The following is a 72089-nucleotide window of genomic DNA, read 5'->3' on the forward strand; positions in this document are numbered from 1 at the left end:
TTGTAGTTGATTCTTTTCTGCGAAAAATAGTCGTACCGGAAACTTGACCAAGTGACTGATCTCCCCTTTGAGAAATTAAATAAGGTTAAGCATTTAGCCTTGAAATAAGATTTAGGGCTTGAAATTTCTGAGCTGCGATTCTGCTTGTTTTTAAAATTAAATGTTTTTAATTTTGCAATCAGCATAAATAATTTTTTTTATTTTTTCCCGTAAATAACTTTGTTCTCATAATAGTCCATGTTGAAGGAGTTGTAATTTCCTTCAAATCACCACTTACTGATGTACATTTTACATCCACCTATGTTCATTCTAATTAAGATTCGTTTTTAGTGGTATTTCCGAGATTTTGTAATGTTGTTATTTTGCTGCCGGAAGTTTTTTGGCTGATTTTTCGCGTAGGCATAGGGCTTGAAATTTTCTGAGCAACTATTCTGGTTGTTTTTTTTTGGTTTCAATTTATTTAGGCTTGCAATCAGCTTAAGTTTTTTTGTAATTTTTACCTCGTAAATAACTTCGTGTACAGAGTAGTCCAGGTTGAAGGAATAATTTTTTCATTCTAATCACCCCTTACTGATGTACCACTTACTTTCACCTTAGTACCCTTTATTTAATATTCGTTTTTTGGCGTTATTTGCAAGATTTTTACACAAGCAAAGCTTGTGTTATAGTATGAATTCTCTTTTTCAACCTAAGTCTCAAATATTGTTGCGGCGCAAATTTTGTTGCGAAAAAATGTGTTCATTTTGAAATGAAAGTGTTCGTTTTGACCAAGAATCAGCTATTAAGTACAGCCAATGTTAAGGATATTAACACATAGTACCACAAGGTAGCTTCAAGGTAACATGGATCTGCAGCGTAGAGTTAGGAAAGCAGGCCCGCAACAAAATAAAAGGGTTCGAATCTAGGCAGGGTCGGACTTTTTTAATGAACATTTTCGTATAATAGTTGAAATGCGACCGCTTTATAAATTGAGGTTTGTTAGTTGGTAAATTTTTTTCTTAAATTGAGCGGTACTGATAACGCGTCATAATTGGCCTGCGTCAGTTAGCACTTATGTAGACTCATTGGTGTGCGTCACTTAAGAAATTTTGTAGACTCAATGTTTTTCGCATTCATTTTTTTCCAGTAGCGTTAGCGGTCATAATTTTTTTGCTTGTGTATGAGAGTTGTGTTTTCGCCTCTGTGTTTAAGATTGTTATTTTACCAAAAAATTTTGGTTGATTTTCAATTTGTTGGGTGTAATTTTTTCGGTTTTTTCACCTAGTGTATTTTGTTAATTGCTGGTCAAATGTATTGAAGTTGATTAACTTTTGAGATTGTCTCTTTAAAAACTTAAGTTAAACCTTCCGACCTTGCTCTTGAAAATATGTAGCATTTTTACGCCTGCTATTATTATGCTTTATCAAATCGGAATATAGGCTTTTTCGGGTTAACTGGTTTATTAAAATAGCTTGGTTTATCATAGCTGAAGTTTTTTTTAGCGTCCACGCTTCTCAAGCACATTTTGCCTGTAAGTAACAACTACGCCCGGGAGAGCAAAGGGCCTAGGTTCGTATCTGCCAAGGACCTGTTTTTTAGCTTTAAAGCCACCTATTTTTTTGTTTGAAATTCGCAAGTTGAGATTTTATCATAAAACAGTCAGTATTTTTGTTCTGTGTACATGGGGTCATTGACTCTTCTCCAACTGTATGTTCATTATGTTTTTTCCGTGTAAATTACAGTTAACACAATCTGAGTCGTTTGTTACTTCCCTATTTCTTTCATGTTTAAAAACTAAAATTAAATTAAAAACAAATGGCTGCTGCTGGATGATGTTGACGACTGGCTAGAATCCTGATCTAGTATTGTTCGTTGTTGTGCTGAATCAGCTGTGTGGGGGGCGTGAACTGTGGTGGCATCAGTGTTCTGTTGTTGTGGAGTTGTATCTGCTGTATTTTCTTGTAGCATCTGTCTAAATTCATCCATGATGTCGTGTTTATCTTTTATATCAGTGAAGCGGTTGATGAGATCCTCCTCTGTGGCATGTTCAGTCGGGTGGTCTGAAGGTACGTAGTGGCGTCTTCCAAATTGCTGAGATGTTTTTTCATCTCGGTTTCTGAGTCAGCTATGATGCAGTTCATATTGATGTCATTGATGGCTTTTCGTACTCGTTTGAAGAGGCGCTCTAGTCGGGCGATGGGAAGATTTCGCTGGGGGAGAATGGTTTTTTTTGGGCATGGCTAGTTTGTCGTAGATGTCATATGCAGTCATAGTTTTGTTAGTTCCTACTTTGTTAGTTCCTGTCCTAGGTAGCTAGACGAAAACTTTAAAAAAAAATGAAACAAAAGAACAGATGCGGTAAATATATTTTCAAATAAGTATAACGAAATAAAATAAGCAATTGAAAATTACAAATGCTTGATAGTAGTTCGTTCCGATACTTAGACGGGCGGAAAATAATTTAAAGTAAACGTAAAGTTAACGTCCTTTTACCAAAGTTATGCTATGGGGATCCGTATTGTTAAACCGATTTTTTAAATTGTTTTCTTTAAAAAAAATCTTAAGCAACTTCAAAACGAGTGTTCCTTGGTTGGCACTAAAGACAAATTGTGCTTGCAGCTCGTTCAAGGGGTAGAGCAAGGATGTGGTTTCTGGCAATTTAGCTGAGTGTCATATAGAAAACGAAAGTGTAATCATTTCTAGTTTACACGGTGTATTTGAGCTTTTTCTTGCACGTTGATTTGATTATAAATTAGTTGGTTGCACGTGTCTGGTAATTCAGTTTTACTTTTTTCCCAATTTTGTATTTGCTGAGTTCTGGTTTTCATTTTCTTTCCCGGAGTTTTCCTGATTGCATATGAAAAGTTGAAGTCATCTAAGATGGTTGTCAATTGTCAAATTGGCATATAACAGCAGGAGTTTTGTAGTTGTGGCTTTTCTTTCGTTTTTGGTCTACTAGCTTAACATGCTATATGCGTCATATCGCAAGTGGTGCGAAGTTTCTTATCGTAGGTGGTGCCTCTGCTCTGATCAGAGTTTCCTTTCGCTAATTCTACCACGTGGTTTGTTTGACTTTTTAAAACATCTCTCCAATTTCGTTTTTCAGACAGTTTTCAAATGACGTTCGCCGTTGCCATTTCTCGATTTGATGCATATCGAGATATAAGGGAAGGTGAAACTATTTAAGTGGTTCTACTTGATGCAAAAAAGTTGCGCTTTTCCGTTCTTGCAGCTTTCAGGTTGACATCTTTTTTGATGAAAACAGTTTGAAGGATAATTGGTGATATGTTACAATGGGTGGTAATTTTGAGTATAGTGCATGTATTGAATTTCAGAACTATTATGTATAATCCAGTTATTTCATTTTCGATCGATCAATTGTTCTACTACTTAGATAGTTTTTGTAAATACATTACTCTGCCAAAGGAAATGCTATTCTAAGACTCAATTTTTACACTTCTTTGAAAAATTTGGCTTTTGAAATAAATTATAAATAATGTTCGAAGTATTACAAAAAGCGATCCCGCTATTGAAATTAAACCAGCACCTATTCTAATATCTCACAGGATATTTTTGCATATTGATGAATTGTAAAATCCACACTTATTGTAGCTATCATGTCAGTTGAAAACTACTGAGCTTACAGCAGACCTAGAACTCGGTGTGCTTTTTTTCGATTTTTTTTCAAGATAAACTTTTTCTACACCCATTGTCCGGAATAGCGTAGACCTTTGCTATATCTGTGATGAACCTGAACAGCTAAAGTGGGCTCGAAAAGGCTTCGAAGTATCTGATAGAAACATGGTTGTTTTATTTTGAGTAAGAATGGTTCGAAGAGCATCTATCAGTTTGGAATTCAGCATTTTCTACACACCTACTTACTGTTCAATCGATTTTAGTGTCAGTTCGGACTTCGTTTGCGATGCTTTTGCTCTCTCTCCAATCAATGTTGATGCAATGCTGAGGGTAATTTTCGCATGTTTTCTCTTTAACATAAACCAACCAACTGATAAGCATAAACGACAAAGAATCTCTGCAAAATTGTCTGATTCTGTAAAACTGTCTATGATTTTTTTTTGCAGCTGGGTTATAAACCAATATTAGAAAAAGCAGCTCGTTTACAAACCTATTGCATCAATTGTTAAAGCTCTAGGCCAATTTCAAACTCTTTTGAACATTTTCGGAGGAAGGACTTTAATTTGTTTTTCTATTGAAATTTTATATGTTGAATTTATCAACTTGGTGCAAAGTTCAAGTAAGATAATCACGCTGATGTTTTCAAGATCATTTTTTTTTTCAGGATTGTCATGTCAAAAAGGGCTGCTTTGTAATTATCCATAATTAGCTTACCTCCTAATTTGCACATAATCAGTTCGATATATCATTAGTCTCTTCTCTTTTTTAGTTTCCAATTATACTGAGTTTAAAATTAGAAGTGAACGCTACGTTATTATTTGTCTAAGTTTGTTTACCAATTTTGTTCTTTTGCAAACCAAATTATTACGCCCATTTACAATTTAAATTGTTTGACTCGACTTTTCCTTGACATAACGTCCAAATTAGATAAGTAATTTGACCTTGCACAAAATATTTAATGGACATTTTGCAATAAAAATTCTTTAATAATAGAACAACTACCAACTTATAGAAAACCGAGTCAGTATTGATTTAAACAGCGTTTAACGCATCGAGATTTGGAGCTTCGTTTTAGTTTGTTCTAAATCCTCAGAACTGGATATTATTTATTTATTTTTGACTATCAAGAGTATAACCGAATAGGTCCGTTCTTTTCGGTCGTGTCAACAACTGCTTTGGAACACTATTACGCGATTAGATTTTTCGGCACTTATTTAGTCGGGTATTTAATTGATTTATCGTACCAAGAGGTAAGAGTTACTCCCAAACATAGAACTCTTAGAATTACGAAGTTAGTCGTTTTCTTCAAAATTTTATAATGAGCGACGATCGAGAGCGACTCATTCACGAACACTCTCCCGAAAGCAGTTCCAAGAACTCGGCCTTTGAAGACGACACCCTAACAGTAGAGATCGAAGGTGAGATATTGATAGGACATCTGTGATGTTACTATTTCAGCTTGAGAATCAGGTGTCTGCACCATTAGAGGCAAAGCTTAACATCTGGCTTTTGCCCCGCAATATGGCCCTAATGCGCGTTTAAGCTGAGATGCACTGGCGCGTCCACAAAGAGTAGTGTAATGCTTGGAAAGAAATTCGGGTTGTATCGTTTAATTTTTTTGTCTGTTTTTACTCTTGCAATTAGCAAGGTTGTAGTAACCGCGTACTAGATCTAGAATGTTTTCACCCGTAATTTTAAAAAAAATTGTGAGGTCTCATCTGCATGTGGCTTGGTTTATATTGAATTCAAATTTCTTAGCGTCTTGGGCTCATTTAGCTTGGAGGTAACGAATACACTTGGCACGTTAAAGTTCCTTAGTTCGGCATATTATTTGTTTGTCTATGTTTTGGCGGCTTAGCAACCTTATCTTAGAATAGTTTTTTTTTGCTGTGCGCAGTTTTCACTGTAGTTGCTTTACTCCTTCATTTTTTTTACTAACCTTGACTTCGTAATTTTGTTTTACGTAAAAACTTTAAACGCGGTCGAAAATTGTTTTTGGTTGTATTTTTTGCAAATGATGGGACTTGATGGGTTTCTTTTTCTGTCTGCTAGCTTGCGGTGCGAAGCTCAGCTTGGCCTCTGTGAATGATTTAAGTATGGTAATTTTATTTTTTTAGAGATAAACAATTAGGATTCTCAAGAAAAACTAGAGAATTAATTTTTTGCTCTTGCTTTTGACAACTAATAATTTTTGCCTTCTGGGAAAAGATAAATAATTGCCATACTTAATTTAATCAAAAATAAAACAAAACCTGCCATATTGTGGAAATAGTTTTTACGGAGTCCCTTAATCTGACACTGTTATTTAGCAATGTACTGGCCAAAAGACGAGAGTCGATGAACGTAGTGAAGACTCTTGTTGAGGTCGTGATGTTTTTTTTTTCAATTTTTTTCTGGAGTTAGTGTTTCGCGGTTTGACTTTTTTCAAGTTCAATTGATTTCTTTTGTTCGAAAGGAAACAAAATTCTTTAATGAACAGCAAAAGTGTAAAGGTGATCGAAGAAAAGCGTGATCGACCTTTAATTTCGATTTTAATTTTCAGCAGACTAAAAAATCAAATGTTGATTCAGTTTTCTTAAATTGGGTTACTTTTTATCAAAACTTTGTCAATCATAAACTGTTGTTAAAATTCAAAGTGATTTATGGTCATATTCCTGTTTGATAGAAATAATTTCTATGAAAATGTGTATGATTTGGTTTTATCATTTTTTTGTGATTTTTGAAAAGCTTTGGACAAATTTATCACTTTTTACAAAAATATAGGATTCATCAAAAAGTGCGTTACCAATTTTTGAAAAATTGATAAGATTACCCACTCACCTGTTAGCGTGCACATTCCCTTAGTCTTGTTTTACCATAACTCTTTTTCTACAGGTTTCCACAAACTAAGGGGATTTTTTAAACCGACATTTTTTTAAAAACTACCCTATCAAATCTAAGATTTTGAGTTCAATGGATAGAACTGGTTGTTTGAAGCTCTTCTGCATAAGCGGCTGCATCATTTTTTTTACAAAAAAAACTTATGGCCCTGGAAAAAGTCAATTTTTTGGTTTTTGACTGTTTTTTGAAACTTGTCGGTACAACTACTCACCCAAATTTTAGATTTTGATTTTAATCGAAAAAAGGTGTTATGGGAAGTTCCCTTGCGTAAGCAGTTACGCCCGAAGTTTGATTTTCGACTTTTTTTCAAACTTTTTGTTCTCGAAAAATCCCTCCCAATTCTGATATTTTGGGTTCAATCTATTGATCAGCTTATGTGATGCTCCCCTTCATAGTCGGCTACGCCCAGTTTCGTTCCACAAGAAGTAATGGTCCTAGGAAACGTCAAATGTTCGATTTTTTGGCCGTTTTTAAACTTCTTGTTTTTTCTCGAAAACCACCCTTTGAAATCTGAGTTTTTAGGTTCAATCGAAATTACAGGTTGTGTGAAGCTCCCCTTTATGAGAGAAGTTCTCTGTGTAAGCCGGGTCGTCAAAAAATTTTAGCAAAAGTTTGACCTATAGAAATGACACTGTTTCTGCAAAACGAATCTGATATGAAGTGTTTATTCGAGCAAGAGGTTTTGAGAAGCCTCCGTTCATAAGCGGCTACACACCTTGAAATTTGTACAAAATGTTTGGTTTTTGAAAAATTTCCAAATTTTCAAGAAATTTCACCCATATTTTTTTAGAGAAACAATTACGGTTTTGAGTGAAGCCCAATTTTTACACTTGCGAAGCGAGTGTATTAGTACGAACCTTTTTTTCAACCTAAGTGGGGAATATGGGTAAATTTTGGGAAAATTTCGTGGGGAAGTTTTGGGAACATTCAAAGCTTTTTTATAGCATGTGCTTTGAGATTCGAATAGTAATAAGTTAACACAGTTGATGCATTTTTAATTCATCAACTGAATCGAAAAAAGTTAATTGTTTCAAACAACATAACAGTAATGAAAACTCGATATCAGAAAACTCGGTTTCTAACTCAATATATCTTGCAATTTTTTTTGAAATGTAGAAATTATACATAATGTGGCTGCATTGTTTGCAATTTTTTGCATGCAAAGTAAGAGTGGATGCATTCAGTTTGTTTTATTCCAAATTATCACTTGCAAAATTGTGTCTTTGTATTTGGTGTTATTTATAAGCATATGTAGCTGCTTTATTCGTGACTAGTGTTTGTCGGTTGTTAAGCTTACGTGATTGAGTGGATAGTGCGCGAGACCTAAATTCTCTTGATTGCAGTAGGTCGCACATTCGAATCCTACACGTAGCCGAGTTTTGCTAATTCGAGGCTGATTTCTAGTTTTTCTTATTTCACTTGAAAAAGCTGCTTTTTGCCCGTGTTCTGGCTAGTGTTTGTGAAGCGCAGCTTCGCCTCTGTGTTAAATTAACTATCTCATGCCGCATCAGTACAGAAATTTCAAAAAGTTTTCAAACAAATATCTCCAGCTTTAGCTGGGCTCATAGTTTTTTCTAGTTGAAGTTATAAAATTGATTTTTTTTTTCAAAAAGCAATTCAGTAATTTTTCTTGCGTTTTTAAACTCTGTTTCAACTGTCTGTTGACTATATTAATAGTTTCCATTCTGAGGCGACAATTCTACTAATAATGAAATCTTCAAAAAACTGCTGTTAACCTCGATGATAGCCTTAGCTAACAGTTGGGAAATATTTTACTTGGACTATATACAAGAATAACAGCTGAAACCGAAATATGATTTACTTTTTGTTTGTTAAAAAATCAGATATTCAGAAACCGTTTGGGATTTGTTTTTTTTGACGTTTTGGAAAAATTTTCTTTTCTCTCAAAAAGTTTAGTTTTTGTCAAAAACTAATTGATCGATTTTTAAAAATGTTGTAGCAATGAAAATATCGCCCAATATTCCGTTTGCTTGCATGTTGCATATGAGCCTTATCTCTTTTTACAATACCTCACATTCAAATTTTGGATTCCGACCCGACTCATATTTTTGGAGTTTTTTCCATTTCTCGATAACTACTCTCGCGTATCTGAGATTTTGGATTCAATGGAAAGAACAGATTGTGGGAAAGTTTTTTGACCGTTGAAATTTTTGAAATTTCTCGAAAACTTATCTCCCAAAACTGAGATTTTGGGTTCAATGGAGTGCACGGTTTCTAGGAAACCCCCACCCCTGCTTCGGTGGCGACGACCAATTTTGCTTTACAGAATTAGTTTTGTTCCTCAGAAAGTCAAATTTTGATTTTTTGTGACTGTTTTCGTTCGTAAATAAAGTAAATATATAGAGAAGCCTCCATTCAAAATCGGCTATGTCTTTGCAAGAACAAGTTATGGCCTTGGGAACGCCATATTCTCAAAGATTTTAATTCTTCTTATTTTACTAGAGAAACAACTAATGTTTTGGGTGATGCCCAAGCTTTGAATTTTCGAAATTACCAACTTCATCCCACATCAGTACGAAAAACTTAAAAATATCAAACAGTTACGTCCAGTTTAAGCCGAACCCCTAGTCTTTTATTAAAGTTAACACAAACTAGTGGCGTGTCAAAAATTCTGTGCAAATTCGAATTTTGGAATTGCACCTTTAACTATTTTTTCTACGCAGGTGTGGATGGAGTAGCCGATAAAAAACGCGATGAGTACAGTATTGAATACGATACTGAAGAAGAGTACTCTGATTCTGCATCTGAAGCAGGCGCAGATGACGATGGAAATGATAATGACGACGTAGAGCTGGGAGTGACCTCGGGAAAAGGAAAACGGAAAAGCGTGAACATCCAGGACAACGATGACGTCATCAGGTACTTTGAATATATGACCATCTGAAACATAAGTTGAATTGAACATATAGCCTGTTTTCGCTCAGCCTCGAATTTCTTTTTCGCTTTGATCTCATGAAATGTAGGATTCTGGTGCTAGAACTGAAATTCAATATTTCAGTGTCCATGAACGTGTCAAAACATGAACGAAAAGTTTCGAAAATGGATTTTAATTTTAATATTTCCGAGCGGAATAATAATTACCTATTGATGTGTTTTCAAAAAGGGACAATCATGTATATTTTTTTGAAATTCAGACTGCTTTATTTTTTGAAAAATGCTCTTTGAAAAGGAGCTCAAAATTGAAAATAAGTTTAACTTGTAATCATGGTTGTAAAATGGTGTCTTCATTAACTCGGGATTATTATTGCGCCTGATATTTAAAGAAAGTTTAGAAACCAAGTTGTAAAATGGCGTCCTTATCAATTCGGGATTATTATTGCGCCTGAAAGTTAAACTAAATAAGAATTAGGTATGAAACTCATCCTGTTTTTAAATCAATTCGAATGCTGTGTTGCTATCTATCTTAGGGAAGATTGACTCGTATAAACTGTCAGAAGAATGCTTCGTACAAATTTCTATTGATTATGTGTAAAAAAAATTTTGTTTTCAGGGTCGAAAGAAGGAGTTCCAGACGCCCCTCGCGAGCTCACAGGTATTTTTTTAAAATCCAATTTTTTTAAAATCCAATATTTTTTTTAAAATCCAATTTTTATTTTGCTACTCCCCCTAAATTGACAGACTAAAGCATGCAATTATTCCAAGATTTTTCAAAGGCAATTGTATCGATGTAATCTACAAAATAGTAGAGCTCAAGTTTCGGTTATTACACTTGCGAAGATTGCTAGGTCGCAGGTTCGAATCAGGCACGTAGTCGAGTTTTTGATAATTGGAGGCCTATTTCCATTTTTTGTTTTCATTTGATAGAGCTGCTTTTTGGTCGTGTTCTCGCAAGTGTTTACGAAGCACAGCTTTGCCTCTCTTTCGAAATTTGCTTTATGTTGATTTGTCTTCTTTTTTGGCTTAATAGGTTTCGGTGTATTTTTTATCGGCTTAGGGACCTCAATTTGCGTCGTTTGACGAGCGAAAAAATTTAGTTTGATTGTGTGTGTGTTTTGAGGGGAAGGGGGACTGAAAAACTTTTGTTAATTATCTGCTTAGGTATTTTCGGCTTTGTTACCTTCTTCCTATATGAATTACTCATGCTAATGCCTTAGCAAGTTTTTTCTTTTCACTAATTTTTTTCTGAAAGATCTCGTTTTTTCCCGACATTTTCCGGGAAAAAGGCATTTTTTTCGAATTACGGCTTTCTTGTATTGAATCGCCCCCTTGTAAAAATTTGGGGTCAAAATTTGCGCATTATAAAAATCTTTGCTTCCCAAACTCTTTAGGTTGTTCCTCGAGAAAACTAATGAGCAGTAAAATAGTCGGAAACAGCTCATTTTTTGAAAGGATCTAATTAAGTTTTCTTAAATATAATTACGGACATCTATTATCATAAAATTTTTTTCATGGATTTAAGTTTTGTGCCTTACGATAATGCTGTTTTACTCTTATGTTTGTTATTGAACATTATCTGATTTATCCTGGCATTTTACCTTCCGTCCGAAACGTTCTCTTTTCTGCAAGTGAGAATTACGATTCTGATTATAGTTATTGAATATATATATTTGTTAGCTCGATAATTTGAAGGTGGTATTTTCAACCAATCAGTTTTTCAGGACTTTTTTTTGCAAACGTAACCGAAGGGTCGTGACTACTTGTATCTACCGCGGTTTTGATCGCTATGATTTTTATTACACAAGATAGGGATAGGTACCACAATATTTTCACTTTAAAAAAAAATTGGTTTTTCTCGAAAAGTACGTTTCTGATTTAGGAAAAATGGTACCAACGGAAAGACTGCCCACCCCTGTGTGCCTGCATAATACGCTAGTTTCATCCAGTTTTCGGGTGAAGCCCATTTTTTAGTTTTTGGTATAACTTTTTCATGCCGCATCAGTACATCAAATTCAAAAATTTTCAAACTGATACCTCCTTTTTTATTCTTTTTGAAGTTCTAAAGTTGAGGTTTTTTCAAAAAGCAAGTCAGTATTTTTTCTTTGCGTTTCAATCGTTCTTTGCTTCTTAAAGTTTTGTATTTCTATGTTGAAACGTTTGATGACCTCGTGTTTTTTATTTTTCAAATCTCTGCCAATTTGTTGTTTGATTTAATCTTCTTTAGTTTGATAAAAATAGCCTCAGAAACTCATGCCATATGCAAGTTAGGATTGAATTGCCGCCGCTCAGAAGCGGTTATTGTTTTGATCAACTCTGCTATAATAGGTTTTGTCTTAGAAAAATTAGGTCCTCTATATTTTTGGCAGAGAATTACGCAATCCCGTTCCTGTCATTTACTGCGAGTGATAAACTTCTGAAACTATATATGATTGCTCGCTTGTATGTATGTTTATCTGTGAAATTAGTACACAGGTTAACCAAATTTGAGAAATAACTAGAAATAGTGAAACTATGGTAACTACTTTTTACCAAACCAATCTTTTACCAGAAAACTGAAATAAAGGCCGTTTACAAGACTACGACGATAATTGTCTTAATTAGTACAAGAATCGATTGAAGGCATTTATCTCGCGTTGCTTAAGTTTTTTTTTCCAGCAGATCAATCTAATGTAGCGGCAAACAATGACTCGCTCCAACCATACATCTCGCTCCGGCGAAGCAAGCGGTCTGGTCGCTATTTGCCAACGTCGAATTTGAAATTAGTGCTTTCATTGACATGTTGTTTTGTGGTCTGGTAAAAGGTTGTTTTGTTTAAGTTTAAGCGTCGTGAGGTCAACAAAAGAGGAACAAATCACAAAGGCATAAATGAACTAAAAATACCACTTATAAGGAAAAAAATTGTGCTTAGTTTTCATGGGCCATGAATTTTTTTGGTCACAGTATCTCGCGTTGCTTAAAAACTTTTGTCTTCTTTTTTTTCACGTTTCATTAGCCGAGTACAAAATTAGCAGATTTTTGCGCTGATACGTGTAGCGGGCTTGCCAGTTCAAAGGCGCGAACTGTTTCCGTGTTATCAGTGCGGATTGGATTGTCTCCTTCAGTTCCTTAAAGAAAAAAATTTAACTGTTGTTTTATTCATTGTATGTTAAAATGGCTTCGGATTTTCTGCATTAAACTTAAATTAAACTAAAAAGTTTTACGGTTTGTAGCGATTGGGATTGCTTACAGTAGCGGGATCTCTTCAACTATATCCCACCTCGGGTACCTAGAAACGAATATTCCCCTTTAGCAAAAGGGGATATAGTTAAAGAGATCCCACTTGCGATAAAAAAAGTGTTATCATATTAAAACGTTTTTTTTTGTTAACAACTTGTCTGCCGGAAACATTTCTCGGCGTATCTTCCTCGACTGGTCAGCAGCTCATTTTTGAGTCCGAATTGATTTTCTTTTTTTAAATCTTCACAATCTCATTCAAAAAAGTGTATCGACCCAGAATTGCCTAAGTATACTCCTATTTTTATGGAACATGTTTACTTACGATTGCAATTAGCGTATGTTATCAAATCGGAATATAGACTTTTTCGGGTTAACAACTTGTCTAACAGAATCACGTGAATCACTTAGTATCTTGTACATAATGAATTCAAAATTCTAAGCTCATCTGGCACTTTTAGTCTGGAGGTAACGAATACGCCTTGGACACCAAAGTTTCTGGGTTGGAATCTGAGCAGGACCTGTTTTGTCTAACAGGAAATATTCCGTTTCAAAAAAATTGTCGGCTTTTTATTTGTCTGCTTATGTTTTGTCGGCTTAGTTGTCACATCTTAGAATTTTTTGCTTCATGCAGTTTTCATTGCAGTTGTTTTATGCTTTCATTGTAATTTGCACTCTTGCAATTTGTAATTCTACTAAATTTGACTTGATATGTTTTCTTGTTTGTTTTTTTTTCGCTTAACCAATTGTTCGGTCTTATATATTTCAGTCTATATTTTATCGGCTTTCTAACCTAATTTCGGGTCGTTTGGGGGAACAATATTTTGCATGCTTTCCTCCGGATCGCACAAAACGTTGAAAATTTCAATACTTTGAAACGTAGAATAGAATTTATAGTTCAACGTTTTTCATGTCAACAACTTTACTTTCGCTCAAAAATTGTTTTTGAATTTTCATTTATTGCTATCGAATGTGTTTCTGAACGCGGTGTCCGCAATTAAAGCATCATTCTAAACATCATTTTGAAGTTTTTTTAGTTGTGGTTTTTCCTTCGAACTTATTGGCGCTCCTTTCCTTTCCTGACTGCTAGCTTGCAGTGCTTTTTTGTTGTATCGCTTCGCATCTGTATCTTTAATATTGAACACTGACATCTTTCAGGTTTCTTTCCAATTGGCCTAGGAGTAACGCCGTCACCTTTGCTTTCTAAGGTCTGGGTTTCTCGTTCCGGCCGGAGCTTGTTTTTTTTTTCAGTTTGTATGCAATTGAAAAAAAATTGGTTAAAATTGAACTGCCTGTCGCCATATCAAGTATTTTGATTTAAGCAACTTTCCTTGCAGTTGCAAGTGTTCTTCATTATAGTATCAGGAGAGAACTTGAAATCTTTTAATAAAATCTTTTCATAAAATCTTTTTTTCATAAATTTTTTTTTTCGGCTCAACTGGTGTCTGCTCAAAGAATTTCGGCTATGTTGCTACCTTCCTGCTTTTTCATGTGCTGTAAGCAACTTTCATTGTACTTTCAGGTAGGACTTAAAACTATTAAAATTATCATATTTCTTTGGTATCAAGTTGTCTGCTCAAAGATAGTCTAATTTGCTGAAAATTTTGTCCCGTTGCTAATTTAATATTCAAATTTCAGGGATTTTTTTTTGGATTGAATTTCTATCTAGTCATATAGAGAAATTTAAACTTTGGTAGACCTATTTCTTTTTTTTTCATAATTTTTGAAAGAAAAGATCTTTATGACTCCTTATGTTTTTAAATGTTTTGGTGCAATTTATCCGCTCCGCTTCTCCTCTGTGGGAAATATCTACTTACCGTTCGGTATTTTTTCTCAGAGAATATATAAGGTTTGAATTAGAAAATTTTGGACGTCAAATTTAAACGCTTTGTTACATTCAAAACAACTTTGAGAAGTTTGATGTCATTTTTCGCTTCTATCTGTCTTCTTCTCAGTTTTTGGCGCTGAAAATTTGCCACATATTTTGTTGAACTTGTGAAAAATGAAGTATGTGAAAAATGAAAAATTTTCATCAATGATTCAAAATACTAATTCTATTTTTTGGTTTGTCAAAATTTATAATTTCTGTTTTTGTGTAATTGTGTTTTTTTGGTCAAGTTCCAATTCTGTTATACTAGCTTTTGGTACATTCATAGGCTTCTTACCAACATAAAATTGTTTCAAAAATTTGCTATTTTCAATAAGTTCAGCAAAAGGTTTCTGGATGTGTTTTATAGCTTTATGACACTCGCCTCCATTTAAGTTCAAAAAGCCAATCTCAATCAGTCTAACATGTTTTGTAGGTGACGGTTTGCTTATTTTCATTTACAACTTTAATGAATTTTTTTGATTGTTTTTTTTTCTGGTGTATCTTTTGACTGTTGGTTTCCGCTTCTCAATTTTTTTATGTTTTGTGCGGATATTAACATCTTATCTGAAAGACGTTTAGTGTTTTTAATATTTCTAAAGTTTTTGACTTTTGGTTTCAGGCTAAATTTTACTTGTTTACTTATTTTTTGTTCAGATGGCAAAGTGTCAGTAAAAAATCGCTGTGTTTTGATGATACAATTGATTAAGTTTAGTTTTCTGTTCGTGCATTTTCCGCGATTTCAGCTCATTTTAAGCTGAACAATCTCAGATAGTGATGATTTGAAATAATCGGATAAAGCATACAAAACTCAACAGCTTTTCAAGTTGATTTCTCTCAATTTTGAAAATTTAGACCAAAAAGGAAGGGGGTCAAAAAAATGCTCAAAAGTTTAACCTGCATTTTTATGGTGCAATTTTTTTTGCAACAGTTGGAATCAAAAGTTTACCCTCAAAACTAGTTAATTCATTTGGTTCAAGATTAAGCATAAACAAGCGGTCAATTTTTTTCATCAATCCACCTTTGGTTTTTGCGTTATCTTGAACGAAATGAATTGACCAATTTTATGGGTGTACTTTTGGGTCCACTAAATTCTAAGCATTTTCTGTCAAATGTCCCTATCCATTTTGGTCTAAACTTAAAAAGTTAGTTTTGTATGTTTTTTCCTAATATTTTAAATCAGCACTGTATGAGCTTGTTCAGCTTAAAATGGGTTGAAAATTCGATCAACCTAAGAAAAATGGGTGAACAAAAAACAATCGAACGTAATTTAATGCATCATCCAAGTTCGGCGAGATTTTGCTGCCTGGATTAGATTCAATAACTATAAAAATAGCTATAAAAAGATAAAAATAATTAAGTTAATTATCAGTGAAATGAGAGAGGATTCGTTCAAATGTGTCGTGAAAACAATCTGTAGCTTGATATGGCTTGATCACACTCATAGTTATAATGTGGAGGCTTTCTTATGATTTCTTATTAAGTTCACTTAATTTGCTCGTTTCTCATTAAGTTTACTTATAATATTTTGCTAAATAACTCGCCAGCGTAATCAAAATTATCTAAGGCTACAGTTTTTTATGGGGTGATTTTTTTATCACCCCTTAAAATAGCAAGCATAACTTTCTGTTGTACAAGGCGCAGTTTTCATTATTCTGTCCCTCAATCATGAGATTAACTTCCACCCATTGCCTTTTGCTGATTTGATGCAGGTCAAGTTCGCGTAGTAGTAACTCTATCAGGCTGAGAAACCAGAGATTGCTCAGTTTAAGAAGCAGATCACAATCCTATAAAAAGAAGTACTGCTATGATAAAGAGGGGAAAGGATTCAGGTTGTTACATAAGTATAAAAATCAGTTATGATTTCATGTTCATTGAAATGACTCACCAATGATTTCATGTTCATTGAAATGACTCACCAAACTTAGCGGACCCAAACAACTCAAATTTGTAGGTATCGTTTTTGACAGCAGCTTTTTAACCTCGTATGATTTTTCAGCCATGAATCGCCCAGTGCGTGTATGGCTCGATATGGAGTGATTTATGAGAGTACTAACCACGAAAAACTGTTAATTTTTGGGGCTCTTAAAGTAGCCTCCTTTTCGAGCTTGGTCAATTAGCTTGCTTAATTAAAATGTGTCTGCTCCCTGTTCTAATTTTTTAAAAAAATAGGTTTTTTAAATCTTGATAATATGTGTAATAAGTGTAATGGGGTGGAATTTTGATTAAAATACTTGAAGCGTTCAGAAAATTTTCTTAAACGAAAAAGTGCGCAACATGAAGATGGGGTCAATCGTTCCATGGTTTTGACTTATGGTATAAATATCACCTTAAATCATATTTTCTATTACTGGCTACCGAGGCGTGTGTGACATTGGGTTCATTGTTAGTAGTTCCTTATAAGTTTACTGCTATGGTAGACAGACAAGAAATAACACTAGCTTCACAAACAGGTTTAAGACAATACAGAATTTAATTTCATTGTTTGTTAGCAATTAAGGGTTCACTTTCATCATACAGCCAGTCAAATTTGATGGACTTACCCAGGTATGGAAAGTAATCTTGCCGAAAAATATTTTGGAGAAGGGCGGACTCCTTTTGTACCGAAGAGTTTGACCCGGGGGGCTATTCTCTTGGGCGAAGGACCGAATGGGCGAAGGACCGAAAACAAAAATAACCGAAAGTCAATTATTAAATGAATCAATTGATTGCCGTTCAACTAAAAGGAATTGAATGAAACAATATTTTGCTTCTTTTATAACGAAACCATTGAAATATGTGGCCAATGTTAATTTTAAGTCTCTGGAAATGTCTGCTTTCTTTTTGATTTACTCGCTTTCTTTCCAACTTTTGGAATACTGAAATCTGATTAGCTGATTTTTGTTTTCGCCCATTCGGTTCTTCGCCTTTGATGGATTCCACCATTGACCCCTTCACCGGCCTATTTGTTCAAGGTCCACTATTTTTTAAAAATGTTTTTGATGTACATTTTTCCACAACTAATACTCTGATGACTCTGTGGTGGGTAATTTTTTGAAAGAACAGGCGCCTTAAAACCCATTTTTTCCTGCGAACCTGTCAAAAAACTTTAACAAACAGCTTTTGACTCTTTTTTTTTTTCAGAAAATCAATTTTGTTGATATCGTCCTGTAGATCTTCTTGGATGTCTTCCGCAAAAGGATGAAAATAGTGAAATATCTCATCTCATATTTGATTTCGTTACTTTACTTCTCAAAAATAATATAACTTTTGGCTCAATTGCATCATCAGAACATGCAGTTGAGTTACTTTGAATGCTTGTGAGTTCATTCATTGTATTGCAGTGTCAATCATCGAACTCAGTCAAAAAACATTATTCGTGCTCAATAATTCATAAGCTTTGGTTTCAGAGTTGTAGTTTCTGGATAACGTTTTATCTTTTTTGTTGTTTCAGAGGCCCGATTGACGTTCGTGATGTGCGAAAGTTAAATTTAAAAGACCAAGCTACTAAAAGGAGACTCGACTACTATCGAGGTCTTGACAAATTCTCGAATAGCAATCTCCTGGTAAGCAATTTATTATGAAATGTTAATAAACGTAGTGAAGATATTAATTTATTCCGTTTGTTTTTTTCTCAGGCTAAATCAGTATTCACTTTTTTGGGTTTTCAATGAAAACTTCCCGAGCTAACGTTTAAATCCTACTTCTTCCCTGAGCAATGCGCAGTTTTCTATTGGGTGGACATTATTGCGATTTCTCAAAATGTGCAGAATGTTGTTTATTGTTCCGATCACCCCATCCTCTAAGGGGATGGGAAGGAACAGTGGCGTGGGTGTTTTTTCCCCAATTTTAACTGGTTAAAAGGAAGCTTGTTAGGGTCAGGTTTGTAAGTGTCTTGTAATCGGGAACTAGCCTTTTCCCCGGAAACGACTTTTCTTACAAGTCTGCGAGAACTTTATCATTGAACATTAATAGCTTCGATGCCCTTTCCCTTTTGGTCTAGATGTTACGCGGTTGCCTTTGCACCCTCAGGTCAGGGTCTCCAGTCCCAGTTGGACCTCAGTATATATGATTTCATTTTTTGTTGGAAAAAATGAGTTGTCGAACTTCATTTGTCTGCTTATTTTTTGTCGGCTTATGTTACAAAAAAAAACATTTTTCTGATTTGAACATTTTTTTACTTAATATTTATTGGCATTCGTTCCGTTATTTCGTCAATTTGCCTGTATCTGCTTTATTTTATTTTAATTTTGAAGAGTCGATGAACGTAGTTCACACTCTTAAATAGGTCGCGATGTTTTTTTTTTCAGGTAAAGTCTTAAAATTTGTTAAGGCTCTAATTTACTTTTTCACAGTTTGACCACTGATTTCTGGTTAAGTTCATTCAATTCCCTTGTTGAAAGGAAGGCAAGCTCTACTATCAAACAGCTTAAAGTAAAGATCGCGAAAAACGTGATTAACTTCTGATTTCGAATACGGTATTTAATTATCAGATTTTTCAGCGAAATAAAAGTTATACATATTGATCCAGTTTTCTCGAATTGGGTTTCTTCATATCAAAAAGTGCCAGTCGTGAATTTTTTCAGAAGATCAAAGAGTTATAAAGGCGTCTTTTTCAGTATTGTTTTTTAAATCTGTTTTGCGTTCATCGAAAATTTTCCAAGTGCATTTCGGCAAGAGTCAATGAACCTAGTGAAGACTCTTTATAGATTGTGATAATTTTAATTTGTTTGTTTTTCAGGAAAAACTCTTAAAATGTGTTCAAGCTCAAGTTTGATTTTTCGCAGTTTGACTTTTGATTTCTTTTCAGTTCAGTGGACTATCAAACAGAAAAATTGTAAAGATAACGAAAACGTGATCAACTTCTAATTTGGAAAAGTTCCTGTTTGATAACAACAGGTATTCTGAAAATGTATGGGATCGGGTTTTTTAATTCTTTTTTTATTCATTTTTTTGAGACGCTGTGGAAATTTTTTTCTCAAAAAATGCGCTACCGCTTTCCACAAATTTGGTACCAATGGGAAATAGGCTAAGTCCCTATTGTGCCTGCATAATCCCCTAGTCTCTTTTTTTTTACCTTACCGCACTTTCTAGGGCCTTCGAAAAAGTGTGTGGGGGAATTTTGACCCAATTTTTTTTGGATTTTTTTACATCTTCTCAAAAACTACCCTCTCAAATCTGAGATTTTAGTTTAAATCGAAAGAAAATGTTTTGGGGAGTTCCCCTCCATGAGCGACCACAGCCATTTTTTTTACACATAACAGTTTTGACCCTCAGAAAAGTCCAGTTTTCGATTTTTTGACCGTTTTTTTTAAACTTTTTGAGTTTTCCCGGAAACTACCCTCCCAAATCTGAGGTTTTGGTTTCAATGGGTAGAACAGGTTGTGGGAGGCTCTCCTGCATTAGCGGTTACGCCTAATTTTTTTACACAAAAAGTTATGACCCTCGGAAAAATCAAATTTTCGAATTTTTGGACGTTTTTTAACTTTTCTCAAAAACTAGCCTACCGAATTTGAAATGTTGGTTTTAATGGGTACAACGAGTTGTGAGAAGCACCCCTTTATAAACAGCTATGCCCATTCTTTTTACACAAAAATTTATGACACTCGTAAAAGCCTTGACACTTTTTGACTTCTCGAAAACAACTCAATCTGATATTAAGGGTTTAGTCAAGGCAACAGGTTGTGTGAAGCCTCCGTGCTTAAGATGCTACCTCTTAAAGTTTGAACAAAAAAATTTATTTCTGGGAAAATTCCAAAATCACAAAAGTTTTCACGCATTTTTTTAATAGACCAACAACTAAAGTTTTGGTAGAAGCCCAATTCTTACATTTTTGAGTTTACCTAATTCATCTCGCATCAGTACAACACATTCAAAAGTTATCAAACAGGTGCCCCCAGCTTTATCCAGTTTTCGATCCAGTTTTCTCAAACAGGGTTACTTTCATCATAAAAAGGCTTTTGAACTTCAAAGAGTTCTAAGGCAATATGTTTCTCCTTGAATTTTGAAATTTCAGTTTTCAAAACAAACAAGTCTGTGTTTTTTCTGTTTCCTTGTGTTCATTGACACTTTCTAACTGTATGATGGCTATGTATTTGTTATAATTGCTTCGGCTGATGCCTTTTTTTTATTTATGGCTCAGTAGGCGTCTACCAAGCTATTGTCAGTTGATTAACTGATTGCTAAGTGATGCTAAATGCCCATTTAATGCTGCTGGTTGTGTTTCTCGACGGTTTTTTGAAATTGAGTTTTTTCTTTCTTTTTTCAATTTCGTGATTTCTGTTATATTTTTTTTAGTTTGCTTTCAATGCTGCTCTTGCCTTACATTGCAAGTTGAGCGACGCTCCGCTTTGCCCCTCTATAACATCAAAATTTGTCGCGATTCGGATTCAGATTTTACCTTTTTCTTTAAAGTCTAGATTTATTAGACGTTTTTATTAAAGACGGCAGTGTTTTTGTGTCAATGAAGATAGCGAAGACACTTAAGTGGGTCGTGATGATTTTCTGTTTGATTTTATTGAGGCGACCGTTTAAAGTTTTGTTCACGCCATTAGCGTTTTGATTTCTGATTTTTTTTAAAGATCCATTCAAATTAATTCGCGAATAGAAGGCAATTTAGGCTCTCAAATTTTATCTTCATCAAAAAACTGCCAATTTTTACCCCTCATTGGTTATCTCGTTCGATGCTTAAATAGTGCAATTTCTTCTCTCTAGGTTGTCAAAAAAGAGCTCTCTGAAATTCATACTGGTTTCCACGTATAACCAAAAGAGCAGCTTCCATGCAGGCAGAAAAATAGCAATACTCGTTTGCACGCGTTTTCTCATAAGTAATCACATAAGGAGTCTAAGTCATTTGGATCTACAGGAGAATCTCCGCGATATTCGGTGAGATGGAATCTCCGAATGGTGTAAACGCCACAGAATGGACCGTTCGTGGCAAGATAAATGCTGCAGCACCTCACCATATTCACGCTGGTCGGCATCGTTTCTTTGTTCTAGCTCTCATTGAAGAAACAAAGAAACTTGTTCAACAAAGAGAGCGAATCAGACTTTTGAAAGCATTAGACATCCTTTTAATTGTTTTTTAATAAAGAGACGATGGCTAAAACCACTAAAATACAAAGGAAAGAAATTGCGAGATTTTCTTCAGACTCTAAATCACCACGCGACGTTGTCCAGTAAGTTCTGAAAATTGGCCCAGTCTGTAAATGGCAACAAGTCTGTTGTACAAACCCGCCTATTTTTCAACGACAAAAATTTTCACGTTTGGTAGACATTGAAAATGCTTTTAACGTGCAATATACTTAGTTGAAGGTTCACAAGGTATAAATATTGAAGAGCAACTCTTGGAGACAGCCCATAAACTTAGCTTCGAAGGCTCACTAGGTTTTGCCGCTCTGTAAATTGCTCTGTAAACATCAAAGCTGTAAAGATTTCAAAAGCATTAGGTCTGGACTATCTAGGCACAGTTCATTTTGAACATATCGGATCAGTAACAAAAGCATTTCTATCAAACGTTTTCTCTAAACAAAATTCCCGAAAACTAACAAGGATTTCAAATCGTCAGACTCATACCGCCCAGCTCATAAAACCCAGCTGTCAATTTTTTTAAAGAATTTTTGATCCCTCCCACCCGAACCGATCTCCTACCAAAACCGGATCTTCAACGTAGTTTTCGCCCGACGTGCTCAACCACCGCAGCACGTTCCACTTTTTGAATTTTCATAGCTCTTTTTACCCGCTTTTTGTGTTTGCGCAATGCTGCTTCGTCTGTGCTCATTTTTATCAGCAACGAGGCAAGCACTCTTTTTTTCAAGAGGTAAGGCATTATATTTAGTGTTCCGAGCGCTAATAATGGGGAGTAACTTTGTCTTCGAATGCGTTTGTTTTCTATATTTTTTTCTCGCGCGAAATCAAGAATTGGTCGAGTGAAATATCATTTTGAAGTGAAAAATTTTCGAAGTTTTTGCTGTGTCGAGAAAAGTGGTGTGAAATTTTTGCTTTCCAAACTAACTTCGAGCGAATAAAGCGAGCGAGCAGGCTTATAATAAGCTCACAATTCAAACTAAGGAATATAAATTAGTTTTACTTCAAAAAAATAGTTTCTGAAGGTAGTTTTAGCGGCTTCTTTTCGTGAATAATTTTCAAAGAGCTCGAAAAAATTCTGGAACAACTTAAGCTTTCCCTCAGATCCTCTCTTCACACCACGAACAACAAACATTATTTGGAAAATATAAAATAATATTTGTTTTTTTTTGTAGTCTGAACGTTTTGTGTTACTCGCACTGCAACCCGGCTATCCTTGTTATGGTTATTATTTAAGGGTTTTTGCAATTAATTAGTTGCACTATAAGTGGCAAATGATAAATACTCATTGAAGACCATTAATAACGGACTTGAGATGATTGCAAAGTCTGGCCCTCTTGGGCTGGAAGGTTTTTGTTATAAATATATTTTCACGTAATATTTATCTGATCTTCATAGAGTTATATGAAACGGTAGCCAACACTGTCAGCTTATATTTGGTCATATGATTTTAAGCAATTTTTGTGATTTTTAAACTGTCACTGAACTTATTGAAAAAAAGTCATTGAAGTTTTTCACGCTCAGTTCTGAAATTTTAACCTTTAATTTTTTGATTTTTTTAGTTTATTTCAAAATCATTTACCGAATGGAAGGCAAATTATGCTCTTTTATAATTAGAGTCAAATGAATTTTAAGTCTATAAGTGGATTTAACTTTTCACAGATTTACAGCGGGTTAAAAAATTTACTTATTGATCCACATCGATACCAACAATACCAGCTCTTAATTGATTTCCTTCTTTAAAGTGCTCTGATATTGCTAAATTAAAACGCTAATTGATCACATTTATATTTCTTTGGGGGTTGTGTTATGATTTCAATATTGTCAGTTTTAGAACTTCGAGTAAAATCACTTAGTGTTACTACTCGATTTTTCATCTACTTCACGCTGCAATTAGTTGTGTGAAATAATAAATAATCTACAGCTTTTTTGTCCTCAAACGGTTAATTTTATTTGTCTGTTTTTTTTTCAGGAAGTGCCTTCACATGTCATCCCACTGTCATTCTACGCTGTGCTCCCGATCGAGCCAGGTGTCAAACAGAGTTCTATAGTCACCATGTCAGTAATTAATACCATAATTCCTTGAAGATTTTACTAAATGTGATTATTTACGAATTGTAGCTTATTTTTACCCTGGCTTATTGTTGCAACCGGGTGCTAGACTTTTTTCCCTAGTCAACAACTTCGCTTAGAAGAATCATCCTCTGGTGGTTTCTCGATTCTTAATGGATTCAAATTTTTAGCGTTTGCGGCACACGTAGCCTGGAGGTAACGAATACGCGTGGGACAGCTAAGGTCCAGGGTTCAAATCTGACCAGGACCTTTTTTTTCATACGGGTGAAATTCTGTTTCAACTAAAATCGGCGTCCTATTATTTGTCTGCTTGTTTTGTCGGCTTAGTTGCCACAAAACAGATTTTTTTCGCAAGACGCAGTTATCATTGTAGTTGGTTTAAGTTTTTTGATTTTCCTGATTTTAATAGCTCTACTTTGTATTTCCTTCTTTGTTTTTTTGTTTCGCCTAACAAATTTAATCGGTCCCAACTAATTCGGCATTTAATTTATCGGCTCAGCCCATTGACTATTTTTTGGGTCGTTTTAAGGCAAACAAAATTTTAATGCTCCCCTCTTGTTCGCACAAATTGCATAAAATCTTAGAATAGAATGTATAATTCGAAGTTCTGCGTGACAAGTTTTCTTTTTGGTTGTACTATACTAGAATTTAACCAAGTTTTGTCCCCTCAGTTGCCGCTAGATAATTGTTTTTGAATTTTTAAATGCCTTCGTTTTGTTTCTGGATGTGTATTCACCGCAAATAGAACGTCATTCCAGCTTCGCTGTGTCAAAAATTGAAAGAAAATTCTTTCACAAAATTTGAGGATTCAATGGACTCCTTATTTTTAGAGAGTTTCTTTTGTACGGTTTTCGTCTTATTCTTGACAATAGAAAAGATGACGAATGGAAATTTAGGCATCCTTAATTTTTTATGAATGCGCGCGATAACTAATCAAAATGTTGGTTAGTTTTTAAAATTTGAGGCAAACAATCACGGGACAAAGAAGTTTTCAACTGATTAAATGAACGAATATTTTTCCAGGTTTTGTCATTTTCGCTGCAACATATAGAGATGCTGGGCGAAAGTTTTTATTCGTGGCTGATGAATTTATTTCAAACAATCCGGCTATATCAAAAAATGAAACTGCGGCTTTAGAGGCGCTGATTCACCAGCCATTCATAACGTGTTTACACTTGCAAAGCTAGTGTATTATTACGAACCTTATTTTTATTCCAACCTAAGTCGCAAATATTGGTACCACTTTTGGGGCACCTTTACAGCTTTTCATAGCATGTTCTTTGACATTCGAATAGTAATAAGTTAACACAGTCGATGCATCGAAAGTTTTTTGTTTCCAACAACAACAATAATAACTCGATTTCAGAAATTTTCTAAGTAATATATCTCGCAGTTTCTTGAAATGCATAATTTTCGCATAATGTGGCTTTATGCTTTGCGATTTGTTACATGCAAAGTTAGTGTGGATGCCTTCAGTTTCTTATATTCCAAATTTTTACTTGCAAAATTGAGTCTATTTGTATTTGGTGCCATTTTTGCTGAAATGCACTTGCAATTTATTAGCATATGTAGCTGCTTTATTCGTGACAAGTATTGTCATTTGTTAAGCTTGCGTGGCTGAATGGATCGTGCGTGAGACTCAAAATCTCTTAATTGCACTAGGTCGCCGATTCGAGTCCTACACGTAGCCGAGTTTTTGCTAATTCGAGGCTTATTTCTACTTTAATCTATCATGGCATCAATAAACAGACAAAAAAAACGTGATCGATTTCTCGTTCCGAAAGTAGATTTTAATTTTTAGATCTCGCAGTGTTCTTGAATGGAATAATTTTATCGAAAAAGTGTCAATATTAAATTTGTCTTGAAAATCAAAGAGCAGTCAGGCTATATATTTTGTACATTGAAAATTGAAGTTTTTTTCAGAAATGAGTCAGTGTTTTTTCTCTTTACTTGCGTTCATTGAATCTTCCAACTGTTTGTTGGCAATGTTTTATTCTGAAAAATTATCAAGAAATAAGGCAAAAAAATGAAAACATTTTTCAAACAAGTTGATTTTATCCAGATTAAAAAAAATTGTTTTCTGACTTTTGAGTTTGATACGCTGCATTACGTAATCCGTAGGAGTTTTTCATTGCGGGGTTCAAAATTAGCAGGGTGGTCCTGCAACTTTGAATCAATTCAGATAAATATTGTGACAAAATCGAGCCATGATCGCAACTGTTATTATGTTTAGTTTTGCGATTGGCAACCTGATGATTGGCACCAGCAGTCTATCAATGCCCTGGGCCATCCAGCAGGCTGGACTTCTCATGGGCCTCTTCCTCATTCTCTTCATGTGTGCCTTAGCTTGCTACACGGTTCTTGTCGTTGTCAATCTTACTTTCACATACGGTTAGTGTTTGTCAGGATGTTGGTTAAGCGATGACATTTTTTACATGACTAATTAAGTGATCACATCTTTTTACGTGATTTTTTAAGTGATCACATCTTTAGGTGATTTTTTAAGTGATTACATTTTTTTACGTGATTTTTTAAGTGATCACAGGCGATTTTTAAAGTGATCTCATCTTTTTCTGGATGAAGTTCTTATCTTCATGAATAAAGTTGGGTGGGATCAGTAATGGCATAGATTTTCAATGACTTGGGAAATATTTTTTGCCGATATGTATTGTTTTTATTTTCTCATATTCTTGTTTTTCAACAAATACAAGTTCAGAAAAATGGGCTGGTTAGTTAGCTCAAAATCTTGTAAAAAAAGTTATATAATTGTGAAATGCTTCCTCAGTATTGATTTGGCCGTTAGCGACTGACAATTATAATGGCGAGTCTCGAACCACTCTAACCTTTTGATTAAGAGCCATAGGCCCTGGCCACTTGATCATTTCTCTCCAAATGTTGACAAAACTAAATATGGTTTCAGAGGCCAATTTCAACGGGGGTAAACCTGTGGACTTTTCGGATGTATGTCAGCACTACTTGGGTCCAGTGGGTAAATGGGCGGCTGTAATCTGTTCCCTCTTAGCCATCGTTGGTGCTATGTTCGCCTACTGGATTCTCATGACCAACTTCCTCTACAATGACATTTCATTCATAGTTGGTAAGAAATCATCCCAAGCCAAGATAAAATTTTTGGCAGAGGCAGTTGTTTCGACATTTTCAACTATTTTGCCGACTTATTGGTTTTCGTCTCATTTTCTCTTACACGTAGAAGCTCATCTTCGCTTGTCTGTAAAATTTGGATCACAGAAATGAATTCATTCTTATTTAGGATCTGAGTTTTTCCGACTTTTAGACCCTCGCCATCGGCCGATTAATGTTATTATAGAATCCCACTTTCCTTTAACTCGATTTCTTTGATCTTGTATTTTGATCATTTGCAAAAATTTGTGATTTTCGACATCAGTTTTTCTCGGTTTTTGGTCGAACGTGTCTGATTAGCTAAAATAGTGATATAGATTTAATAGGACTGTTTTGCCTGTCAATATGCTGGAAACAGTATGCTGGAAACAGCTGTAAAAGTAAAAAAAAAACAGTTGTGAACATTGAACTTCACCTAAACAAGCAACCTAAATCACGAATATTATCACAAAACTTATAAATCATGAAAGGTTTATCACTTTTGTAGCCTTATGTGTTTAGATTCGATCTCATCTGGCTCTGTGGATCATAGTGACGACTACAAAGAGTGTAAGTTGAAGTTTTTTGAAAGGTAATCAAATTTTAATTTTGAAATGGACGTTAGAGGAACATAACTGGTCGCCTGTCATTTACTTATTTTTGTGTTATATTTATTAATTAACGTTATGTACTAATTAACGTTATATTTATTAAGCAAAACCGGCGATATGTGGATGTTATTAAGATATGAGATGTTATGATATCGATGGAAATCTTTGGCTTTTTAAAAGTAATAAACTTAGTGAGTACTCTTATATAGGTCTTGCTGATTTGTTTTTCAGGAAAAAGTCTTAAAGTTTGTTCACGCTCAATTTTGATTTTTCGCGGCGTGACGTGTGATTTTATTTAAATTCAGTTCATTTATATTGTTAAAAGGAAGGCAAACTCCACTATCGAACAGCAAAATTGGAAAGGTCACAAAAACGTGATCGACTTCTAATATCGAAAATGGAAATTAATAATCAGATTTCCCAGCGAAATAAAAGTTTTAGTTATTTATTCAGTTTTCTCAAATTGGATTAGTTTTAATTTTAAAATGTTCATTATAAATTGTGCTACAAATTCAAAGAGCTTTAAGGCTATCTATTTTTTCCTCGAAATTCGAAAGTTGAAGACTTTTGAAAAAACAATTAGGGTTTCCTTGCGTTCATTACTCTTTTCTAACTGTCAGTTGGCTATGTTTCGAATTTCCCAGCCCCTCGTGCGGTTCAATTGCTGTTTTTTTTTTAAAATTGTTTATATCGTAATTTGTATGCAAAAAAGTTAGTGCACTTGTTCTACGCTGACACGTTTAATTGCAGTTACGGACATCACAAGTCATGTAGTGAATAGGTTTTCTTAAAATGAATTTAAGAGAAACTTTCGGATTGAACTGGAAGAGAGCCAAATCTTATGATGTTAATTTTTCTGATCAGGTATCTGTACTGAGCATACCAACTCCTCCTTCTACTACTCCTGTTTCCGAGACAGCCAAAACTCATCTGGTCTCACTCCCTTCAGCACAGACAGCGGCGAGAGTGAAATATACAAGAAAGTGTGGGATCAGACCAACACAGTGCCTTTCTTCCTCATTCTTCTCGTGGCGCCTCTCATCAATTTCAAGAGTCCCACCTTCTTCACCAAGTTCAACTCTCTCGGTAAGTCTCACATTCTCCAGTGTTCTTGTTGCAAAAGAGCGTTTCCAAAAAACTTAAAGCTAGTTTTGATTGGTTAATTTAGTTTTATGCCATTTGGATCATGTGTCAGAAGGGATTCCACCACCGTCTCACAGATTTGTTGAGTTTTGATTGAGTACTGTTGTTGGGAGGTGTGGGCCATATATTAAAATCCGTTATAGATTTCTGATACCGAAGGCTATGTAGTAAGACGGGAAATACAGCAATGTTTAATACAGCGGGGAGCGTTAGTGAAGTGGTTACGTCTCCGCCTCTCAATCGAAAGGTCGGATGTTCGAGGCCCACCATGAACCGTGCTCGTTGCTTGAGGGTGAAGCGACATTACCCAGCCCAGAAAAATAACCAAAAAAAATTGCACGTAGTTCTTAAACAGAGGCGCAACAGCGGTTTGCAGTGATGAGCTGTACAGCTCTTGTGTTGGTCCTTTCCCCCGTGGATAAATGGTCTTAATCTTGATTTTAAGATCCTATGCATTAAGAATAGGTGTTTTAGAAAAATATTTAAATTGCGCGAGCGGAATTTGATAGGGCGCCAAAGTACGCTCTTTGCTTGCGCCAATTTATTTTATTCTGAATTCATCGGAAAAAGCAAAGAATCTGTCTTCACGACAACATTTAGAAATTTTTGTTGCTAATAGATATGCCCGAAAAAATTGTTTCGAGTTCTTGTCTCAAAATTGCGAAAAGTACTCAATATTGGCTGGCAAAAAAAACTGCTAAAAACAGATTTTAGAAAAATTTAAATTGCTGTTGAAGTTGAGATTTAAATAGTTTCGGAACAAATTAAATTTTAAAATTTGCCGAAACTGTTCATTTTCATCAGCAGTTTAAATTTTACTGAAATATGTATTTTTTTGCAAATTTTTGCCAAATTTGGGTGCTTTTTGCTATTTTGAGAAATGAAATCGAAATCAGTTTTTTCGGAAAAGAAATCGAAATCATCTATTTACAACAAAATTTTAAATTCTGTTGTGAATACTCAGATCTTTTACTTTTTCCGCTGAATCAAGAAATAGGAATAAATTGTGGCTCTTTTCCAGTCCCCCCTTTCAAATTCAATTTTGAAAAGTCTATTTAACGTTGTCACAATGCAATGAAATTTGGCGTGGTGAACAAATCGACAATTCCGAACAGATTTGTTCTTCATACTTTACAGCGCATTTAGCCGTAATAACACGTAAAACAAATATAAAACTCAGTATTTTGAAAGGGGAGAACTGGAAAAGAGCCTAAATTGTAGACAAAAGTTCGAATAATTTTTTGAACAGTTCCAGTTCCAGCTCTTTTCCAGTTCCCCCCTTTTCTAAATACCGAGTTTTATGTTTGTTTTACTTGTTATTACGGCTAAAGGCGTGATGGTACGCTGTAAAGTATGAAGAGCAAATCTGTTCACAGTTGTCGATTTGTTCACCACGCCAAATTTCATTGCATTATAACAACGTTAAATAGACTTTTCAAAATTGAATTTGAAAGGGGGGAGGAACTGGAAAAGAGCCCAATTTTGAAATGAATATTAATTTTTATTTTTCAAACGGACACCACTGCTGGTGATTTTTTTTCATTCAATTTTGAATATAAAATAAGTTCTCGATGCAGCCATAGGTATTGCATTATCATAAGGTCATAATGAGTCCGGAAAATTTTTCTCATCTCCACATGGCTTTTTTTGATGTTTTTGGCAAATTGTATTGGCATTGTTGCGCTTTGGTAGTGATGGTGTCCAGCAATCAAATGATTGCTGGTTTAAATCACACGTGCGCTGCAAGTGAGCTTTTGCAAGTCAGTCATAGCTTAAAGGACGCTGAATATATGCGCTCAGGTCCTAAATAATTAACCTCCGGGTTAGGCCTCCGGGCTGATTGACTAAAAAAATAGTTGATGAGGTTTGGATTAGAAATGTGGCTCTTGTTCCTTTTCCCCCCACCTGCAAATTTTTATATTTGAAGTTACTCTTCATTTTGTCCGATTGTCATGAAAATTGACATGCAGACTAATTAGGCCATGACAAACATATTTGGTCTTCATAATTAACCTTGTAAAAGCACTCGTTAGACCATAAAATTCATGTTTGAGTGAGGTGGGGGGGGGGGGGGGGAGAGGAAGGAAAGGAAAAAGAGCCAGAAATGTTATCTATGTTGGCTTGCTAAATTCGAAAAGAAAGAGTTTGCCCGGTTCAAAATTAGCTAGTTCAGTTCGAGCTTCAATGTGTTGAAAATAAGTTGTGTACTATTTTCAGGCACAGTTTCGGTCGTCTACGTGATGTGTTTTCTGATCATGAAGGCCTGCTTCTGGGGCGTCAATGTGACTGATCTCAACTATCCATTCCCAGACGAGTCAAATGTGCCATGTGAGTGAAGTTAGATCGACTCGCTGTGTGCCTAAATATTTATATTTCGAATGTTATAATAAATGTTTTTCATTTCGAAGATAATTAGAGTTCCTTTAAATTCTGAATAAAGTTTTATATCATTCACTTGGTTAGTTTAAAGAGAGGGCGGATTTCTTAGAGGGCAGATGCAAAAAATCTAATCCGTTTAGAATTCTTGTTCCGTGTCTGCTGCGAAAAGTCGTTCACAGAAAAATATTCTTTTAAGGGTTCATTTTTTTCAGTGTTTGGAGCTCAATTTGCATCACTCAGTGGAATTGCAATGCTGGCCTTTTTCTCGCATAATGCAGCAGTTACGGTGCTGAGAAATCAGAAAAACCCTGAAAACAATGTGAGTTCCTAAATAAAACGACACTAGTTAATTGGTGGAATTGAGGCGAGAAATTTGATCCTATTAAGAGGTTACTAGAAACTAAAAACATCATTTTGTTCTTAACTTACCGTGTGGGTAAAAATTTTCATTTTTTAAAGTTTTTTTATCAAAATTTTTTTTCATAGATATTAAAGGGCGTTCTCAGTGTTAATGAGCGAAGCGAAGAGTTTATAAATAGGCCATGTGGTTTTTAAGTGTCAATGAATGAAGTGAAGGCACTTATTTAGGCTATTTTTTTGAAAATTTTTTCTTAACTTATCGTATGGGTAAAAATTTTAAAAATTTTCATTTTTTGAAGTTTTTTTATCGAAATCTTTTTCATAGATATTAAAGCTCGTTCTAAGTGTTAATGACCGAAGCATAGACTTTATAAATAGGCCATGTGGTTTCTAAGTGTCAACGAATGAAGTGAAGGCACTTATTTAGGCTATTTATTTGAAAAAAAAATTAAAAAATGTTTCCATGCTCAGATTTTTTTTGATGTTAAAATTATCTCTGAAACCAAATTTTAAGACATAGTTCAGAATCTAATATAAGTCGTGATGATTTGTTTTTTTAGGAAAATTCCTAAAGTTTGCTCCTCATGCTCAAATTTATTTTTTCGCGGTTTGACTTTTGATTTCTTTTTAAGGCAAACTCCTCAATCGAATAGCAAAAGTGTTAAGATCACGAAAACGCGATAGACTTCTAGTTTTGAAAGTGGAATTTTTATTTTTTTCCAGCGAAACAAAAAAATTAACCTATTGATCCAATTTTCGAAAATTGGGTTAGTTTTACTTAGAGTAATGAACGTAGTGGAGACTCTTATATAGGTCTTGCTGATTTTTTTTGTTTTTTTTTTTCAGGAAAAAGTCTCAAAAGGTGCATAAAAGTCTCTAATAACAGATGTGCATTCATACACATTGATGCATTTATGAATGCACTGGTATATATGCACTTTTTGAATTCAATTGGAATTCATCTGCTGAAACTGACGTAAATAGCACTCCCCAAATGCGAACGTGGAAATGGCGCAAAAAAACGTGAACGATTTCAAGTTTCGAACGTGGAATTTAATTTTTTGATTTCCAGCAGAATGAAAAGTTTAATTGTTGATCCGCTTTTCTCAAGTTGGGTTGATGTTAGCAAAAAAGTGCCAATCATAAATCGTTCTAGAAATTTAAAGAGCTTAAAGGGCATCTATTTTTTTCTGTGAAATTCGAAAGTTGAGATTTTTTCAGCAAAGTCAATGTATTTTTGTTTACTTGCGTTCATTACTCTTTTCCAATCTTCGATTGGCTATGTTTAAAAATGTGTCAATCATAAGTTTTCTGAAAATTCAAAGAGATTTAAGTTTATTTGTTTGTCGTTCGAAATTCGAATGTTGATAATTATTCAAAAAAACAAGTCAGTATTTTTTTCCTTGCGTTCATTGACTCGTTTCTAACTGTCTGAAGGATATGTTTTTGAATTGGGGTAGTTTTATTGGAAATAGCTAATATCCAAGGTTCTCAAAACTTAAATAAAGTATAATTTTTTTGATCCGTTTTCAGCATACTTGAGCGACTCGTATCGATGTTTGCGAGAAAAAGATGAAGAAACTCCTTATTTAAACCGTATTTTGATAAATGTGTTATCAATGCTGTGCGGGGGGGGGGGGGGCGGGGCAGAGAGACCAACTCTACGTTAAATCCTTTATAGAAAAGTTACAACTGCACTAAAATTAATCACTCCCTCAGTGTAGGCGTAGCTGATGCCCTATTAGCCTCTTATGATACCAAGCTGATCGCCTACTATTCCTAATTGTTCTGTGCATTTTATTGAGTACCAATCAGGTACATTGAGTATCAATACTCGAATGGATATCACTTCTTTTTCATTTTTAATGAGTTTACCGAACGGGATTCCTCTATACCTTTGATCAGGTTTTCTATCTATTTCAATCAAGAGAAAAAGGAAAGTCGAGCAATTGCATGTCAATGAATTAAAGTTTTAATGGTTGCTTAATTTTCTGACTTTTCAGTTTACCGCCACTATGAATCAATCAAAGCAATCATCAGCGCATATGACTTCTCATCTGCACAAATGCTAAAATCTAATTTTTATGCCATATCTCGAAATTTTTTTGCTCAGATAATATGTCCCTGCTGTATAATATGTTCTCGCAGTATCTGAAGGATACCCGTCATTTCAGATTTTTTTGATAATGCTTTTTGAAGTTTTAGCTAAAATGTGTTCTTACCAGTAATAACTTAACTGACTTGCGCATTCCAAGATCTAGTCCGACCATTTTGATATAGTCATCTGCAGAATTCAATGCGGGGATTCAGGGGAACAAGTCTCGCGATTGAAAAAAAGCTGTGATGTTTTTTTCTAGACCCGAGATGTGATTCTGGGCTATATGGTGGGACTGTGTACGTACCTCTGCTCTGGATTTGTGTTCTACCTGTCATATCCACTCAACAAGAGCTGCATCCAACAGGTATGTATGCGCCATCTCCGCAAAATTTTCCGTATTGTAAATTCAGGGCTGCGGCTTAGGATTAACGGGTCCCCCCCTGAGGTATTCGACCCCCTGCCGACCCAAAAGGTCCCCCCTTTGTACTAAATTAAGATATCAATTTTCAGTTTTTGACATTATTAGTGATGGATTTAAATTAGTTTTTTGTCTTACCGGGATCCTGTTTCGCGTTTTTTTTTTCGAAACTGTTTTTAAAGATAATATTTTTTTTTGGTTTTGATGCTGAATACAGATTCGATCGGTTTTGAGTGAAAACATAGCGTTTATTATGATTTTTTTAGAACCTGCTGGACAACTTCGGGTCTTCGGACATCTTCAGTTTTGTCGGCCGTATCTTCCTTTTCTTCCAGATGCTGGCTGTGTTCCCTCTTCTTGCCTATGTTGTCAGACTGCAGTTCTACTACTCATTCTTCCACAACTCAGATCCATCGTTAGTATATTACATCATGTATGCAATGAAAGGTCGATATGTGCGCTTTCAAGATCCTTTTGTGGTAACGCAGCAAAAGCAAAAGACAACTCGCAAATATTTAGGAAAGAGATAATTCGCAAACACATAAAATTAATTTATAACTATAGAATTGTGATTTTGGGTCGCCGATAGGCTCTTAGTTTTGTATAAAGTCTACCCTGCTGGCAAGCTCGCATCATATTGGCGCGACTGCGTTTTTGAGTATTTTGCGAGTTGTCTGTTAATGCGAGTTGTCTTTTAATGTGAGTTGTTTCTTGTTGTCAGTTATCGCATAAGCTGTTTACACAAGCGAAGCGTTCTGTATTAGCACAAACAATTTTTTCTAACCTAAATTGCAACTAAATGTAGATTTCGGCTTAGTTTTCGGCTAGTATCACGTCCTGTTTGAAGAAAACATGTTATATGAAAATGTATGGGATTTGTTATTTTTTTTTGCGAGGCTTTGCAAAATTTTTGAAATTATCTCAGAAATTTCAATTTTTTTCATTAACTACTGCACCGATTTTAAAAAATGTTAAAAACACCAAATGAAAAACCGGCTGCGCTTCTATGTGCTTGCCTTTATCGCTTGTCTTTTTTTCCTTTTACATCACGCTCTACAGCCTTCCAAAGTTTCAGTAGGAGGCTATTTGGCCTAATTTTGAATTTTTTTTTTCATTTTCTCAAATATTAAATGCACAAATATGAGAATGAAGGTTTTAATCAAAAGAACAAAATATGGGAATCTCCCTTTCTCAAGCTGCCTTTCCCTAATTTTGGTAGAAGAAAAAGATATGGCCTCAAACAAGCCCATTTTTGAAATTTACATAAATTTTGAAAACTTGACTTTTCTCAAAAACTACCCTGCAAACTCGGAGATTAAGGGCATAACCGAAAGAAAAAAAGTATGCGAATCTCACTTGCGCTAGCGGGTTTGCCTTGCGTTCTTATCCTTGCAATAAACAAGGGTTCTGCAATCGGGTACCAGACCTATTTCGTGCTTGTTGGGATTTTATTAATCTGTTCTGGTCGTTTTTTTTTTTGATGTTTGTCATTTAACCTACTGGATTGTTAAGTTTTCTTGTTTTTCTTCTGTTTTGGCTTGATAGGTTTCGGCCTATAATATATTCAGCTTAGTGGCTGCATATTGCGTCGTTCATAACAGGGTTACCACTTGGTCAGATTTTTCTGACCAGTCAGATTTGATCAGTTATTTGGTCGGAGGTCAGAAAAAGTCAGAATGTATGTTTGACCCCCTGCCGACCCAAAAGGTCCCCCCTTTGGTACTTTTTAAGAAATCCACTTTTGGCCGACCGGCCCTAAAGTTTTTCTAAAGGCGCCTTTGGCGCCAATATATACTAATTTTGAGGGGGTAGCGCGCGCCGAAAAAACGCAATTTTTTAGTCAAAATTTTCCAACAAGTGCCTAAAAAGCCTGTTTTGACTGTTTTTTCAAAAATTTGCCTGCATAGTTGTAGTTCAGATATGAAAAAGGTCAGCAAAATGGTCAGTTTTTTGATGATATCTGTGGTCAGATTTTTGATCTGAACGAAGTGGTAACCCTGGTTCATAAAAGATTTTTTTTGTGTGTGTGTTTTGAGGGTGAGGGGGCCTTAATAACTTTTAAGTAGTCTTAAATTTTTTGAATTTTCCCTTTGTATTTTTTCGGCTCAGTAAGTTTGGGATTTTATTATATTGGCTCAGTGGCCGCATATTGTGCCTTTCAACGAGCAAAAAAAATTTTTTATTGTGTTTTCAGGGTGATCGTAGCGTAATAACGTTTAATAGTCTTAATTTTTTCGAATTTTTCTCGGCTTTTTTAAAGTTTTTTTTCGGCTTAGTTTTGGGACTACTTTTTACGGGTTTAGTGGCCTCATATTGTTTCATTTCATGGGTGAATAAAATTTGTGTGTGTGTGTGTTGAGGGTGAGGGGACTTTTAAACTTTTTTAAGTCTTATTGATTTTTTTCAGCGTAAAGGGTTTCCTCTAAGGTGTTTTCGGTATTGTTGCCGCTCGGTAATTTTTGTAATGATGCGAATTTTACATTCAATTTTCTTGGCTCGTTTTTTTTTTGTTTAAAACTAGCCCTATTATTTTTGATCGATCTAGTCTTTTGACATTTTAAATTTTTTTCTCAATTTTTCTCGTTCTGTATCGCAAGTGGCGCGAAACTCATCTTCACCTCTTTGTGAAAAAATATGGTCTTAGAAAATGTCCACTTTTTGAATGTTTGCCCGTTTTTTGGTAAATTAATTTTCTTCCTCAAAAACTAATGAGCTAATTCTGAGGTTGGTAGTTCATTAAATTTACGCTTAGATTTTGCTTGCGTAATCTTTTTACCCTGTTTTTTTGCAGAAAAGTTGATATCAACTTCGGAGAAGTCCTTTCCAAATTATAACCGGTTTTTATAGAAATTTGTCACTATTCTCGAAAACTACTAACTAAATCTGATACTAAGGGTTCAATCCACAAAATCAGGGTGCTGAAATCTGCAATCTAAAAATCAGGGTGTGGAAAGCAGAGGCAAATTCCAATGCTTTACTATAAAAAAGTTTTTTGAGTTTTTAGTCGATCTTTGAAATCTTATTCACTTTTTTTTTTCGAAAACTAAGCAGCCAAATCGGAGATAATGACTTCAATTGCCAAAGCGAGTTGTAGTTTTCTCCTTCAAATAAGCGGTTCATCCCCTACTTAAGCAGAGAAACACTAGAGTTTAGCGTACAGTCCGTTTTGTTGAAAATTACGCATTTCAATGGTAGTTAAATATATAATTGAAAATATTTTTGTTTTGCCTTTTTAAAACACTTTTTTTGCATTTTCCTTGCGTGCGTTTGCGAAGCGCAGCTGCTTCTATGAGTAAATATGGTTGCGCTGCCCTGAAACCACCAGCCCTGAAACAACCATCACAAGTTTTAGGCCCAGGTTACCTTAATTTTTCTGTTTATGTTGGCTAACAGCCGCCTAAAAATAGCTGCTAGTTATCAAATTTTCCGAAGATGAAATCAGACATAATACTGGATGACGGAATTTACTTTAAAATGGGATGAATAATTCATCGGCTTGATATACAATAGGTGTTGTTTTTTATTAGAAAATTGAGGGAGTTTTTTTGCGGTTAGAAAAACCCTGCATCACATTTGTTGATTTTGAAAAAGCTTTTGGCCGTTTGAAAAAGCTTTTGGAAAGTTTCCATGCGATTGTTCTTCAAAGAGAGTCGGCGCTAATTCAAAACGCTGCATTTGTAATCAGTGGGTGCATAAAAATGCGGTGGTCTGAACAAAATACCTAAACAAAATACTAATTATGTTTGTCCAAGATGCAATAATTCTTCCACTTATCGCTCAAATCAGAATGCTTCTCTACGGATAATCAATCTGAAACCCTGGTCACTGTCGAAGAATTTTGCTATCTGGGTGACTTGATTTTCGGTGAGAATGACGCAATACGTGCATCATTGGTCATAATAGCTGCTTTCTGGACGAAATGGTGGCAAACTGCACCTCTGCTGTTGAAAAAAGATATTGACTTGGTGACAAGGTGTCATATCTACGGAGCTTGTCTACGGTCAATTCTGAAGTACTGCTTTGAAATCTGGGAGCAGACCACAGCGATTTCTAGCTATTTTAAGAGTGGTGATATGAAAGCCCTGCGTAGGATTGCAGGAGTCTTTTATAAAGACATAATTAATAATGAAGTCGTAATCAAAATAACAGGTCTTGCTGATTTGGGTCTAGGCTAGTATCACGATGTTTTAGCCCTGTTCACCAAAGAGAAAATTACCATGCACTAAAATTGGCTGACCGTGTTTGTCCCAGAGAAAATGCCAGCAGTAAGTTTTAAAGAACGCTGGATGAATGTGGTTGAACAGGACGTGAGAACTTCAATAATCAAACCCACAGACTGATTCGGTCAAATAGCATGGAAAAAGTTTTTATCTATCATTAAATAGCTTGAATGTTATGTAGAATGCCCTCATCTCAATGCTGGAATTTGTCTAGCTATTCTGATATACCATTGCGCACGCTCTTTTCGAATGTACAACCCCGCCAGAATGGGAAAACGGACAATAAACGCATTAGTAGTCCTTAGTAGTGCTTGATGTTATGCTTCTGTTAAAGTATGACGTAGAACTTTTCGGCTTGATATATTTTTTTAACGTGATTATTTTCTCGCAGTTTGACTTCCGATTATTTTTAAGTTCCTTTGTTAAAAGCAAGGCAAACTGAACTATCGAACAGCGAAAGTGTAAAAGTCACGAAAAACGTGATCGGCTTATCAGATTTCTAAGCGAAATGAAATTTTACCTTTTGATCCAGTTTTCTCAATTTGGGATTATTTGAACAAAAATTGCAAATCATAGGTTGTTCTAGAAATTCAAAGAGCTTCAATTAGTTACATATAGTTTTTTTCTTTGAAAATCGAAAGTTGAGACTTTCAAAATATTAGTCCGTTTTTTTTTGCATTTTACTTGCGTTAATTGACTCTTTTGCAGCTGTCTCTTGGCTATGTTTTTCGTGTTTTGTGTCTTCAGATACGTGCAGATTGTGTCTCTGAATCTGATCGCTATCTGTCTCTGTGCAGTTGTCGCTTTCATCATCCCCAGCATCGGAACTGTCACAAGGTGAATATAGTGAAAACATCAGCCCTTACCGGTAAAAGTTTTTCGGGTGTATTTTCTGCAGCTGAGGAGGTTGGGAGTAGGGGATTTTATGAGGACATGGTTGGTAATTGCTGGAAGATTTGTTAATTGACGTTGGATTGATCGATGAACTTCAATTTTTTCCGAAAAATTTGATGACTTATTTAGATCGACCAAATTGATTTTCCGAGCTCTCCTAAAGCACCATGAAAACACTATTTTAACACCACAGGCAAATTTTTGAAGAAACAGGCCAAAAACGTTGTTTTTCGGCACTTTTGGAAGGTTTTGACAAAAAAAGGGGTTTTTCAGCAAGCGTTCCCCCTCAAAGTTAGTATAAGTTGGCGCCAAAAGCACCTTTAGAAAAATTTAAGGCTGAATTGGTCAAAAATGGATGTCGTAAAATTATACCAAAAGGGTGCCTCTTGGGTGGTGAAGATGCAAATGGGGGAGGGGGGAGGGGCGTCTGGTGAAGATGCGAATCCTTGGGGGGGGGGGGGGGGGCGTCCGCCCCTGCTTGTAAGATCATTTGTGCATTTGGCTCATAATTTATCTTTTATCCCTTGCAGATTCTCCGGAGCAATTTCTGGAGCAGTTTATGTCTCTATCTTGCCATGTCTCGGAATCATGCAACGTCAGAGGATGGAAGGAAAGCTGACAAAGTGGTCAGTTTTGCTGAATGGATCAATATGCGTCATCGGTGTAGCTAACTTAATCGCACAGTTCTTCGTCAAAGAATAAATAAACTTAGCGTTACAAAATAAATACAAATCACTATTGAATTTAAATACCGATGTGACATAATTGAGTATTAGATTATTCGTGTTCTCGTGATACTCAATGAGAAAAGTTAATAGACACCTTGACGAGTTAGCAAGCAAGTTAAAAAAATCATGTGGAGAAGTTTTAACTCCTAAAAGCAAGTGACGCAGATTTAGTTTCCGTAATAATAGTCAAACGAAGTGAATTTTCACTCATTAGATCGCCCGGGTTTGGTAGTTTATAAAAAAACTTTAGATTGTTTACGCGCTGAAGTTTAGATTTTGTAAGATTTTTTATTTCTATTTTTCAATTTCAAATTACTCAAGCGGAGCGTAATAATACAAAGCAATTTTTTCCAACCTAAGTGGCAAATAAAAGTGCTCACATGGTGACACTTCTTTCAAGCACTGGCATTTTCATAGTATTATGTAGCTGGCATGAAGGCTAACTTTTGTTGATTTCGAAGCGCCCGCACTTTTTTTTGCATAGCTTTGGTAATTCAATAGCAACCATGGCTGCTTTATTGATTGGTAGCGAGTGTTAGTAAAAATCAAAGCGATCTTGGAGTAGATACGAGGACGTCAAACTACTAATCTCCAAAGTGGAGGTTCGATTCCATTGCGTCGAAAGTTTTGTTTTTCAAGGCTTATTTTTTATTTAACTTTTTTTCACTTATTTTGAGAAAAAGTTTTTGCCTTTTTCTTGTTTGCGTTTATGAATTGAGATTTCGAACGTGAATTGTTACCAAAGCCGAGATTGCGTTATAATGTCAAACCAGTTTTTCAAGATTACCTTGTAAGGTCACTTTTTTCAACCTAACTTGTAGTTTTCAGTGATCGGTTTTTTAAGTTGCCTTTTATCTGATAGCACAGCTGAAAATTTTTAGTTATTGTTTCATGGACTTGAACTCAGGAAGTCGGTATTTTTATTGGTATATAAAATGTTGTCGAAAACTATTATTTGATTGGCAAAAATTGACTGAATAAAAAAACCACGCCGAGCATTAATTTTCCGTTTTCTTCGAAAGTCGGAACAATTAGTGTTATCGGTTTTTTTAAGAGAACGCAACGTTAAAAGTATAATGAAACTTTGGATGGTCAATGGATCAATTTCATAGCTTTCAGCGAAAAAGTTCACGTCAAGCCAAAATAGCCTTGGAAGTAAATTGAACATTAAAAGTTGGAAATATTAAGGGTAAAATGGAAAAAAGCCATTTGTGCGTTTGCTTCCTCCATCTTTGAATTTCCACGTGGTCATAATACAATAAAAAATGGCGAGATGAATAAATCAATCATTTTAAACACATGAAAAAGAAAGTTTGAAATGTAGGGGTAAAGTGGAAAAGAGCCCACCCGTCTAGCCAAAATACACTAATCAACAAAATTAAGCGCAAATTGAAAATTTTACTCTCTAAAATGCCTGTTTTCAATGTATATTTTGGCCAACATTTCCTTCGGAATTTAGAAAAATTTTTGCATTGACCGAGAGCAAATAAGCAGAGCTACCATCTGTGAAAGTATCAATATTTGGTTTCAATGACTTACCTATGTACTCCAGATCTGAAAAAGCCAGATATCGTCTTCTGTACTAAGTCTTTCACTTCGCGTGAAAAAGTAACAAACGTGTGACTTTAGTAAAATTTTCACACTGATTGTTTCCTTCTTCTCGCTGAGAATTTTTCATGCCGATTGAGCAAATTTCTTACCCGTTTAATCAAAATTGACTTCAGTATGTGGCAAAATTTATTTCAGACGACGAAAAATGGCATTTTCAGACCCGGATTACTTTGATAAGTAATTGAAATCAAATATTGATTTTTTCACAGATGGTAGCTCTGCTCATTTGCTCTCGGTCAATAAAAAATTTTTGGTCAAACTTGAAAGAATTCAAAACGTTCATTGTGCAAAGTTTACATTGATAACAGGCATTTTAGAGAGTAAAATTCAGAACTTGCGCTTAATTTTGCCCACTAGTGTAGCTTTTATTTCAGTTTTTTTGGTTTCATATTTTTTTTTCATTTCATATGTTCAAGTCATTCTGAACTTTTTTGTTTTTCACTCGTTGCAGCAAAAAAATCATGCATTTAACCATAATAGCATGAAAAAATATGCTAAACGAGAAGTTTGTATTCTTCATAGTCAATGAATAAAAATCACGCTTTGAACAATAATAGCTCGAAAAATTATTATGAATATAGAAAATTAGCAAAAGGGACTGAAAAAGAGGACTATTTTTCTACTAGCCTTCCCTTCGCATTTGAGTTTTAATTTGAAAAATCATTTCAACATTTTCATAATGCAATGGAACTTCGCATTGTGAAGAAACTAACAATTGAGAACAAATTTGTTTTGATAATTTACATCGTAACATCATGCATTTAGCCATTGTATCACGTAAAATCACCTATAAAAATTTGAAATGTGGGGGAAAAGTGGAAAAAAGCTGGGCCCTTTTTCCTTTTCCCCCCACCTCACACGAGCTTCATTTTTTTAGTGTAACGAGTGGTTTTACGAGGTTGAGTATGGAGACCAAATATGTTTGTCGTGGCCTTATTAGTCTGTATGTAAATTTTCAAAACAATCCGATAAAGTGGTCAACAAATTGACATGTAAAAATTCGCAGGTGGGGGGGGGGGAAGGAAAAAGAGCCAAAAGCCGAAAAGTGGAATGAAAAATATCAGAGGGTAATTCGCGGTTTTTTTGGCACTACTCGCATATCGCGCCACTTTTGTTGTAATTCGTGATTTTGGGTAACTTCCCAATTGGCATAATGGCTCTTTTTCCTTTTCCCCCCACCTGCAAATTTTCACAAGTAAATTTGTTGACCACATTGTCCCATTGCTATGAAAATTTATATACAGACTAATAAGGCCACGACAAACATATATGGTCTTCATAATCAACCTCATAAAAGCAGTCGTTCCACTAAAAAATTGGGCTCTTTTTCCTTCCCCCCATCAGCGAAAATTTTTTACTAAAAATTTGTTCACATCATCGGATTGTTACAAAAATTAGTATGCGGACTAATTTGGCTATGACAAACATATTTGGTCTCCATACTTAACCTTGTAAAACTCCTCGTTACAACATGAAATTTATGCCATTTGGGAAATTTTCATGCCATTCGGGAATTATGCCATTTGAGACGTAATCGTGAATTTGTGTGCACATGCATATTATCCTTAATTTGATTTTGATTCATTTTTTCACTTAATTCCCGAAAAGTCAGAAGCTGAAATGTGTGAACGAATTCAACAAAACAACTAAAATTAGAAGTCAAATCACCAGAAGAGTAAAACAATCCGGTAATTACTGCCTAAAAATGACATCGCTGAGAAAATTGGCGAGTGTCTTTGCCATAGCGATTGTAGCGTTCCCCTTTTCGGAAGCTGATCTGCCATGTATTGGCGTCAACAGGAACAAAACTATGGGCGAATTCATAAAAGACAATCTAGATTTCTCTGATTTCCTCCGAGCACATAAAGAAAAGGGCAAATTTTTCAAGAAAATTGTGCTAGATGAGAATCACTTCCCATGCAAGAAGCTCGCAAGGTCGCTTTCTAAACCGACATCTATTGACAAATTGCGACCCGGAGACATTGATATCATCGCGGCAGTCGGTGACTCGCTAACCGCCGCTTCTGGCGCCCGAGCAAGTAACATTCTTGGAATATCGAATGCGTATAAAGGTTTGACTTTCAGCATCGGAGGGTACTTCGCTCAAGAACGAGGCGCGGAAGCTAAATCATCAATCTACAATAATGTGTCGACCCATTTTACAATAGCAAACGCTTTGAAGTTCTACAATCCCAATTTAAAAGGCTTTTCGGCCGGCATTTCGTCGGGAGAAGACTGGAACTCGGGCTTCAACATGGCGGTTCCAGGTGCAAAGGCAATACACTTGAGGGCTCAAGTTAGAAAATTAGTCAGGGAGCTGAAAAAGTCTACCGATTTTGATAACGACTGGAAATTGGTGACATTTTTCATTGGGGGTAATAACCTCTGTCAGACTTGCGTTGATCCTAACAGCTCTGCTAGCAACTTCGAGAAAGACGTGAAATACTCTCTGGATTACCTTCACCAACATCTGCCAAGAGCCTTCGTCAACTTGATCACCATTTTCGATATCTCATTTTTGAAATCAATGAGCAAAGGACACCCAATTTGTGACTTGGCTCACACATGTTTCTGCTCATGTGCGCTCGAAAGTCCCAGGAAAGTGAGACGAATCAGTAAAAATTACGTAGAAGTCCTGACCAATTTGGTTGAAACTGGACGCTACGATACGAGAGACGATTTTAAAGTCGTAATTCAACCATTTTTGGAAGACATTGAACCCCCTCAAGTTGACGGAAAGCCAGATTTGACCTACTTTGCTCCGGACTGTTTCCATTTCAGCCAGCGTGGCCATAATTCAGCTGGACGGTATCTGTGGAATAACATGTTTGAGCTGAAGAAGTCGCGACCAAATACTTTTGACCCCAACATGCCAATCAAGTGCCCCACTGAGGAAATGCCCTATTTGGTTGCTTGATTTGCGGCTGTGGTTAGTCGAAACTAATGTAACCAATAACAAAACAACATAAAAGGAACTTTCGAAAATCTAGCTTATTTTTGTTGTTAAGCCGAGCAATAAGGGTTCAGTCTTATATAAAAACAATTTCCTCTCCCTCCCACTATTCCCCTCACCAGTAACAAATCTGAAGTTTACAGGGTAACTTTTTGATGCTAGGAAGTTTTATGTTTTCATTTTTTTATAAGTTTTCTCTTGTTATGGCTGAATGCGTGATGTTAAGATGTAAGACATGAAGAACAAATGTTTTCACGTTAGTTTGTAAGCTCACCATGCAAAATTTCATTACATTATGACAACGCTTAAATAGTTTTTTTAGACCGAAATTCAAATGTTGGGAGTCAATGGAAAAAAAACAAAATTGCTAGTGGATAAATTGACAGAACCACACAAAAAAGTAAGACACTATTAAATTTTTATTTTCAAAATTTAAAATGTTTCTATTTCTCCTCAATTTTTTCTCGGCTTTCTACTTTTCTGATCTTTTTTCAAGTTTCCAGTTCTCTCCTTAAATTAAATATTAAACTTTTCGTGTTGCCATTTTCGTGTAAAAAAATATCGTTAAAATTTGTTCATATGTTCATAACTAATCGTTTGATTGAAGTTAACAAAATCAATAAAAGTGTTGGTTGTTTTCTTTTTTGTTTCGACTTTCGAATAAAGTGAGGAACAAATATGCTTGGTAGTTTTTTTTAGTTCAGACAATTTTTTCTTACAAAAGTCTGGTCCCTCGGGGGATCATCGATCTCATGACCTGCATAGGCACAGCAGGTTATGCATACCACTATAGTAACCTGCCACAAGTATGTTGAAACTGCTCATTTTATATAAATTACACGCGTACCAAATATCCCGCTGGAATACAAAATCATTCTGAATTGAATTGAGGCAGCTAATTGTTTTTAATAGTTCCATAAACGACTCGAATGAATTTACCAATAATTATTCAGGGTTTTGCCCTGATACGGGCTGTCTTGTTTATTTTGAATAGCGTTTGTAAATCTTTTTTCAGGAAAAAACCATAGAGTAATTTGAAACGAGCAGTTGGCTCTTTTTCTTTTCCCCCACCTCACATAAGCACCGATTTCAAGGTGTAACGAGTGGTTTTACAAGGTTGAATATGAAAATCAAATATGTTTGTCATAGCCCAAACATAGCCCAAACACCTGCTAAAAATTTTGCAGGTGGGGGAAAGGAGAAAGAGCTGAGCCGTTGCTACAGCCAAGTTCAAAGCGATAAATTGGCATTTGTACTTTCTGAAATAAAAAAGAAAAAAGTATGTTTTCTCAAATAAAATGGAGTTTGGTTAAAACCCCATGTCAGTTGATATGAACAAAATAACCTGACTCATATTAGAATAAAGAATAACAAGACTGCTCGTATCAGGGCGAAGCCCTCAAAGTTCCGACTGCCTTTTAAGGTCTATGGAGCATTAATAAGATGAAAAATTTCAAAGTAATAAAAAAAAATTAAAAAAATTTTATGTAAAAACCTCCCCCCACACGTCATATTAAGAACAAAGCGATAGATTTTGCGCCTATTAACAAATCAATTATGGCATATAAGCTTCCTTGAACTAATTTGGAACGATTTCTAAGACGGATTAAATCTCGCTTACGCGTTAATAGCGCGAAATTTATCGCGCGTTAATTGTCCCAAATTGGCCAAAATGGCAATCTTTAAACCCCCATAACTTTACGAAAAATGATCACAGGGGAAATATATTTTCAAATTCAAGCTCAGGACAACAATAGCTTTCGAATGATATAAAAAAATTGAGTCAAAAACGGCTAGTTAAAAAGTCGAAATTTGTCTGAAGAAAAAAAAAAAACCCACTCCGAGCACAAATATTCCGTTACTTTCGTATCGAAAGTCGGAACAAAAATAATGTTTTAAAATTAGAATCAGGTGCAATTGAAAATTTCCCTAAAAATGGAGAGTAATGATGCAAAATGTTTTTTCTTACGGTTCAATCATTTTTGAACAATACATGCTGTCAAGGTTCGCTGAAACAGGTTAAGGCATAGCTCTTTTTCCCTCCCCACTACCCAGGAGTGATTTTTTTCGTAACAAAGGGTTTTGAGTATGAAAACCAAATATGTTAGTCATGGCCTTTTTAATCCGCATGCCAACTTTGTTATAAAATCAACAAAGTTACAAAAAGTAACAAAAAGTCACATGCAAGGATTCACTGGTGGTGCGGGGAAAGAGCCGAAGACTTTAATTGTCAGTTTTGCAAACCCCTAGGGTAGACAAAATATTTTGATATATCAAATCGGTTTACTTAAGAAAGGGACTGCTATCGTATGAATGGTAATTTGTAGGTCAATTGTTGACAAATAAAACAATTTGCTAGCAATTGCTGAAGGTGGTTTACTTTTTGATTTCAAAAACTGGATTTTTAACGTTTGATACGAATGAAACACGTGCAAATGTATTCAAACTAACTATGGAAATTCAACAGCAAAAATCAAAGTGTTGACATGCAAAAATCAAATTTAGATAAAACACGAATTCTTTTCTTGAAACTGCATAGTGTGAAACTTAATTTCGGAATTCTCTCTCTACGGCTAGTTGACGATAATACAATCAATGCGAAGTTTTCGAACGATAACAAAATGATAACTGGGGGTTTGAATTTTTTGGAAGCTTTGCACTCACTTGACATGCAAAGGACTGGGAAGCTTTGCACTCAGATTTAGCTTAGCAAACCTCAAACTTTCGGAAAGTTTTTTGGCTCTTTTCCAGTTTCCCCCCCTTTCAAATTCAATTTTGAAAAATCTTTTTAACATTGTCATAATGCAATGAAATTTGGCATGGTGAACAAATTGACAATTCTGAACAGATTTGTTCTTCATACTTTACAGCGTAACATCACGCGTTTAGCCGTAATAACACGTAAAACAAGAATAAAACTCGGTATTTTGAAAGGGGGGGGGGGAACTGGAAAAGAGCCAGTTTTTTTCTGAGCTGGTTATAATTTCGGAGAAAAATACAATTACGCGTTTTCTTGAGTTACAACACAGCAAAGTTATTATTCAATTGGATTGATTCATTATTGCAAAAGAAACTGACCAATTTTTTTTTCTAAACCATCAAAAAATTGTCATTTTTTAAACTACAAATGGCGGCTCTTTTTCCTTTTCCCCCACCTCACTCAAACATAATTTTTTGGTCTAACGAGTGGTTTTATAAGGTTAATTATGAAGACCAAAAATGTTTATCAAGGCCTAATTAGTCTGCATGTCAATTTTCATGATCGGACAAAATTAACAGGAACTTCAAATATAAAAAAATTGCAGGGGGGGGGGGGGAGGTGAGGAAAAAGAGCCCAAATGGCAAAAGTCGACGGTTTATTTAATGTCGAACTGAAAAAATTGAAAAAAAAAAACTGAATTATAATGAGCTTAGCAAGATCAAATAGAACAGCTGTTCAGATATTTTTGTTACAGCAACTCAGAGAGTTTTTTAGAGAAACGAAACGACTGGATGAATTCTTACACAAATACAATTTCAGGAAATGTGATTAAGCAATGAACTCAGTTACACCCTGGACAGCGCCGTGGCGTCGTATTATGTGACGCCAGTTATTTTGGCCAAAAAAATCAAAGCACAAAATCTCAGTGGAGTCTAATTAACCAAACTTTGAAGAAAAACTAATGAATCTTTTTAACTATTCCCCCCCCCCTTTGGACCTTGTTAATTATCCAACCCCCTATGCATGTTTTGTTTTTGACAACCATTTCTGTATAAAATATGCATTTAAAAATGTCAACAATTAAGTGGGTTTTCATTTTCGCGCGTTCCTATTTGTATAACTCACTATTTATATGATGCCCGCACGTAAAAAATTTTAAATATATTTTCTAAAAATTGTTTTAAGCTATTGAAAATGTGGCCGCCAAATTGAATTTCTGAAAATTGAAATAGAAGGGGGGGGAAATAGTTAACAAGTGTTTGCCAGTCTTCCAAAATTGTTCTTTCTTCTATAAATTTTCTTTTATCCAAATTCAATTCCTATTAAATTGATAAACCATTCTCCGAAATAACATCAGCCGAGCTCTTTTTTGTTATTCTCAGTTTTTTACTACTGTTGTTGTCATTGAACAATTTTGCAGCTGTTGCTTGAAATTTTGCTGGCAGTTTATCAAAAAAAATAAAAGTCTTGCGAACGAAAATTTTCGTCAAAACTTAAAATGAATTCGTCAAAAAAATTGGAGAATGGGATTGGTGAGAGAGAAAATGACGCAAATTGAGTAAATCAGATAATTTGAGATAAAAATTAAGATCACAAAAAAGGCTAACTTCATTCATCTAATAGGAAAAAAACTGCAACTAACCGAGAATGAAAACCAAGGCGTGTAGTTGAAAAAAAACTAGAAGGTATATTTTTTTCTACTTTAACGGGCAAAATTTTATTGAAACGATGACAGCGCGATATCAGACAAAAATCTTGTTGAAATTGAGCAGCAAATAAAAAACTTACACAGAAGCGAACACTATAATGCGGCATTAATTGGAAGTTAAGCAACATTACTTATAATAACTTCACAAAAAGCTTTGCCCCTTTGCCAATGGAAACTAGAAAAACATTACCAATTTTTTCTACACATTTTCTAAACCAGAATACGAAATTGATGGACGTTGTATTCAACGTTATGGATAATTGATATACATAAACTTTTAGCCCACTGCCAATGCAACCTAGAAAAAGTTGGAAATAATTTACTAATTTTATCTACAAAGAAAACCGATCAAAGCATGGCGAGTTTGGACTTGAAATGGATCTTTACAGAAACAAGTGTGTCGATAAAAACGGCCTTGCGTACGTGGATATTGTGCTATTTAAGGATACTTTTGACAAACTCAGTCAACAAAGAGCTGCATTTGGGTAATAAGTCATTTAGATTTTAAACTTGGGTGACATACATTGCGATGCCAAGCTCGGATAATTTGGTAGTAGTTTGGATTCTGCATACTGTGTCACTGGAATCCGCATAAATTGCAGTAGATTCCTTAACATTTCGAAAAACTTTTGAAGTCAGAAATGTGATGGAATCGAAAGACAAAGCTTAAGCAGTAGTTAGCTAGTGAGCAAAAATTTGAAAACCAGTGAGAATGCGGATTTTGGAGACAAATGCTATGAGAGGCTTTGTTTTAGACTCCGCAGACAAATGCCTTTATACAGTTGGAGTAAGTTGAAGCGAAATGTTGCTGGTTTTTACTGTTTGTCAGGGGATCCCGCAGTCAATTTTTCTTTTTTTTTTGTCACTGGATTCCACAAGCACATTTTAAAATGTTTGAACGTGTATCGGACCCATTTTGATCACTTGACGTTCGTTGATTATGTAGCGAACGTATATCGCAATTTCAATAAATGCTATTCCCTACTTCCAGTTTACATGACAAAATATGTTAGAAAATGCGGCAATTAAGGCTTCTCATTTTTTCCAAAAAAAAATTATTTTAATTACTTTCCGCCGGAAACTTTTTTTTGTCTCTCTCTCCTCAGCTTTTAAGACAATTGTTTTAAATGCTGGGGGGACACGAGGAAGTCCCTTTTAAAAAATTGTCTTAAAATGCGGCGGTGTATGGGGGTAACTTCAGGATGACCCGATAATGCGCTCCTTTGGGCTTAAATTTGTTAACTGTCACCTAAAAATTTTAGGTAACACTAATTATTTCGCTTTTTCAAGGGTATTGCAATTGGGTACAGGACATTTTTTCCCATAAACAATTTTTTTCACAGCACTTGTCGAGATTCGTTTTCTGGAAACCTTTTTTTAGCTAGAAGACTAGCGAGTTTTTGGCATATTACCATTAAAGTATTTGTCCTATTCAAAATTTGCTGCTTCTGGTGGTTGTAATTTAACCAATCGATTGGTTAAAACTTCAATTTTTTTGTTTTTTCCTTTCTTTCGGGTTGATAGGTTGAAAACATTTGTGTGTGCGTATTTCAGGGCGAGGGGGTGGAGGGAAATAGTTTTTAAATAGTAATAAATTTTTTAATTACAACTTTTTAGTTACAATATTTCAATTCTTTTTTTCCTATTATTTGGCCCATTCATTGCCTTTTTTGCCGACTTAGTCGCCTCATTTTGTTTCATTTGACGAGAGTAAGTATGTGTGTTTTGAAGGTGAGGGGGATTTGATAACTTTTCAACTTTTCATTAGTCTTAAAATTTTTTCCGACTTAATACGTTTCGCTTTTTTTTATATCGGCTCAATGGCCTCATGTTTTTCATTTTAAAAAGTTGCAAAAGTTTTTGTGTGCGTGTGTGTGTGTTTTGAGGGCGAGGGAAACTTAATAAGGCTTCTGCTAAGGTATGTTCGTCTTTGTTGCCGCTAGGTAAAGTTTCTTGCAAAACTTATTTCATATTCTTTTGGCTTGGCTTGTCAGTTTCAAACAAGCCTTATTCATTTTGATAGATCTAGTTTTTTCGACATTTTCGATTTTTTTTTTTCGTTTTAGAGGATTTAGTATTTTGTATCGCAACTGGTTCGAATCTCAGCTTCGCCTCTGTGTAATTTACTCGGACAGGATAAAACTTAGCTCCCTAATAATTTAAAAAGAATCGTAACAACAAAGAACTTAGAATTATATCAATGGGAAGATGGAATTATTCCAAAAGAAACTCTAAATGATAAGGATTGTAATAAGAAACATTTGATGTTGAGAAAGGACGACGTGGTATGTTTTTTTAAATATTAAGACAAGCTCAAGCATGAAAAACAAAATTTAAAATCAAGAGCAAAAAAGTTAACAAAAATAATCGCAGAAAATGAAAAGCATATAACTTATTTTTGTTCTTTAGCATGTTTTTTTTTGCAAACTGATAAAGTATTGAAACGCCAAATTTCGCTGCATATTTCTTCCAGCTAGTACAGAACACAATGTTGCAGCCTGTGAAGAAATTTTGAGCGTTTTTCCACGCCTATTTGGATTAAAACTTTCAACTTTTCAATATGAATAGAATTATAAATGATTTAAACTTTAAACTCTCTAATAGAAATTTGTTAAGCTTCACCCTCTGCCTGCCGCAAAAGGCCCAAACTTTTCGCAAAAGGCCCAAAACCGCATTTTGGCTTTTTTGTAAGCTTGCCTGCAACGATGGAAAAATAAGGTCTTTAAAATTTTAAAGAGAGTTCTGAAAATCATACTGGTCAGTCTTTGTCAAAAACAGTCCCCTTTCACTCGAGTTTATCCTGGATTTGTCTTCAATACAATCGGTGATCTAAATCAATTCGCTACAGCCCGGGTCGAAGTTGTGGTTTCATGATCAGACGGTCGCGACCAAATTTTGGTATTTCCAGACTGCCGCGACTAAAACTGGACATTTTCAGACCACCGCGTCCAAAGTTCGGTAATTCCACACTTTGCGGACCGAGGCAGTGTGTCCGCGACCGGCGCGGCCAAAGGAACGTTAACCGCGACCGGCACGGCCAAAGGAACGTTAACCGCGACCAGCGAGACCGAAGAAAAGTTAGTCGCGGCGGTCGAAAAGTTAGTCGCGGTGGTCAAAAAATTAGTCGCGGTGGTCAAAAAATTAGTCGTGGTTGTCAAAAATTAGCCGTGGCATGGTCGAAAAATTAGTCGCGGCGCGGTGCGGCGGTTGAAAATAAAGTATGGTATATTTTGCTCCCTTCCATGCAATGTTTTATTGGTTTTTTCTATGCATATATATAAATCTAATTGATGTGCAAAAATACGCGTCATTTTTTTGTGTCTTTTTTGTATATCAATTATTCAACAACAGTGGTTGAATTAACGCAAACTAACGTTAAATTTTTCAAGCACAAGTGCGTCACGTTGAACCAAATCCAACTTAGCTCGATTTTTCTCAGTTACATTTCAAATCAAATTCAGCTACATACAGGAATTTGAAATTCAATTTCATTTTGCTAAACTAACATTGATAGTGTATGTTGCAGTGGTATATAAATTATCAGTTAAACTCACCATTTGTTGTTCATCAGATAACCAACCAGAAAGGTAAGTTTAACAGAAATTGGTCAGTTTTTGTTGTCATAACTGAAGTTAGACCGAGAAAAAACAGGTTCTAGTTCAGATTTTTAAAAAGCAGTTGTGGGGTATTCAATGTGCCGACAAATCAGTTTTTTTATGGAAAAACTTGGGGTACCTTTTTATATCTTTGTCGCCCTACAAACCTATTACATATATGTTCTTTTTTATTATGTGGCGTCTCGCTATTGTTAGAAATTTTGACCTGGATCGAGGCCTGGCTACTTGTGTCCAGACTTTCGCGACAAATTTTTGGCATGTGCAGACTTTCATTCACCGAAACTTGGTGTTTCCAGACTTTTGCGACCAAAGAGATCCGTCATCGCGACTTTTGCAAACGATCGATACGGAGGTGGCACGAGCAGAATTAGGCGACCCATTTTTGATATGTCAAGACTAATGCGACCAAATGTTTACCATTTCCAGACTTTTGCGACCAAGAAATTCAGCTGCAACTTTCGCGATCCGATATGCAGCGATGCGATCGGAATGGCCGATTCCGGGAAGTTTCGACGTTGCATCAGATTTTTATTTGAAAACATGAAAATATTTTCTCAGAGTTTCGGATACAAACCTGATAAAACGCAGTTAAAAAGTATGTGTGTCGGAGCTGCGCAACTAAATGTTAACGCCGCAACAAACGTCATTTTGTCAGTTTAAACCGGCGAAGCCAAACTTTGTCAATTCCAGATTTTTCCGGTGAAATAAAACCGTCGGTTTCCTACCTCGGCGCAAATACAAACGTGCAAGTCAAAATCTAAAGCCATCAATAAAAAGCGCCGCTACCCGGGCAAAAAGAAAACGGTACAACCTAAACTGAATCAGAATCACAGATATTTTTCAAAAAATTTGGCTGAGCAGATATCGTTCGTTATTCATTACTGAAAGTTAGTTCACCATGCAGACCTCAAGATATAACCAATTTTTTTGAGCATATCTTTGGTTACTTTTGTCTCAATTGCAGCATATAGCCTCCGAATATTTATTGGAATTCCACCGTTGAAAGAGACATGGATCGTATTACTTAATATTCTGGGCGAATTAGATGTATTTGACTTGGCGCGCGCAAAACTTGTCTGAATTGATGTTCGAAATTTTCAAAATAGTTTTTGGAAGACATCGAACATTTTGCTATTTTCAATAAAACATGAACCTGGAAAAAGTGTTAAGTATATATTTTTGATTGATTTTTTAAACTTTACAGAAAAGTTTTTACTTTTTTTAATAGCATGGTAATAATTAATTTTTCTGATGATGTTATAATTCCACCCATGAATGGTGATACCTTAAAATTCTGTTCGAGGTCCGTGATTAATTTCTAGACTTTTACAAAGGTTACGCATGTCATTTTGCTTCCGAAATTCATAGTCTGGCAGTGTTCTTAGTGGCAGACAAAGTTATATTGCCTTATGGTTGGGATAGTCCCCGGGTCGAGGTCCCAGACTTTGTGGGTCACGCCGCATCCAGATTTAGACCCAAATTGCATAATCGCGCCGAGAGTTTCAGTCTGGAAAGTCTGGACATGACACGCGCCGTGGATCTCGATAGTCTGGACATAAAAAAAGTTTGGTCGCGAAAGTCAGGACTTAAAGTCGCAAAAATCTGAACCGCGTCGTCTCCTTCTTCGTCTGGAAAGTCGCGACGTCTTGTGGCGAAAATTGTGCCATATCCACCTCGATTGCAAAGGTCGCTAGGAATTTTTTTTTAGTTGCACCGTCTCCGCCGTGGTCTATAAAGTCGCGCCGTCTCCGCCTTGGTCTATAAAGTCGCAACGTTCCACCGCTGGTTGCAAAAATCTCGCCCTCTCCACTTCGGTCGCGAAAGTCCGGAAACATTTCAATTTTGTAGCGCCGGTCGCACCGGTTCTTGAGCTGCGCTGGGGCCGCACCATCTCTGCCTTGGTCGCAAAAGTCGCGGATAAAAAGGGACTTTCGGTTCTACGCTCGCGAAAGTCTGTAAATTGGAAATCTTGGTCACAAAAGTCTGAAATATCAATAATGGGTCTCAATATTTCAATCGCACCATCTCCGTTTCGGTCGCGAAAGTCGCGACGGATCATTGCGGTCAAGAAATTCTGGAAATTTCCGCAAATCTGGACTACATTTTAATTCCCGTAATCTGAAATTTAGTTTCATTTGTCTGGAAAAAAGTCGCAGCAATCTGAAAATTAGCAGCAGGTTTCTTGGGCATTTACTTTTTTGGCTCTTTGAATTTTTTAGTTCAAAAATCTCAGCTCTAAATGGCTTCGATTGTCTGGTCATTAAACCAAGGTTTTGATCCTAATCATCTAAACTTGAGTCCATAAGAATTTCACGAAAAGATAAAAGAAAAAAGCGGCCATATATAGTTAATAAATTTTCGTAAAATACTGAACTGATTGCTGACTTTTTTTTTCAGTTGTGCCGGTAGTAAACAACACATGGTCAAAAAGTTTTAACTCCCGCGGAAACATTTGATTTTGACCGCGGTCTCAGTTGCGACTATCGGGCCTGTTGCTGTCATGCTTAAATCTTCCTTTGTTAGGGACAGCCACTGGGGCATAACTCTAAATTTTTTTGAAACTTTAATTTCCATAAACACTGATTGACAAAACACAGAAAATTTTGATGTTAAAAAAGCAGGCTGAAAATGACATTTGAAGCACTGCGGGTGCGAGTCAGCCGGTATTACTCTTGAAGGTGAAGTCCCATGTGTAATAAGGTTCATTTGTGACAAAACGAAAAATTGTTCTCATTTGTATCAAAATTATTCAACTCGGCTTCTGATTGCTCGAGTTAAGAGCAAACGGTTTATTAAATTAGTTTTCTACTATTCAAACAGCAGAGAACTAAAAGGCAGAATAATGAACGAGGCAGTCGCGCCAACGTGCTGCGAGCTTGCCAACAGAGGTTAGGGCTCTATACAAAAATTACAGCTGTATATCACCGCGAAGCGGCAAATCGCGCGTAGCGCTCACACCAATTGCCTTAAACAAAAGCTGAAAATCTTTGGCTCAGTTATCTTTGGGCATTTGAATATTTTTGGTACAAATGCGATTGATTTTTTGGTACCCTCTTGAAGTTAACGACTTTAGAGTCTTTTTACTTATTCCGCCCAAAAAACCGACATTACAACATATTGGACTGAAACTATTTTACTTCAATCTGATTGGCAAAAATGCCAATCAAATATGAGGATTTTTTCAAAATGTTTAGAGAACAATTTTTAGTCAATTTATAAGCTAGCCGAATTGGCAAAAAAAGTAATCGCTTGGTACATTTAAAAAAAAAATTTTCAAATGAGCTGTAGAGAAGAAGTTTTCAAATGTTTTACCCTGACAGGAAAAAATCAGATCAAGTGATCGATCCCGCGAAGGAGCAAATTGATCTGTGAAATTGATCTGAATAAATAAACCACCCCGAGCTTATATATACACAGTTGATATAAATTAACGGTACAAAACGAACAACACTGGAAAGTTTAAACGCGTTTTTCTCAAAATGGGGGAAGATTAGACAAAAAGTAAAGAGAAAAAAATGCTTAGAATGTCATCAAAACAAATATGGTCCAATTCTTTTTCGAATTTCGCAACCAAAATCTTACTTCAAATTTGGGTCATCTTAGTTTTTTTACCTAGTCAAAAATTAGGCTTAAAGTATCATATTATTTGATGAGAAGTTTGAATTACAACCAAAAATCTTAGTGTAAACATAGTTTTGCTGGATTGCCAAAAAAGATCATTTTTACATATAAAACTAAAAATATTTGGTTAAAAACAAGTTTCAATCCTTTTGCAAAAATTTTTGAAGGTTTCAAAAATTTGTTGCGCTGTGTAAGAGGCTTCTTATAAAAGAACTTTCTCATCAAATTATAACGTAGTTTCAGCGTTTTTTTTTTTGGTTATTTAAAGCAAAACCGACATGATCTATTTTTGTATTTATAATTCAGAGTTTTGTGCATAGCTAAATATGCGAAATTTCAGAGATATTTCAGTAATGATTCCGTAGAAACAGAGCGTTACAAATTTTAACTCCTACTAGTAGCTTTCAAGTGAGAGTTTTAGTTGATTAGCCCTTTAAATTGCGTGTATCTAAGTCTTGATGAAGCAGAGGCAGCATACATGTCTTCAAAGCTGATGTTTGCGGGATCGAACCCTGGTAGTTCACTATTTTCGTTCTTTTTGATAGTAGTTTTATTGCTTTTTCATCCCTAAAAATGAGCCAAAAAAGAGAATTTATCAATAAAGTTTACTCTATTGGCAATGAACATCGTTAATTCATCGATAGCTATCGCTATTTTTTTTTCATTTTTTCGCTAATGTTCAATGTGAGCTCAACCCGGGATCAGATTAATTCTGCTGAAAATCTAAGCAACTTTAGTTCACTTTACTTTTTGACTAATATCAACCCGATTTGACAAAATGACTTTTCAAAGTAAAATTTTTTTATTTTTGTTAGAATAATTTTAATCAGCCCTGTATTTGTCATTTTCCTCGAAACTCGGACAAAAATGAGCATTCCGCGTGTAATTATTAACAAAAAGCTCGGACAGACAAAATTAATCAAAAAGAGCAATTGACCTGTTTTGGGAAAATTTAGCTTGCAAAACCTAATTTATTAGACGAAATTTTTGATTCAGAGTGTCTGAAAAACGAAATTGCATGCAAACTTCTGTCAAAATGGTACGATGCTCTTTTTAATTAATTCTGTCTGTCCGAACTTGTTGCAACTCTCTATACATTTGATCTGTCGAAAGAGCAATGCAAAATAATTAAGCTTTTGCAGAGAATTTCATTTTTTCCTAGCTTCAAGAGCACCCTTAAAAAAACTTTTGCATTAAACAATGTTCCCCCATATAATTTTTCAGAGCAAAAAAAAACAAATAAAACGGCGACAAAAAAGCAAACGCGAAGCTTCAAAGAAGTTTTTTGGATTTAAATTAAACTTGAAGGTCAGAATTATTTTAAAAATGCAAAGCGTAGTCCGATAAATTTGTTATAGAGAGTTGGAAAAAGTTAAGACAGACAGAATTAATTAAAATAGCAACTGTCTGGACATCAACGGAAATTAAAACTGAAACAAGACTGCTCGTATCAGTGCGAAGCCCTGAATGAGCCTTTTGAGGTTTATGGAGCAGCATAAAAAATTAAATGAAATAAAATAAAATGAAAAATTTTTTTCTCCAAAATTTGAAATTTTTTATGAAAATCATCCCCCCACACGCCATATAAAGTACAAAAAGATAGATTTCGTTCCTTGTAACAAATAAATTATGGCAAATCAGCTTCGTTCAACCAATTTGGAACGATTTATAAGACGGATTAAATCTCCGCTTACGCGTTAAAAGCGCGAATTATATCGCGCGTTAATTGTCCCAAATTGGTCAAAATGTCCAAAATGGCAATTTTTAAACCCTCATAACCCTAAGAAAAATGATCACAGGTAAAATATCTTTTCAAATTTAAGTTCAGGACAACAATGGCTTTCGAATGATAAAAAAAAATTCCGTCAAAATTGGCTAGTTAAAAAGTCGAAATTTGTCTGAAGAAAAAAAAAACCCACCCCGACCACAAATATTCCGTTACTTTCGTATCGAAAGTCGGAACAATAAACATAACTTCGAAAGTTCATAAAGCAGAGTTTCGCTCAAAACCTATAACAACGGTGTGCAATTACATCTGAAGCGTCGAAGAGTAAACCTTGAAACAGGACAATTGTTGCTCAGGGTAGCTTATGTTTTTTTTGCGATTGGTTTCTAAAAATTGAACGATTTGATCATCTTCACTTGCAGTTTTTGGGGCGTTCTAATCTGTTTTTTTTTTGTTAAAAATAACTCTAGACTTAGATTATCAACTTATTTTGCTAACTGTTTTTTTTATAAAATCTTAATGTTCATCGCCTTATTTAAATATTAGGCTAGCATAATCATTGGATAATCGACGATCTCGCATTTTGAAATTTGTCTGACAAAAAAATCAAGGTTGTTAGGCTTCAGATTTTGGCATGCAAAAAAGCGTCGAAAAACACTGATTGCTCAATTTAATTAATTCTGTTTGTCCCAATTTTTTGCTACTAATTATAAAAGCTATAGGTTGAGCAAATTTTGGATGCAAGTTTGAACTTTTATGTGTTCTTGAGACATACTTTTTGACTGAAAAATTATTTTCTGCATGCATAAACTGTCTGAAATAGTTCATTTGTCCTTTTTAATTAACTTGTCTGTTCCAGTTTTTTTGCATTTTGGTTTTCCTAATTTGGAAGTGGTATCGCAACCATATTCGATTTCTGTTTCTAGCTGTTTTCCTAATTTGGAAGTCGAAACTATATTCGTTCATCAAACTACTGAGTTTAAACAATCGTTTTATTGAAGCCACCGACAAAAAGAGGGACCAAAATCAGAAAAACTAACAACAGCATTACCGACAGATAAACAAAAACGCACGAGCATAACAACCACTATGGCACTAGAAGCGTTGTTTGGCCCAGTTCTCGAGAAGAGCGACAAAAGCGAAGTGAAGACGTCGGAACTTTCGAAGAGTGGCGACGGAGTTCTCGGAATCTACTTCTCGGCTCATTGGTGCCCCCCTTGTCGGGGATTCACTCCTCAACTGGCAGAGGTGAACGATTGGCTCTTTTTCCTACCCCCCCCCCACCTCACTTAAACGTCGGTTTTATGGTCTAACGACAGGTTAAGTATGGATATCAAATGTGCTTGTCATGGCCTAATTAGTCCGCATAATTGTAAAATCGGACAATGTGAATAAAAAGTACTTGAAAAACTTCGCAGGTGGGGGAAAAGAAAAAAGAGCCAAAAAATTTTATGAGCTAACTAATTTGGGCCCTTAATACCACACTTTTTTCTCAAGCTTGCCTTTTTTGCAAACAAGCCCTTCAAAACTGCTTTTTGTTATGCGTGTCTTAAACAGATTCACTTTTTTAAATCGTCCGTTCTTCAATCGTCTTATTTAATTTGTGTTTCTAGAATTTTGTCTTTTTGTTGTCAGTTAAAATCCAATTTTTCGCGGTTACAACCGAATTGATGTTCCGAGTCATCTGCCGAAACACAGAAAATGCTATGGTTCGTTTGCACATTTTGAAGATTTAACGAAAAAATGCAATAGAAAGTGTCGATTTTAGAAATGTTGAGATTTTGGCAATAAAACTCATTTTCGGCGCCACATTTTAGAAACATTTAGGTTCGTCAACAAATACAGGTGTCTTAAAGTAAGATTTTGGGTGCGTTAAGAATTCCTGAGAGTTACGAAAGGACATGCATGCTAGCGTTAGAATTTGCATTTTACCTAAAACCCCCTTTCCCCGCCCCAATAAAATCCGTCTTTTAGCTCCACGTCATTGTTGATCGAAAAATGAGTCGAACGGTATAGTGTATTTTATTCAAAAAGTTAAGTTCGTTTTGAGAATTAACTTATATCGGATTAGTATTGTTATCTATTAAAATGTAAGCAGCAAGTGATCAAAAATAAGCTTGACATTCCTATCTTCAAGCGTCAATTTCAGTCAGTTTTAGGTGTACAACAAACTAAAAGCCGACGGAAAAGACTTCGAAATTGTGTTCGTGTCGTCTGACCGAGATCCCGCAGCCTTCGCCGAGTACCACTCGGGAATGCCATGGCTCGCGCTTCCTTATGCAAACCGAGACAAGAAACAGGAGCTATCGGACAAATACGGAGTTCGAGGAATTCCGACCTTGGTGCTGATTAATGCAGCTACAGGCGAAACGATCTCAAAAGAAGGCCGTCAGCTGATATCCAAAGACGGAGCAGCGGGGTTTCCTTATAAGGGCTAATTTAATAAACTACCCTCTCTGATTGTACCGAAAATTGATAAAATACAATTAATTCAGAATATGAAATCGACCAAATTGTTTTCCAAATTGCTTAAGAGTATTGAACGTAGTGAGTATGCTTATATAGGTCTTGCTGATGTTTTTTGTTCCGACTTTCGATACGAAAGTAACGGAATATTTGTGCTCGGGGTGGGTTTTTTTTTCTTCAGACAAATTTCGACTTTTTAACTAGCCATTTTTGACGGAAATTTTTTATATCATTCGAAAGCTATTGTTGTCCTGAACTTAAATTTGAAAAGATATTTCGCCTGTCATCATTTTTCTTAAAGTTATGAGGGTTTAAAAATTGCCATTTTGGACATTTTGACCAATTTGGGACAATTAACGCGCGATATAATTCGCGCTTTTAACGCGTAAGCGGAGATTTAATCCGTCTTATAAATCGTTCCAAATTAGTTGAACGAAGCTTATTTGCCATAATTGATTTGTTACAAAGAACGAAATCTATCTTTTTGTACTTTATATGGCGTGTTGGGGGATGATTTTCATAAAAAATTTCAAATTTTGGAAAAAAAAGTTTTCATTTTGTTTTATTTCATTTAATTTTTTCATCCACGCCATTGAGCGATGAAACTTTGTCCTAAAAGGGGAAAACTTTCGCAGCTTAACAAATAAGTTTTTAAAATCGGTATCCTTAAAGTATGTATTTTTTCTTTAGATCGGGGGATTTAGAAAAGGGCGGATTTTGAAAAAGAAAGTTTTGTCGACCTTTTTAGTTTTTTTAGGTCGACAAAATTGATTTCCCGAGTTCTCGTAAAGCCCTAAAAAGACCAGGTTACAGCCAAATCTTCTGCGCAGCAGGCAAAATTTAAAAAAAAACCAGCCCCAATGATCGGTTTTTTAGGCAAATTTTGCAAAATTTGGATGAACAACGCAATCCCCCTCGCCCCCTAAGTGAAAAACCGTAGAATTTACCTCCAACCGCAGTTGCTGCTCATTTTGTTGTAAAGTTCAAATCTAATTGTAACCATGACAAATTCACAAAATATGAGTTTTTCTTCATTGAACGAGGAGTACTGTTTCTTCATTGAACAGTAGTATGCATATAGTGCGTTAGGATCGGGGGGGGGGGTTGTCATACATGGATGACCATTAGGTATAAATCATAATGGTCAAATCATTAGGTATAAATCATAGTAGTATGCATATAGTGCGTTGTCATACATGGATGACCATTAGGTATAAATCATAATGGTCAAATCATTAGGTATAAATCATAGTAGTATGCATATAGTGCGTTAGGATCGGGGGGGGGGGGGGGGGTTGTCATACATGGATGACCATTAGGTATAAATCATAATGGTCACCATGTATTAAATGATCAGCAATGGTCACCATGTAATAATCCTAATTGTCACCACATATAATTTTATACCCAATAGTCCTCATGTAAAACTTCGGTATATTATTGAGTATTCCCACTGAACGTTGTGGTTACATGTTTGGAGCGGGAAAGGATTTGCCAAATCTTTGTTCTGAAACCAGCCGGAGTGTTTAACTGCGCTATAGACTGTTTGCTCAATTCTTCTTAAAACTTTGATTCAAACTCAAATTACATACAAATACATACAAAAGTATGCTTAAGACACTATCGCTTAAATGAAAATGTTTATATCCCAGATTAACTGAGTTCCAAAGCTGAACAAAATCTCGCACTTAAATACACACTAAACGCGGAATAAACGGTAGGTCAAATTTTATGTACAGACAATTCTCATATTAAATAACTGAATTTTATTTACTATACAAAAGTTAATGTGGTGTTTTTTGTGTTTTAATCTATTCGTCGATTTTTTGACCGTGGTTCTTCTACTTCAACTGCTTCATAATCGAAAAACGAATCGTTGAAGAATGACGACTCGTCCTCATCGGAAGTATTGGCCTCCAGATCCGCGATATCCCCGCTATCAATATCACTGTCGTTGGTTTCTGCTGCCCGAATCAGACCGGGGTCTGGAGTTTGCCAACTGCTATTGACCTGGTCCATCAGTTGTCGAAGCGAGCGATGTGGTTGTGTGTTCTCAACAGCAAAACTATCCTCAGAGTATTCATCATCAATTTCCGGATGGTCCCAATTAATGTTTTGAGTGTTAGCGAATTCTTCAGACACCCCATCTAGGAAATCGTCACAATCCCACGACACTGGCTGTTGACGATCTTCAAAAAATGGCATCCATTTTTCCAAATCGTCATCATCGGTTGGGTCAGAATTAACAGCGGCTGTGTTGTCATCACTATCATCAATGCCAATCACAGTTTGACCCAAGATGTTTTTGTGACCGTAGGGAAAAGTGTGCTGACCATCATCGAGGATGTAGCGTTTGTCATCAAAAGCTGATAACGATGTTTTCGTCGAAGTCACTGTTTGCAGATTGTGTGACTCGGATGCGATTCGACTGTTTTCAGTTTTGAATAACGAGCCAGAGGTCAAGGTGTCTCGATATCGCTGATGGCTCAACATCTTCTGAGCAGCTTTCGATACACCCTTCGCCGATAATTTTCTGCAATCTATAAATATAATTATATGATTTCTAATCAATTTTTTGATGATCACTAATGTGTGGTGGTAAAAAAAGAACCAAATGCAATCTGTGGTTTTGTGTTTTTTAGGAGCTACATCATGTTAACTTGAAGGTCAGGTGCAACAAAAAAAAATGACATGAAGGCCAGGTGTGACCTTAAAAATTAGTCATCATTAAAAAAATCGACCAACACAAAAAAAAAAAAATCCCCAAAAAAATTAAAAAATTTTTTTGCAAAAAAAAAAAAAAAACACTTTTTCGCCCGAAAAATTTTTCGAACAAAAAAAAATTTTTTTTTTCCAAAAAAAAAAAAATTGTCCACAAAAAAAAATCGTCCGCAAAAAAAAAATCGCCCACAAAAAAAAAAAAAAAATTTCGCCCACAAAAAAAAATCGCCCACAAAAAAAATTTTTTTCGCCCTCAAAAAAAAAAAAAATTTCGCCCACAAAAAAAAAATTTTTTCGCCCACAAATAGAAATTGCTTTCCAAAAAAAATTCCACAAAAAATCAAAATTTTTTGAAATTCGTGCTCACAAATAAGGCAAATAGAAATTAATTAATTACCTCTGGACAAAATGGAATAAAGTTTGGGTTTGAGGGATATAAACTCGGTTATAATGTCTCCTGGAAACTCATCCTTGAATTTTAAAACAACCATTTTGTTTTTTGGGTCGTAGAGAGGGTGGTTCTTCGGGTAATTTGACAAGTCAAGTTCATTCAAAATATTCCTTTTTTCGGAAATTTCTCGGTATAAATCTTCACTTTTGACTTGGTACAGGAGACTGTCTGTATCAGAATACAGTAGTTGACATTCAAAATTTGGTTTCATTATATCGTAATGAAATTTATACATGTGAAACTTTGCTAACTCAAGAACACTAGCTCCCACAATTGTTGGGACATCCCAATAGATTTTTGTTGGGTTCGAAGTGAACGCTGCCAAGTTTTCTCCAAAAATTTTGTAGGATTTAAATTCGAATGCACTAATTTCTCGCAAAGCGGCATGATAATCTCTAACTATTCGAACAAGCATCCGTTTGCGCTTCGACTCGCATGTTTTCCCATAAGCACAATTGTTCAGTAGTTTGTACAAATCCTCCTCAAATTTATTTCTAGCTTGTTGTCGTTTAGTCGTGTTCAATGTGATGTATGGTTCTAACCATGCTTCTTGTTCAAACTTCAGCACACGGTGCACTTTTTTAACTTTAAGTCCCAACCTAACAAACAATTGCAATAGTTTGTAATGAATTGTATAGTTTGACTTGTCATGCAGCGTCTGCAGTAACTTTTTGGTCTTTCCAATTGAACGTCTTGCAATGTCTTGGTTTTTCATCTGCTCGAGTAAATTCGTTTGGTAGGGACTCAACCAATCCTGGGGTACACTTTCTTTAGTAGGAGCTAAAGGGTAATCTTGATGATCCTCATGCAGTTCTTCTGGGTACTCGAGATCAACTTCCAATATAAATCCAATCAAAGAGTCTTCAGTCATGTTGAGGATTTGGTTCACAATCACCTCGTCTTCTATATGCTCTATTAACTCAAAGTTACGCACCGGTAATTTCTCCGTTTGCATGACGCCGCCATAGAGGTTATTTGCATCGATCATAAACCCGTAGGTGCTAGGTTGATCTGGGTTGAAGTCGGGGCATTCTTTGTTGTTGGCTTTGAAAAAGCGACTATGGAACACGGATGCAGTACCACCTCGCATCATATTCTCGACCATTTCGAGATGCCTGCGGTCTGATAAAAGCTGAACATTCGAGTCTTTGCAGATACGTTTGAAGGCGTCTCCAGCTAAGTTTGAAGCACTAAAATGGTGCGCGCAGTCCAGACCATAAGTTTGGTGACTAATTTGTCGAAATTCTTCAAAGACGCAAGCAAGAAGGAGTGTATCACACTTGAGATACAAGTTGTGATAATCCTCCAAGTTTTGACATTTGAACATTCTAAAAACTTTCCTTGCATGCTCCAGATCCGCTTGTGAAACTGCAACTTTTCCTCCATTCAAAACATCGGACCAATTTTGCAAAGGAGGCAATTCTTTTTCTGCAAATTTTTCTCTTTTGGTCATGTACGAATAAGGGTAGAAACCTTTTTGTCGTATCAGACACCGTTGCTCCTCCGTCTCGTTTGCAAAATACTTGTTCAAAACTGACATTTTTTCCGCTGGTAGATTATCAACCAATTTTTGCAAGGAAGAATTCAAAAACTTGCATGAGTCAATAAATCTGAGGTATTCAAAAACTTTTTGCTCGGATCCGTTTTTCCTTTTTATAGTTTTAATTAGGACTCCAATGCTTAACGATATATATTTTTCGTCGGTGCTAGGTATAACACTCATTGTACTTGTTGGCTCGCATTCATGCAATGCGAGACAAATGTGGTGAAGGTCATAGTTCTGGATGTTATGTCCAATGACTGGGGTGAAATTTACAGTTCGTCTTGCGAGGTTGCATTTTTCATGTGCCCATCCCAAAAATTTTCCAGAAAAATGGCAATGGTCAAGACATTTTTTGTGCTCATTGGTAAAATGTATACAGCAAATCCAACATGTTGATGTGTTTTCTTTGTTCAACGATTCTTGGCTTTCTAGAAATTGAGGAAACCGTCGCTTTTGATCATATATCTCTCTCGCTAATTGATGCAACTGATTGAGAAACTTTTTCATGCATTGATCAGAGCTGTCATAGTCAAAGAAGTAGGGCTGTGAATTTCCGTGCTCAATTACAGCCAATGAATACCCACAAGCTTCGTGTTTTTGTACAACTCGGGTAGATGATCGCGATGGATTATCAGGACAAGAATCTACAGGTTTCAGAAATGATTCAAAATCAAAATAAATCACAAGTGGTACAAACCACAAGGCCTGGAGGTTTTTGAACTCGTATCTGTTGGTACCTTTTTCTGCTGAAGGCATGACTACTAGAGCAGGTTCATGATCCTTACAACACTGGATGTGTTGCTCATGAGTTTCATCACTCCAACTAATGTGAAAGCAGTTTCTACATAAACGTGCAATTGGGCGATACTTACACCCTTTGATTTCGCAGATGAACTTTAACAAATCGATTATAAGTACATAGTGATGCTTTGCAGGCTCATACAAGAGAAGCAGGTCCATGTCAAATATTTCAGTTTGGGTGCTGTTATCTTGGTTTGGTCGTTTTGATATATACATAGGCAACAAATCTCCCTTGTGGTACTGGAACACATTTACCCGCACGTCGTTAAGTTGTTCAAATTTTCCAATTGAAGCGAAACTCATGGGTGAATCAAAATTACCTTGGGCTTTGTGTGCACTTTCTGCAGTGTATGTATCAGGTTGTGTCCGCGCAGCTGCTGGGTTCGCTTTTTGTTGATCAGTTAGAAGTAGGTCAACACCATGCTTCAGACTATAAGCAGCGGTAAAGCAAAGTTCGAAGCAATTATTATCTTCGTGATTTCTAATGTTTATCAAATTCTGGGACATTCGAATTCGAAAAGGCAAGTCAATATAAGATGACCCACGGATTGGTGAAAACTTTGCAAGTTTAACAAAAACTTGAATTACATGTTGCAAAACCCAACCGCTTCCATAAGGTGCAAAAGTCTCCAAAACTGCTTGCATTTTTTCGACCATTTCAAAAAACTCATCATCTTCTAATCCTAAGCTCATCACAAGTTTCATATCAGAGTTTGCATAAATGTCAATCCGCTCGTCGTGCTCAGTTTTACTAGAGTCATTTATTACTTTAGGTTTTACCAAACCTAAATTAGCGCTGAACTGAACTTTTCTAGGTCCTTCTGCAACTCGATCGATTATGAGACTTTGAATTTCATCTTTTTTCTCTTGCATAAACTGCAAAAGGTCAATCGGCTGAGTTTCATCCATGGGTTGGTTTCCGCCGATCACATACGTTTCAAGAACACCGAAAAAAGCAGACTCACTTTTTTGAAGATTGGTGCCGTTGATTTCGTCTTCATCGACAGCATGCACATCACCGAGAGCAGCATTAGCAGCGGCACTTGTAGTGGCTAAATCAGCAGAGGCAGCTCTCATAACAGGAAGACCATGGGTTGCTAGTAAATGAGCTGATAAGTTTTTGGGCGAATGAAATCCCAAATGACAATAATCACAAACACCTCCAAGTTGACCATGAGTGTGAAGAATATGTTTTTGTAAATTTGAAAGCATTTGAGCCGTGAATGAACACTCATTGCATCGATAAACAATAAGTCCTTTTTCAACAAAATGTTTGTCACGCTCATGGCGACTTCTATTGCTCTTATTTGCATATTTCAGTGGACAAAAATTGCATTTGAACATTTTTTGAAATAAGTTAAGCTATTGATTTTAAGAAAGAAAAAGAATCAAGTGATCTCAAATTACACTCAGAAACAACAGTAAATGAGAAGCATAACTGTTCGTCTACCAATTGTAGAGAAAACGGTTTGTGTTTTGCGCGCGTAATTTTGAATTTGAATTAAAGTTCCCGCCAAAATTTGAATTAGATTTGAATTTCCCGCCATAACTGGCAAACTCAAATTCGATTGGACGAAACAGATAAATTGTTGTTTGAAACGTTAATAATTATTATAAACGATAGAAATTAATCTAAGCCAACCAAGTTTGGGCTAAATTTTAATCCAAAATGATTTTAGAGCCAAGATAGAAAAGTTTTAATTTTATATTTTATCAATTCAAATTATAAATTGATGAAATTTTCGAAATTGCAAATAAAAGTTGAGCATGTCACAACACATGATAGATCCTAAATATCCCAGTTGTCATGGGGACAGAATATCTTATAAAAACGTCAAAATTAGTATCAAAAACAGTTGAAATGATGAATAAGTAAAGCAAAATCTAAAAAATGACAGTTTTTTAACTTTCCAGGCGCATTGTTATCAATGATGTCAATCACGGAGCGGTCGCACGGTCCATATCACCATGAATTTGTCTCAGTTGTCTTTCGAGTTGAAAAAAAAGTCCGAAAAAATACTTTTCTGTAAAGAGAAATGAGTTCGTTGTTTTAGGGGGGATTAAGGGGATTAGCGTTTTTCTCGAAGACTAATGAAAAAACATCTACTCCCACAATCTCATTAGTCGTGCCCCTCAATGCAATTTCATAATAACACCACTTGCTCATAATAAAAAATTGCGTCTTCTGGTTGAAAATCGCATTTTTTCGGAAAAATGAAAAAACGATGAGTCATCAATTAAAAAGTTTGATTTTTATTATTTTTCTCAAATATTTTGCATGATGATGAATACTTGTATTTTTTTCAATATGACCATTTTTGGAGACAACAGTATCAATGATCAAATGGTAATTCCAATTTGTAGAAAAAGAAAAAAATTGATGCTTTTTTTTTCCTTTTTGTAATTAAAAAATCAAATTTTTAACTAAAAAACCTTAAAAAAAATAATTATTTTTATCAAAAAGTTGGTTTTAAACATCTTTTATACTATTTTTCATTATGTTTAATTTGTATGATAACTATTTGAATAAACATATGACAACATAAGTTTTCATCCAAAATTATTTTTTTACAGTTTTTTTTTTGACGTTAATTATCTTTTTTCAAAAAACGAATTTGATTTTTTTAATCTTGTTTTCTAAAAATTAGCATATATATATGGATGCTTTTCAGTTTTTTGTCAAGATCACTAATGTAAATAAGAACTTCAATGTTAATATGTTAAATCCTATTTGTGGAAAAAATGAAAATTTTACGGATTTTTTTTTTGTTTTTAATTGAAAAAAAAATAGTCAATTTAATAAAAATAAATGATTTTTGTAACTTCAATTTTTAAAGGCTTTTGAAATAAATTTTTAATCAGAACCCAATCGTGTGATAATTAATGAACAAATACAAGATACAAACTCAAACTCAATTTTAAAGTTAAATTATTATACACAATAAATACAAACAAAAATCAAAAAAACTCAACCTCAGTTTCAAAGTTATATAAGGTCCAAATACTCCTGCGCTTTCTCTAGTGTTGTTAACTTCCTTTTTTTCTTTGGCGCTAGACAGAGAGAAGGGGTTAAGTTTTCCATGTGGTTGCTCACAGTAGCCACAGGGGTACGCTTTGGAGTTGAGCAACCCGGTTCGTCAAGCCATGGTGAAACTACAGGGGAAGGATCAGCTTTCGGGGTAACTACTGATGGTGACTCAATTTGTTCCATTCCCCATAAACGATCAAAAAATTCAATTTCTTCAAAGTATTCTAATTGGTTTTCACACATCGGAGTAACATCACAATCGTATTTATACAAAATTTTTTTTACTGGTTTTGATAAAGTTGAAATATCAACCTGAAGAGCAAGAGGCTCGTCAGGATCCGTATATGTACCAGAATTTGTAAGGTAACTCAAATACTTTATATTCAGTTCTTCGTCTTTCTTTGAATTTTTTAAGGAAAGTTTACTGAATAAATGTAAAAAATTTTTGGGAATCATAACGTGATGAGTACAAGTCCACTCATCAGAATTGAAACTTTTTTCTTCGTTAATTATTGCTACAAAATTACCGTGAACGGTTTCATAAAAAATGGTTCTTTCGTAATTGGAATATCCGGCAATAATATAACAAGGCATTTTTGAAGAAAAGTTGGAAGAAAATGACAAACGTAACGCGGAGAGAAATGAAACTGAAATGAATTGTGAAAACGCCTCAAGAGATTAAAATAGGGATTGGTTCTTCTAAAATTAGAAATTTCAAGACCTCCTATGTAGTTTTTAATCGGTTTAATAAGGGAGGGCGTGTGAAATACTTATGTTACCTTGGGTGGTATTCTATGTTTATCTAAATTGCATTCAAACAAATAGCTTGTATCAAAAATAACGTTTAAACATTGTGACCTTTAACACCCATTAAAATTCTTATCAGTTGTACATGCACAAAATACTTATCCATGTGAACTAAATTGCAATCCAATATCTTTGCGATATAAATTACATGTGTATATAAATTAAAATAGATACAACGCCGCTTTCTTTTGCAGACATATACAATCAATCGGAACCATTCATTTCTTTCTATTCAGTTTTGAATCAAGTTACTTTGAAAATTTACTCGTTACAATGAATAAAACCAAAACAAGCACCACAGCAGATGCAGATAAAGATTTTGGCGATTGCTATTTCGATATTTCGGAAAACAGTAAAAGACTAGTGCGTGCTACATTGAAAACATATGACCAAACTGGAACTTATGTATTCCTGAAAGTTTTCAAAAAAGCAGCTGAAGGCGCTGAATTTGAATGTGTACAAAGACTTTCCTTAAGCAGCGAAGAATTTTCAAAATTACTAAAGTCGGGAAAGTCAATCCGAGCGCAAACAAGTGAAATTTCTGATACTGTTGAAAACAAAGACAAACCACAATCTAACTGTAAACGAGCCAGGAAATCTCAACTTTCCTCAAACACAAAGGATTTCAAGCACGACCCGAATTAATTTTCCTTTACAAAATGGCAGAAGCTATGTTCGAAGTTGTGTTACCTGATTATTTCAAAAAATTTCAACCAAATTTCAAATTTGTTATCACTGAAAAAATTCCTAATTTATCTACTTTTAAAAATTATGTTTTTGGAAGCCACTTCAAATCTGAATATTGCCCTTTTTCAGTCGAGAATGAAAAAAAAATTCATTACCATATATTGATTCAAGTAGATTCAGAGGAACAATTAAACCAATTTTTTCCTTCCCAAAAATGTTTCAGTGTTCCTTGTATTTTCACTTGCTTCAAATACTTAGTTTCTCCTGCTAAAGATGTCAAAGGAAACGGTGAGTTATTTGACAAGCTTAAACTAGCTCTCACTTATTCAGCACAACCTGTTGCAGCCAATCTCGATTTGTTAGATTTCACTGCAATCAAAAAACGTTTACCCAATTTATTGCTTTCTGCAACATCATCTAAGAAACAAACTTCACCAAATCAAAACGTTTGCAAGAAATCTCCGGCCGTTGGGGGACAGAAACGAATTGATAATACAGTTACGCCTGCTGCATCGTCGACGTCAAACAAATCCGTAAGAGTTTCGACTTCAGTTTCAAAGAAACATACAGAAAGCAGACATGTTCAAACAGATGAGATGAATACAGAAACTTTGAAAAGATTTGAAAGTTTAATTAATGGACCCCATTCTGCCGCTTTTTGCAAAATAATGGATATTTTGACAAGTGGATATGGAAAACTTGATGTAGATACTGATGTGCTATTTGTGAAATTTATTGTTGAAGAGAAAGTTAAGTTTTAATTGATACATACTTTTCATTATTCCCTTTTTATTATATTGAGTTCAGTAAACATGATTTCAACTTTCGATTTAAAACTCATTCATGAAATTTTTACAGACTTAAAATCACAATATCCAGACAAATCAGTCAGATTTCAGTATTTTTTAGCCACTTGTTTGTATTTGGATGCTGATATTAATTTGGATTTTGTTTTGAAAAACAGACCATATGGTGGTTTAATTGGAATAGACAATTCGTCGCTCGACAAACACTTGAAACATTTCAAGTTTCTTAGAATACATGCTATATTGCATGACGCAGCGGGATATTTGCAAGAAAAAAATCATACCGGTCCTGGGTACACATATGTTTTGCCTTGTCCAATAAAAAACTGTTACCTGGGTCACGTGACAGGTATTGCGTTTTGCTTATTTCTTAAAGCATTCAAACCAAAGTTATTTCGTTTGTTGGAATGTTGAGTGAAAGTCATGTTAACCCAAAGAAAGAAAACTAAAAAATTGTTTTTCAACCATCTCATTATTTTAGATATTGAAGGATTTAAATGTGGCAAGAAACCTTTGATCATAAAGGAACTTTCCGTTTGCTCTGCTAATACAATTGATACAATTCATTTTCTGCCACCAGTTCAATTCAACAATTTATCAAAAGAAGAAAAAAAAGCGTACAATTGGGTATCTAAATTTCTACACGGGCTTCGTTGGGACGAAGGTGAATACCCTTACTCATACTTGGATCAAATTTTTGACAGCATTCGTTTGAGGAACCCAAATTCCCATTTTTTTGCTAAAGGTACACAAAAATCTGTTTTATTAGCTGAATACTTGAAATTACCCGTGACAAATTTGGAAGATTTTGGCTGCCCAAAGATTGAACAGTTATTGGGTCAAGAAAAACATATTTGCAAACGACATTCTCATTTACTTCCCTCACATCAATTATTAAAGCATTGTACCCGTAGAAAATCCAAAGTTTTTTTCGATTGGTTACAAAATGAACTGTCCAATGATGCAAACAACCTTATCTCCAAATTTGGTGGTTTACGCTTCAATGACTAATCAGAGTCCTGAAAACAATTTAACACCAAGAATTAAAGTTACTCTTACGCGGACAGGCATATTAGATTGTCGAGGAAAACCTCTCCTGCAAAAACTCGAACAAATTACACTGAACGATATCGAAATCGATAATTTACGGAAGTTTTTTACAGTTCTTGACTACTTTCACCTGTACAATGTCCAGACTCCAGGAATTTCGCCAGTCAATTCCGTTGTTCAATCTCAACCTGGAAGGGCTGCAACCTCAGCTGG

At 35.3% G+C, this 72089-nt stretch overlaps 3 protein-coding genes across 5 annotated transcripts; all 3 read left to right on the forward strand.

The window, feature by feature from the left end:
* Positions 1-4925: 4925 nt before the first annotated feature.
* On the forward strand, positions 4926-39633 carry LOC134847611 (neutral amino acid transporter 9-like). 3 transcript variants are annotated; one of them, XM_063864735.1, is made up of 16 exons: positions 4926-5033; positions 9180-9375; positions 10007-10048; positions 16186-16305; positions 17907-18018; positions 23511-23596; positions 25845-26002; positions 26532-26708; positions 27251-27298; positions 28204-28425; positions 30700-30810; positions 31074-31180; positions 33579-33683; positions 34004-34152; positions 38705-38794; positions 39382-39633. In XM_063864735.1, the coding sequence occupies exons 1-16, from the start codon at positions 4934-4936 to the stop codon at positions 39551-39553; spliced, it is 1995 nt and encodes a 664-aa protein (XP_063720805.1). In that variant the 5' UTR covers positions 4926-4933; the 3' UTR covers positions 39554-39633. The 3 variants fall into 3 exon arrangements, with proteins under 3 accessions (XP_063720805.1, XP_063720807.1, XP_063720806.1); XM_063864737.1 differs by having other exon boundaries at positions 38705-38825; positions 39382-39459; XM_063864736.1 differs by lacking the exon at positions 16186-16305.
* A 3262-nt stretch (positions 39634-42895) lies between these two features.
* Positions 42896-44107, forward strand: LOC134848594 (phospholipase B1, membrane-associated-like). The gene has a single exon (XM_063866111.1). The coding sequence runs from the start codon at positions 42896-42898 to the stop codon at positions 44105-44107; it is 1212 nt and encodes a 403-aa protein (XP_063722181.1).
* Positions 44108-51869: 7762 nt separating this feature from the next.
* On the forward strand, positions 51870-60023 carry LOC134847615 (uncharacterized). Its single transcript, XM_063864740.1, has 3 exons — positions 51870-52139; positions 58518-58764; positions 59676-60023. The coding sequence occupies exons 2-3, from the start codon at positions 58606-58608 to the stop codon at positions 59952-59954; spliced, it is 438 nt and encodes a 145-aa protein (XP_063720810.1). The 5' UTR covers positions 51870-52139; positions 58518-58605; the 3' UTR covers positions 59955-60023.
* Positions 60024-72089: the final 12066 nt, after the last annotated feature.

The sequence above is a fragment of the Symsagittifera roscoffensis genome, chromosome 6 (assembly GCF_963678635.1).
Source record: "Symsagittifera roscoffensis chromosome 6, txSymRosc1.1, whole genome shotgun sequence".
NCBI lineage: Eukaryota > Metazoa > Xenacoelomorpha > Acoela > Convolutidae > Symsagittifera > Symsagittifera roscoffensis.

Coding starts and splice junctions, on each gene's coding strand:
- LOC134848594 (XM_063866111.1), top strand. CDS start 42,896: ATGACATCGCTGAGAAAATTGGCGAGTGTCTTTGCCATAGCGATTGTA.
- LOC134847611 (XM_063864735.1), top strand. CDS start 4,934: ATGAGCGACGATCGAGAGCGACTCATTCACGAACACTCTCCCGAAAGC. Junction 10,049..16,185: donor CGCCCCTCGCGAGCTCACAG/GTATTTTTTTAA, acceptor GATTTGATGCAG/GTCAAGTTCGCGTAGTAGTA. Junction 33,684..34,003: donor ACAAGAGCTGCATCCAACAG/GTATGTATGCGC, acceptor TGATTTTTTTAG/AACCTGCTGGACAACTTCGG.
- LOC134847615 (XM_063864740.1), top strand. CDS start 58,606: ATGGCACTAGAAGCGTTGTTTGGCCCAGTTCTCGAGAAGAGCGACAAA. Junction 58,765..59,675: donor TCACTCCTCAACTGGCAGAG/GTGAACGATTGG, acceptor AGTCAGTTTTAG/GTGTACAACAAACTAAAAGC.